Below are 72,089 nucleotides of genomic sequence, written 5' to 3'. Positions count from 1 at the left end.
CTTTAATATGAATAAATTTGTTTGTCAATTATATCTTAATAAACCTGGGAAAACCCCCAAATTCCATAATTTTTAGTGTTATAGTACACTGACTTCCCAAAGAAATGTAATGCCAAAGAAGGTTCAAACTATGGTACAATTACATTTATTTCACATGCTAGTAAGATAATGCTCAAAATCTTTCAAGACCTAGGCTTCAACAGTATGTGAACTGAGAACTTCCAGATGTACAAGCTGGATTTAGAAAAGACAGAGGAGCCAGAGAGCAAATTGCCAACATCCATTGGATTACAGAAAAAGCAAGAGAATTCCAGAAAAGCATCTACCTCTGCTTCATTGACTATGCTAAAGTCTTTGACTATGTGGATCACAACAGACTGTGGAAAATTCTTAAAGAGATGGGAGTACCAGACCACCTTACCTGACTCCTGAGAAACATGTATGCAGACCAAGAAGCAACAGAACTGGACATGGAGCAACGGACTGGTTCCAAATTGGGAAAGGAGTATGTCAAGGTTATATATTGTCATGCCCCTTGTTTAACTTCTATGCAGAGTACATCATGTAAAATGCTGGGCTGGATGACTCACAAGCTAGAATCAAGATTGTTGGGAGAAATACCAACAACCTCAGATAGGCAGATGATACCACTCTAATGGCAGAAAGCAAAGAAGAACTAAAGAGCCTCCTGATGAGGGTGAAAGAGGAAAGTGAAAAAGCTGGTTTAAAACAACATTCAAAAAACTAAGATCATGGCATTCATTTCCATCAATTCATGGCAAATAGATAGGGAAACAATGGAAACAGTGACATTTTATTTTCTTGGGCTCAAAAATCACTGTGAATGGTGACATGCAGTCATGAGATTAAAAGACACTTGTTCCTTGGAAGAAAAGTTATGACAAACCTAGACAGTGAATTAAAAAGCAGAGATTTCACTTTGCTGACAAATGTCTGTATAGTCAAAGTTATGTTTTTCCAGTAGTCATGTACGGATGTGACAGTCAGACCATAAAGAAGGCTGAGTGCCAAAGAATTGATGCTTTCAAACTGTGGTGCTAGAGAAGACTGTTGAGAGTCCCTTGGACTGCAAGGAGATCAAACTAGTTAACCCTAAATGAAATCAGTAGTGAATATTCATTGGAAGGACTGTTGCTGAAGCTGAAGCTTCAATACTTTGGCTACTTGATGTGGAGAGTCAACTCATCTGAAAAGACCCTGAAGCTGGGAAAGATTGAGGGCAGGAGGAGAAGTAGACAACAGAGGATGAGATGGTTGGATTTGGCACCAACTCAATGGACGTGAGTTTGAGCAAACTCAGGAGATAGTGAAGGACAGGGAAACCTGGAATGCTGCAGTCCATAAAGTTGCAGAGTCTGACAGGACTTAGCAACTGAATGACAACATTAACTCCCTGATGTCATTTGGGCTTGTGTTGGTTTACTAATTTTAGATGCTAAGCATGATCTAAGTGGTACTAGGGTTGGATGAATCAATTGTTTGCCTTTTTTGAGAAGCACAATACTCAGATTCAGAATAGGGATCTTTCTAAGTCATTTGTTTTTGGGTAAATGTTTGAAACAGAATTACTCATAATCTACTTTGGGAAGGGCTGGATTTTTGCACCTATGCTTTCTAGCCTGCAAAATCAGTTTGCAGTATTACACTTTCAGCCAGGCTCTGAGACTTGATTCTCTTTGTGACCTGACTTGTGAGGTGATTTCCAAATAATCAATTCTGATTTTTGATTTCTATTTATTCTCCTTTAGCAATGTAGAGCTCTTACACACATACCCTTTGCTACACTAAACTATAGAAAGTTAAAGGAATGGTGTTTATTAAGGAAAAGGGACTCTGTCACAAAACCTTACTTCTCCATTAAAGAAATACCTGAGTTTTGAAGGTCAACCAAATTCATATCATGTATCACATAAGTAGTTCATAGATATGCCTAAGTTTCTTCACTTGTAAAGTGCACACAAAATTTATTATTTATAAAGGCTTCATTTATTTATTCATCACATATTCACCATCTTTCCTAAGCCCTTAGAATGACACTATTTCAGTTTGCTAGGTCTGCTGTGACAAAGAACTATACAGCAAACCGGTTAGCTTAGAACAACAGAAATTTATTGCCTTACAGTTTTGGAGGCTTAAAGTCCAAAATCAAGGTATCAGCATGACTGCACTCTTTTGAAGGTCCTAGGGGAGTATCCTTATTTTCTTCCTTCATTTCTGGTGTTTTACTGACAATGTTTTCCATTCCTTGGCTTATAGATGCATCACCCCAGTCTTCTATCTTCACATGTCATTCTTCCTTTGTGTTTCACACAGTCCTCCCTATGTGGATATATATTTCTGTGTCCAAATTTCTCCTTTGTGTAAGAACACCAGTCATGGATTATGGTCCATTGTAGTGATTTCATTATGATTACCTCTCTAAAAACTTTGTTTCCAAGTGAAGTCACATTATGAGGTAGTAGGAGTTAAGACTTCAGCATATCTTTTAGGGGATCTGATGCAATCCCTAACACATGCCCAGATGAATAAAACATACACCTTGATGTAAGAGTGATTCCTATTAGGCAGGGGAGATTAGCTGTACATAAATAACTCTTCTATAAAGCACCAGTCAAAGCTTTTAAGTGAATGACCATGCCAATTCTGTGGAGAGAGATCACTTTGAATAAAGAGAACATGGAAGGAATATGATCGGAAGGTCTTGTTGTCTTAACAGAGAACCATTTCCAGTATGTCATTAAGAAATATTTTAAACTAGTTTGCAATAAATTGCTTTTGTTGTCCTTTCCATATTTGACATATCTCTGAATACCTCTGTCCACATAATGGTCCCTCTCTAGGCCCCATATCCTGCCTTATTTTTCATAATACTAAACATAATCTGACATATTTTATAGACGATTGTTTACCTGTCCCTAGCCAAATGTAGGTTTTTTGAAAGTAAGTCCCTTATCTATCTTCTCTATCCTAATATCCCTAATGACTAGATGAGTACCTTGTATATATAGTAGGTGCTCAATAAATATTTGATCAGTGAATGAACAAACAAATGATCCCGAGTGCATGGCTTGAAGAATCACCTTCTCAGATGGTTTATTTTGCATCTATTTCTTGAAAAGAATCAGGAAAGCAAAGTAGCTATTGAACCTAGTGATTACTGCTAGAGGTGAGAGAATCTCTTAATAGTGTACCAGTTGAGGAGATTGAAATTATGGCATCTGAGTAATTAAGATGCTAAAAAAGGTGGTGGACACTTCCATGATCAGGTCTTGTCAGGGAAGAGGAGAAACAGAATTTGGCTGCCAAGCTAATTTGTGTAATTTCATTACTTTTTTCCTCTTGGTTCTTTTTCATAAGTTAAAAGCCTATATTACAGCAACCCCCTGCAATTTCCACAGCATGACAGTCAAGAGGAATTATGTGGTTGGAAAGCTTTGCAATTCATTACAAATGGAGGGGTTCAGCAGCACTGCAGTGCCTGTTCTTTCATTTCACTGTCAGACAATGACACAGTTACAAGCAATTACTTACTAGATGTTTGAAAACTATTGTGAAAAGCCAGCACCATTTGCCAAAAGTAATTTACTGAAACTGGGTGTAATCATGCCCTGAACTGAAGTTTTCTGATTTGCCCACATTTAGATGACTCCACAGAAATTATTTAGCAAATGAATGAATAAAAACACATAGACAAAAATCTCTGGGCATGGAAATACATGACATTAACACTGAAGGTCACAGATCCTTAATGATTTAAAGTAAGATTTTTCTTAAAAAATAGATAGGAAGTAAGCTAGCATATTTTGCTTGATTGAATATAAAATACTGTTACAGAGGAAAATAAGACATCTTAAAGCTTTAGAATCCATTTGCCATTTTGACTAGAATTTGTTAACAATTATAAATTGCAAATGTTGATTAATGACATTCTTTAGCTACTTAAATATGACAGCAATAAAATAAGCTTTTAATAATTTAGATGAGGGAAATTTTAAATTTTTTAAAATTCTAATTTATAAGATAGTTTAAAGAGAAATTGAATTTCTTTACTTTTTCACACCTAATGGCTATATTGGCCAACTAACTATTACCTTGTCTGTAGGGTCCAATAGCTTTTTTGTGAGTTGATGAGAATGGTTTATAATCCATACCTGAATTATCTGTTGATGCTTGGTTGTACTAGGTTTTATGAAGTTTAAACATTCCTCTTTACTTTTATCTATTGATATTTTACCAGGTTAGCAATCCTAACCCTATGAGTTTACTTTCAAATGACTAGTTTTTCAGTAAACACTTGTTTATTTAAAATAAATCAAACAATACAGAAGTACAACAAAGGGAGACGTCACCTCAAAGTCTACTATCCAGAGACAACCATTGGTAACGTTAGTGAATATCATTCCATATCTTTCTTTATGCAAATATCCAGTGAACAACTGGATAGATTCATGAAGTAGTTTTATAAAAATGGGATTATTATGTATTCATTTTAAATTTAAAGTTGTACATTGACACACTACTATGTTTTTAAAAAATAACCAACAAATACCTACTGTATAGCACAGGTAAATCTGCTCAATATTCTTTATTAACCTAAATGGGAAAATAATCTGAAAAATAATAGATATATGTATATGTATAACTGAATCATTTAGCTGTATACCTGAAACTAACACAACATTGTTAATCAACTATGCTCCAATATAAAATAAAAATTTATGAGAAAGAGTACATTGATGTAAACTTGAGTTTAGTAGAAGTCAGAGGAAAATTGAAAAAAATGTCAAGGTTAAGCAAAAAAAATATTCAAGCACTTTTCATTTTTTTAAGCTCCATGGGAGATTTTTAGACAGTACTTGTTACGTATTTTTATTTTTTCAAGGCTATTAGCATTTAAATTGACTTCTAAAATCCTAATTCCCATAACGGTTTAGTTTTAATTCTCTATTTAAAAGCATTCAGTGCTTACCATTAGTTTTTTGGCCAAAGCTTTTCTATCCCTAAGTTCTATATTTGGATTAATCTCTTAGTTGACTGTATTATGAAGTAATTTTTTCAGGTAGGGCTCATGGTGGTCCTTGAATGTGCACATGCTTGAAGAAGCCTTTTACCTTTATAAACAAAGGACAACTTGCCGGCTTATAAAATCATATGCCATTTGTCCCCCTTCTCAGGATTGCAGAAATGATTCTACTATCTTCTTGAATTGACTGTTATGCTACCTTTTATCACAACTTCTCTCACAACATCTGTTGCCTGGTTTATCTTGGGTCATTTCAGTTGCTCATTCGTGTCTGAATCTTTATGACCCCATGGACTGCAGCATACCAGGTGTCACTGTCCATTACCAACTCCTGCACGCTTGCTCAAACTCATGTCCATCGAGTCGGTAATGCCAGCCAACCATCTTATCCTCTGTTGTCCCCTTCTCCTCCTGCCTTCAATCTTCCCAGCATCAGGGTCTGTTCCAATGAGTTCTTCACATCAGGTGGCCAAAGTATTGGAGCTTCAGCATCAGCACCAGTCTCTCCAATGAATATTCAGGACTGATTTCCTTTAGGATGGACTGGTTGGATGTCCTTGCAGTCCAAGGGACTCTCAAGAATCTTTGCCAGCACCACAGTTAAAAAACATCAATTCTTCAGTGCTCAGCTTTCTTTACGGTCCAAATCTCGCATCCATACATGAATGTGAGAAAAATCATAGCTTTGACTATACAGACCTTTGCCGTAAAGTAATGTCTCTGATTTTTAACATGCTGTCTAGGTTTGTCATAGCTTTTTTCCAAGGAGCAAGCGTCTTTTATTTTCATGGCTGTAGTCACAATCTGCAGTGATTTTGGAGCCCAAGAAAAAAAAGTCTGTCACTGTTTCCATTGTTTCCCCATCTATTTGCCATGAAGGTGGTACTGTGGGCCATGATCTTAGTTTTCTGAATATTGAGTTTTAAGACAGTTTTTTCACTCTCCTCTTTCACTTTCATCAAGAAGCTCTTCAGTTCCTTTTCACTTTCTGCCATGAGGGTGGTGTCATCTGCTTATCTGAGGTTATTGATATTTCTCCCAGCAATTTTGATTCCAGCTGTGCTTCATCCAGCCTGGCATTTTGCTTGATGTACTCTGCTTATAAGTTAAATAAACAGAGTGACAAAATACAGCCTTGACATACTCTTTTGCTAACATGGAACCATTCTGTTGTTCCACATCTGGGTGTCACTGCTGCTTCTTGACTTGCATATAGATTTCTCAGGAGGCAGGTCAGGTGGTCTAGTATTCCATCTCTTTAAGAGTTTTCCACAGTTTGTTGTGTTCCATACAGTAAATGCCTTGGCATAGTCAATAAAGCAGAAGTAGATGTTTTTCTGGAACTCTCTTGCTTTTTCTGTGATCCAACAGATGTTGGCAATTGAGCTCTGGTTCCTCTGCCTTTTGTAAATCCAACTTGAACATCTAGAAGTTCTCAGTTCATGTACTCTTGAAGCCTCACTTGGAGTATATTGATCATTATTTTGCTAGTCTGTGAGATGAGTTCAATTGTGCAGTAGTTTGAACATTTTTTGGCACTGCTTTTCTTTGGGATTGGAATGAAAACTGATCTTTTCCAATCCTTGACCACTGCTGAGTTTTTCAATTTGCTGGTATATAGAGTGAAGCATTTTAACAGCATCATCTTTTAGAATTTGAATTAGTTCATCTGGAATTCCATTACCTCTACTAGCTTTGTTCATAGTGATGCTTCCTAACGCCCACTTGACTTCACACTCCAGGATGTCTGGCTCTATGGGTGGGTGATCACACAATCGTGGTTATCTGGGTCATTAAGGTCTTTTTTGTATAGTTCTTTTGTGTATTTTCCCCACCTTTTCTTAACATCTTCTGCCTCTGTTAGGTTCATACCATTTCTGTCCTTTATTGTGCCCATCTTTACATGAAATATTCTCTTAGTTTCTCTAATTTTCTTGAAGAGATTTCTATTCTTTCCCACTCTATTGTTTTCCTCTATTGCTTTGCATTGATCACTTAGGAAGGCTTTCTTATCTCTCCTACTATTCTTTGGAACTCTGCATTCAGATGGAGATATCTTTTTTTTAAACTTATTTATTTTTATTTGAGGCTAATTACTTGACAATATTGTAGTGGTTTTTGCCATACATTGACATGAATCAGTCATGGGTGTACATGCATTCCCCATCTCAACACCCCCCCGCCAACCTCCCTCCCCATCCCATCCCTCTGGGTCATCCCAGTGCACCAGCCCTCAGCACCCTGTCTCATGCATCAAACCTGGACTGGCGATCTGTTTCACATATGATAATATACATGTTTCAATGCTATTCTCTCAAATCATCCCACCCTCACCTTCTCCCACAGAGTCCAAAAGACTGTTCTATACATCTGCGTCTCTTTTGCTGTCTCGCATATAAGGTCATCATTACCACCTTTCTATATTCCATATATATGCGTTAGTATACTGTATTGGTGCTTTTCTTTCTGACTTACTTCACTCTGTATAATAGGCTCCAGTTTCGTCCACCTCATTAGAACTGATTCAAATGTATTCTTTTTAATGGCTGAGTAATATTCCATTGTGTGTATGTACCAGGGCTTTCTTATCCATTCGTCTGCTGATGGACATCCAGGTTGCTTCCATGGCCTGGCTATTATAAACATTGCTGAGATGAACATTGGGGTAGACATGTCTGTTTCAATTCTGGTTTCCTCAGTGTATATGCCTAGCAGTGGGATTGCTGGGTCATATGGCAGTTCTATTTCCAGCTTTTTAAGGAATCTTTACACTGTTCTCCAAAGTGGCTGTACTAGTGGGCATTCCCACCAACAGTGTAAGAGGGTTCCCTTTTCTCCACACCCTCTCCAGCATTTATAATTTGTAGACTTTTGGATAGCAGCCATTCTGACCAGCATGAGATGGTACCTCATTGCGGTTTTGATATGCATTTCTCTGATAGAGTGATGCCGAGCGTCTTTTCATGTGTGTGTTACCCATCTGTCTGTCTTCTTTGGAGAAATGACTGTTTAGTTCTTTGGCCCATTTTTTATTATTGGGTCATGTATTTCTCTGGAATTGAGTTGCAGGAGTTGCTTGTATATTTTTGAGATTAATTATTTGCTTCGTTTGCTCTTATTTTCTCCCATTCTGAAGGCCATCTTTTCACCTTGCTTATAGTTTCCTTCATTGTGCAAAAGCTTTTAAGGTTAATTAGGTCCCATTTGTTTATTTTTGCTTTTATTTCCATTACTCTGGGAGGTGGGTCAAAGGGGATTTATGTCGGAGAGTGTTTTGCCTATGTTTTCCTCTAGGAGTTTTATAGTTTCTGGTCCTACATTTAGATCTTTAATCCATTTTGAGTTTATTTTTGTGTATGGTATTAGAAAGCGTTCTAGTTTCATTCTTTTACAAGTGGTTGGCCAGTTTTCTCAGCACCACTTGTTAAAGAGATTGTCCTTTCTCCATTATATATCCATGCCTCCTTTGTTAAAGATAAGGTGTCCATAGGTGCGTGGATTTATCTCTGAGCTTTTTATTGTGTTCAGTTGATCTATATTTCTTTCTTTGTGCCAGTACCATTACTGTCTTGATGACTGTAGCTTTGTAGTATAGCCTGAAGTCAGGCAAGTTGATTCCTCCAGGTTCATTCTTCTTTCTCAAGATTGCTTTGGCTATTTGCAGTTTTTTGTATTTCCATACAAATTGTGAAATTATTATAGTTCTGTGAAAAATACCATTGGTAACTTGATAGGGATTGCATTGAATCTATAGATTGCTTTGGGTAGAATAGCCATTTTGACATATTGATTCTTCCAATCCATGAACACGATATCTTTCTCCATCTGTTTGTGTCCTCTTTGATTTCCTTCATCAGTGTTTTGCAGTTTTCTATACATAGGTATTTTGTTTCTTTAGGTAGATATATTCCTAAGTATTTTATTCTTTTAGTTGCAATGGTGAATGGAATTGTTTCCTTAATTTCTCTTTCTATTTTCTCATTGTTGGTATATAGGAATACAAGGGATTTCTGTGTGTTAATTTTATGTCTTGAAACTTTAGTGTATTCATTGTTTAGCTCTAGTAATTTTCTGGTGGAGTCTAAGATTTTCTATGTAGAGGATCATGTCATCTGAAAACAGTGAGAGTTTTATTTCTTCTTTTCCAATCTGGATTCCTTTTATTTCTTTTCTTCCTCTTACTGCTGTGTCTGAAACTTCCAAACCTATGTTGAACAGTTGGTGAGAGTGGGCACCCTTGTCTTATTCCTGACTTTAGGGGAAATGTTTTAAATTTTTCACCATTGAGGATAATGTTTGCTGTGGATTTTTCATATATGGTTTTTATTATGTTGAGGTGTGCTCCTTCTATGCCTGCTTTCTGGAGAGTTTTTATCATAAGTGGATGTTGAATTTTGTCAAAGGTCTTCTCTGCATCTATTGAGATAATCATATGGCTTTTATCTTTCAATTTGTTAATGTGGTATATTACATTGATTGATTTGTGGATATTAAAGAATCTTTGCATCCCTGGGATAAAGTCCACTTGGTCGTGATGTATGATCTTTTTAAACATGTTGTTGGATTCTGTTTGCTAGGATTTTGTTAAGTGATATCTTTTCTTTTCTCTTTTGCCTTTATCTTCTCTTCTTTTCTCAACTATTTGTAAGGCTTCCTCAGACAACCATTTTCCCTTTTTGCATTTCATTTTCTTGGGGATGGTCTTGATCACTGATTCCTGTACAGTGTCACAAACCTCCATGCATAGTTTTTCAGGCACTCTATAAAATCTAATCACTTGAATCTATTTGTCACTTCCACTGTATAATCATATGGGATTTGATTTAGGTCCTACCTGAATGGTCTAGTGGTTTTCCATACTTTCTTCAGTGTATTTCTGAAGTTTGCAGTAAGGAGTTCATGATCTGAGCCACAGTCAGCTCCCAGTCTTGTTTTTGCTGACTATCCAGAGTTTCTCCATCTTCAGCTGCAAAGAATGTAATCAGTCTGATTTTGGTATTGACCATCTCGATGATGTCCATATGTAGAGTAGTCTCTTGTGTTGTTGGAAGAGGGTGTTTGTTATGACCAGTGCATTCTCTTGGCAAAACTCTATTGGCCTTTGCCCTGCTTCATTTTGTACTCCATTTTGTACTTTATTTTATCTGGCAAGGTTTCATCATTGAGTCATTTTTATAAGGCCCCTTCATATTGTTCACTGCTATAGAGAAATCCAAGGCCAGTCTGATGTGTTTCTTTCTCTTTTGTAAGTGCCCTTTTACCCCTTGTCTGAATGACTGAAGAATTCCTGAAGGCAGTAAGTAACGGCTTCTGCAATGAAAAACACTATTTTTAGACAATAAAAACAGGAAGAGTGGTGAGTTTATCAGAAGTCTTGACTTTCCTCTGTGCTGTCTACTGATCTCATCAGTCTGATTCTGACCAGATGATAGGTATTAGAAATACTTTTCAAGCTTTTATTAATAGCTTTTCCATTAGAAATACCTCTACATGTAGTGGTTGGGCGTAATTCCTTGCTACATCATCCTAGAATATCAGGATCTTTCCCCCTCCATTGGTCATGACTTTTTGAATGTTTTGGCATGAAGTTATAGCCTTATGTTAATTTGCTTCTGATAAACTCACCACTCTTCCTGTTTTTATTGTCTAAAAATAGTGTTTTTCATTGCATAAGCTAATTTTCCTTCATTCTTCTTACTTATCAGGAAGTATAAGGTAATATTTGTTTGATTTTTCCATCATCTTATTTAAAATATTTTCCAAACATACAGTGAAGATGGGAGAACTTTACAGTGAACATTTTCATACTCACTCGATCAGTCAGTCAATGCTCAGTCAAGAGGCAGAAACCGTATCAAAATTTTGAGTAGGTAAATTAAATGTAAAGTATTGCTGACTAAGTAAAAGCTAGTTAAGTATAGACAGTCGTCATTTCTCACATTAGTGCAGAACTGTAAAAATGACAGAGCAAGCTGAGACTTTGCAAAATGATCTTAGTAATCAACGGGGTAGAATTGATTGCATTTAAATTTTTTGTCAGAATACTGAAGTATTCTCTTACTGTTTTTAATATATGGGGAAATAAAAAGCAGCAAAGGTTATGTGTATTTAGTATACTTTAAAACTTAAATGTTAGTAAATTTGAGTGTTATAGTGTTTTATTTCTTTGTAAAGATTTATCAAGAGTTGTCTGAATAGTACTTGCCTGTTTCTTCTTGGCATACAGCTTGAGATATAAAATGAGCCTTGGTGAATTGTCATAGTCCTAAGTTTGGGTTCACTTCCAACATTTTGTTCTTTGCACTTTCAATGTTGTAAAATATCTCTAAGATTTCCTTTAATGTGTAAGTTTTTGCTGGAATCTCTTATTTGGGGGTATCTTCATCTTTTGAATTGCAACATCTCCACACTTATATGTCAATAATTTGACCCTCACTCTGTTCTTTTGGGTTCATTTCTAGAGTCTTTTGGCAACAATGCCAGCATTTCCAGAGTAAGCTATTTCTTCTATAACTTCATTATGCTTGATTTTATTTTCACTTCCAACATCATCACTTTTTGTTCTTTTTGTTTCTTTGCTTCACTTTCATCTTTCTTGGCCAGTTCTTTTTCCGTTATCCATTTTTGTAAAGTATCACATGGATTTATCACTGGGAAACAAGAATTCAGCACGCATACATGCTTTGTGGTCTATGCAGGAACTGAATGTCATGTGAGGTGACCAACCAACAGCAGACTTTGAAAGAAATGACATGGTTTGTTAGTGATCATAACATGCATCTATTATTTGTATAGTGATTTGTGGACTGAAGAGCAGCCTGAAAATTTTGTGCTTTATGCAATTACTCACAGTTATTATACCCTTGTAACTAAAATTCAAAATATGTTGTTGGGGAGCTGGTAGTTATGTAACCAAATTGTGGTAAGTCACATACATATAAAGTAAGAGCTGTCTCTACTCACAGAGATTAAAGAGAATTCTAATGTATAGCTGAAATGTTAACAGCAGAAGCTACCACTTGAGGACTGAAGGAAAATTGGTCATAAGACCTTTGTTTAAGTTCTAAGAGAACTTAAAGTAAGTTCCCCCCAAAGCAGAGATTCAGGTATCTGAGGATTTGTAACTTCGAGAAAGAGTATAATTTCTACTGCTGTGAGTAAAGAAAAGGGATTTCTACTGCTGTGAGTAAAGAAAAGGGCACCCCCAAACCATAAGAGCAGCCTGTCACTGTGGTGATGAAGAAAGTTGCTGGAGGCCACCAAGAACAGCTTGGCCCATAGTGAACACTTACAGACATAAGCTGCATTTGAGACCCTATACTGTTCCATTCTATGGATATGTCATGTGTGAACACCTTGGCTATTTCCCATTGGGGCTATTGTGAATAATGCTACTATGAACATTCTTGTTTAATTTGCCTCGTTTTTAAAGATAGGTCAAATCTCTGTGTGTGAGGGTGCTTTCTTAAAACATTCTGCCTGTGAATGAGAAATGAAAAATGAGGAAATATGTTCTGACACAGAAAGTATTATTCTTATTCTAAAATTAAAATACAAAATTTTTCTATGCTTGCTGATCAGGCTAGAGGAAAACAGTTGAATAAATCAGTGGTACTTTACTGAATCAGTGTTCCCCCTCACAAACTGATGTGTATGTGTATGTGTAGACATTGCCTCAATTTGATGTTACTTCTCATTTGTTTTAACTTTGTATTTCTCCTGTTAAGAAAACATACAAAACAAGTATTAACAGATGCATACATTGGAAACTTTCTTTTCCTCATTTTTCTTTTAATGCTTCTACAACTCATTCTCATACAATCATATACAACATGCACTATATGGGATTTACTCTAAAACATCAATTTAGTGTTTTTGTATTAAAAAATATTTGATAATGATGGCTTCAAATATTTGAAAATGATGGCTTTAAAATTTTGATTAAGTGCTCAAATGTTTTTATTTGGCAATTAAATGAAATTAATTGCCAAATTAAATGAAAATTGGAAATCTTGTCTTTTTTTAATTGTTGGGATGAGACCCATGGTGTTTAATCAAAGTTTATGTCATTCACATTTTAAAATAGTTTCTCATTTTGTTTCTGGCTTACACTAACCATGATTTTATGGAATTATTATTATGATTGTGTTACAGTATTTGTTTTTTTAAATGTGGACTAGCACCATCTTTCAAATGTATTGTGTACCAATTACTGAATACCAAATACAATGTTTAATGAAGACAGTAACTTTCAATGCAGAACACATTTTCTCAAGAAACTGTGTTGGAAATGTTCTTTGTCCTTGAATTATACATATATTTTTAAATTGGAGGATAATTGCTTTACAATATTGTGATGTTTTTGCCATAACAACGTGAGTTGGTCACAGGTATACATGTGTCCCCTCCCTCTTAATCCCCCTTTCCACCTCGCTCGCCACTCCATCCCTCTAGGTTGTCACAGTGCACTGGCTTTGGGTTCTGTGCATCATACATCAAACTCCCCCTGGTTATCTATTTTGTATATTGTATGTACTTTGGCCACCTGATGTGAATAACCGACTCACCAGAAAAAAACCTTGATCCTGGGAAAGACTGAAGGCAAATGAGAAGGGGATGGCAGAGGATGAGATGGTTAGATAGCATCACCAACTCAATGGACATGAGTTCGAGCAAACTCTGGGAGATAGTGAAGGATAGGGAAGCCTGGTATACTGTAGTCCATGGGGTCTCAAAGAGTCAGTCATGACTTAGTGATTAAACAACAAAAAATATATTTCAATGCTATTTTCTCTAATCATCTCACCCTCTCCTTCCCCCACTGTGCCCAAAAATCTGTTCTTTATATATGTGTTTCGTTTGCTGCCCTGCACATTGGTACTTTTTAGGTTCCATATGTATATATATATATATATACATATATATATACATATACCCACATATGTTTATATACAATATTGTCTTTCTCTTTCTGATTTACTTCACTCTGTATGATAGGCTCTAGGTTCATCCACCTCATTAAAACTGACTCAAATGCATTCCTTTTTATGGTTGAGTAATATTCCATTGTGTGTATGTACCATAACTTTTTTTATCCATTCATGTGTTAATGGACATCAAGGTTGCTTCCATGTCCTAGCTATTGTAAGTAGTGCTGCAATGAATATTGGGGTACATGTGTCTTTTTCTATTATGGTTTCCTTAGGATATATGCCCAGTAGTGGTATTGCTTAGTCTGTAAAAGAATGAAATTAGAGCACTTCTTAACACCATACCCAAAAATAAACTCAAAATGGATTAAAGATCTAAATGTAAGACCAGAAACTATAAAACTCTTAGAGGAAAATAGGCAGAACACTCTCTGACATAAATCACAGCAAGATCCTCTATGACCTACCTCCTAAGAGTAATGTAAATAAAAACAAAAATAAACAAATGGGAACTAATTAAACTTAAAAGCTTTTGCACAAGGAAGGAAACTATAAACAAGGCGAAAAGACAACTCTGAGTGGGAGAAAATAATAGCAAATGAAACAGCTGAAAAAGAATTGATTTCTTGAATCATATCTTAATTTAGATCTGCATAACATCTCACCTGAGCCATTTACAACACTCTGTTTTCCTTACATTCACTATCTGTTCCTTTCAAACAGATTCCTAAGGAGTCTGATGAGTCGTAAATAGCTCCTCCTTACAATCAAGGTCCTAGATCCTTTGCCTTTTGGCCTTGCCTACTATTGCAGCCCTGTTTTCTATCACACTTCTGCTTCAGGATCCCCTGCTCCAGCCAATCTAAGCTCTTTACTTATAATATCTTCCAGAAACACATTGTACTTTTTTTTTTTTTTTTACTTCTCTTTCCTTTTGCACATACCATTCTCTCTGTCCTAGATGGCCTTACCTATTCTATTTTCTAGTCTTCCCTGTGGCCTGGATAAAATATTGCCAAAGACTCCTTTTCCTTTTCTCTGTTTCCAGGTTAACCAAGTGTAGCCCTCTGATTAGAATTTGGCTCCCTAGATAGGTTTGCCTTCAATGAAGGAATATATGGGTCAAAACTTCTGGGCTTTGAAAGCTAAAGACAAGACGTAAGACCATAGTAAATTCACGGTCAGAATCACCTTGGTTTCTTTCACCAGCTAGCCATATTACTTTCATCTGACTTTCCTTTTCCATCATGTCTTTTAAAAATGTTAGCTCACTTTCTTTTTTTCCCTCTTGCTGGCCAACATTTGTTTGCTTTTTAAGTGTAGAAATAATGCATGTAAACTACTTAGCATAGTGACTGACAAATAGTAAGAGCCCATAAAATGTTGACTAATAAAAATAAAAACAACAACCATTACAATAGTATCATTGATATTTGTCCTGAAGAGATTAAGAGATTATCAATTAGTAATCAGTTTCTAGCTTGCTTTAATGGTTGTATCCATATACTCTAGAAATTTCCAAGTGTAACTGCTATATTATCTAAAGCCCCGGCTCTTTAGAATTGTAGACAAGTCAAATGCTTATAACTGATTATTATTATTATTAGCACTTTATATTGGAGTACTGGACATCATATTGTTATGGAAGTTAATCAGTTGCTATCATTATGAAAACTTCAACAATTATAATTTTCTGCTGTTTTGATAAATCATACTTTAAATAGCATGTCAAGAACCAAAGGACCTAATAAAGAATCAAACCGTATGTCTTAACTAGGTATTCATAAAAAAATCCTTTTGTTCCAACATTATTTTAAAAAGAGATTTTTATTGCTGGATTTTCTTCCTAAAGTGTCTAATTCTTGTTGATAAATGTAGCTCGACTGCACAAGGTTGTTGGCATTTGTCAAATTTTCATAACAAAATTCTTACTTGAAAAGCTAATGCAAAATTTATTTTGTACATATATCTCATTTTAAAATACTTTAGCAAGAGAACTTGAATAAAATATAACCCTGAGTGTAGAGCATGCATATTTTATTAATGCAAAAATTTAAATATACTTAAAATGTATATTATAAGGAAATGCATTATTTTAACAAATGTGTAAAATGTGGTTTAGCTTAGTGTTTTGTATAGATTTGTACTTGAAGAGAACTAAGGAACAAAGGTTTTATACATTTTGATATTTGAGTCTGGGACTCTGTTATAAAATATTTGCTTTACTTTTGAGCTTGCAATCAATTATTAGACTGTCCACCACCATCCCTATGCTTAAAGACCTTTATTTTACAGAAGGTGTTGATTATACTACCAATTTGTACAACTTAAGCCTCGGAATATTTTCCTTGTGCTATGTAAAATATATCTTCAGGGCTTTCTGTGACTGTCTCTGCATACCAATAGATAGATTTTTGCAGACTCTAATGTGCATTCAGTCAGTCCAGAAGAGCTGCTATTATCACCTCCTCAGTGAAAAATATACTGTGGGTACCTGCCAGCCACTTTACCATTTTGATTCCATTAGATTTTACAAACATTTATTGAATGCTTAAGACTGTGCAGGTTTTGTTGAGGAACAAGATGAGTAAGACAATGCTGATGCCCTCAAGATGTCATAATTAAGCAGGGGAGAGGAGAAATTGGTCATAATTATGCTAGTATCAGAAGAATGTGCTAGAATAAACCTAGGAAAGAGCCACAAAGTGCTGCAGAGGTTTGAGGGAGGGAGCTTTTGCATCAGGGAAGCCTTTGTAAATTAAGTAATCCTTGAAAGGCAGCCTGAGCATAGAAAGGCATTTCAGGCAGGGGAAACAACATGAGCAAAGACAACGAGGGAGAAGAAAGGGATTTGATTTGCTATACACTACTGTGGGTCAGGCAGTGCATTAAAGCTTTCTATACACTTGCTCATGTATTCTGTACAATCAATCTGTAATGTGCATGGTACTATTTCCATTTTACAGATATGAAAGTTCACAGCTGGTAAAACAAGTGGCAGAACTGGTATTGAACCCAGATCAATACGACACCAAAGTTCATGTTCTTTCCTCTCAGAGGCAGGAAAATTCACAGTCTGGGAATAAGAAAGAATAGAGTTACTCAGAACATGATATCCCCGAAATGTAGCATAAAGGACAAGATAACCAGTGGAATCCATAAAGATCTAACTATGCTCTACTAGATATTAACAAGTATCCTGGGCAATGTTCCATAGACAAATATGTATGGAAAATGCTGCATGCTATATCCTAGGACGGCCATATATAGGTTGTGCAGGCGTGCTAAGTCACTTAAGTTGTGTCCGACTCTATGCGACCCTATGAACGGTAGCCCACCAGGCTCCTCTGTCCACGGGATTCTCCAGGCAAGAACACTGGAGTGGGTTGCCATGCCCTCCTCCAGGGGATCTTCCCAACCCAGGAGTCAAACCTGACTCTCTTACATCGCCAGCATTGGCAGGCAGGTTCTTTACCACTAGCGCTACCAGAGAAACTGAGCCATGTATGGATTGTATATCGCTTCAGTTAGTGCCATGTAATAAGTTACAGTATGAATAGCGACCTCTAGTGTCGTGCAGTGCACAATATGCACAACCATTTGTTACACAACAGCTCTCCTGGAGATTCGCAAATCACATTAGCATATGAAAAAGCTCAGGAAATTCTATAGTAATGAAATCCAGTTAACCCTATAAATTTCAAAAGTACTTGACCGCAGGGGTAGGGGGTGTTCACTTTAGTATTAATACCTCACAGAAGACTAGCATTCTGTGGAACGCAATTCGGAAAACACTGGGTTAATCAGATTAGAATAGATCGACTTGACCATATAATTCTTGTGTGGAAATTCTGCCAAAGACACTTATGTATTAGTCTAGATGATATTACTTCCATTTTCACGTGATGCACATTTTCCTTTCCCAATACACAGCTGTGAGAAACAGGTTTCCTTGAGCAGAGCTTATGTGCTGAAAAATAGGTTACAGGTATGAGGGCATATTTATTCTCTCAATCTTGGGGTGACCTGATGGGGCCTGAGGCAGCAGGAGTTTCTGGGCTGGTTAACTTCCTGCTCAAGCAGACTTCTCCATTTATCCCAGGGTGAACATTATAATTTTCTTGGTATGCTGTCATGTGGGAATGGCCAGGAAGCACTGATTTTGAAAATAGCCAGGAGTCACTTGCTAAAAAATCAAGTCTTGTTTCATGAGCTAGAGGGGTGTTTTTCCTCAAGCACCAGAAATATTAGTTGGTAAAGCTAGTGTTAGAAGAAATCAGCATTATTACAAAATATACTTCAAGGAAAGACGAATCAGATATTTGAGAATGATTTTTTGATCACTTTGCTTATCAAGTTGTGAACATCGCATTAATCTGTTTACCTCTAATGATTAAAACTTTTTGGGATAACAGCAGTTACTCATGTATCTTGAATACGAACAATGTGAATCTGTAACAGTAAAGGAGGCATTCAGGATGAAGTGCCTCAGCTCTTTAAATAGTCATATTTCATTTCAATTGAAAAACTTTGCTCAACTGAAAGAATGACAAAAATGCTATTGTTAAAGAGAGAAAAAAAAAACTTTGGAAAGTTGTGAATGTCTAAAATTTCCTGCAGTTATTTTTGCAAGGATTGATTCATATTCAGATTAGCTTCCTGCCAGATGGAAAAAACACACAGTAAATCAACTTTTGCAGAAGAGAAATAAAAAAGAAGCACAAGCTGCTATTTAAAGGGTTTTCTTTCTTTCTTTTTTTTTTTTTTTTGCCATATTAATAGCACATTAACCCATAGGGAATATTAATGCAAGAAGCTAAACTATGGGGGCTACCATTCTATCCTTTAGAAAGATAATATTTTTTGGTCCAATGGATTGAGAAAAATTATTTCCTAGAATTGCACCTCCAACATAATATTTCTGTTTAATGATGGTCAGGCCTCATGCATACCAAAGCAGAAAGAAAAGGGCAAATGTGTGGAAGTTGGAAATAAATTACTCTTCTTGCCCCCAGTGAATCACTACTTTATGTGCTTGATCCTGGGAAGAATTAAAGTACACAGTAGATAACATGGATTCTTGTGTTTGGGGGTTCACCAAACCCTGGTTCATGATGTTCTGGGGTGGGGGACGGTGCAAGCGGAGCCCGTGCATACAGTGCCTTAAAGGAGGTCTATTTGTTCTGGCCAGGTCAGCCAGTGCATAAAAGCAAACTCTTGCTACATGCCCAATGTTGGAGATGAGATCTCCTCTCTACCAGGAGTCATACTCCACATTCAATTAATTCTTGTTTCTCCTGGTTTTGAATCTTCAACTTGTTCTTATCATGATGCTTTTGTGCTGTGCTGTGCTGTTCTCAGTCGCTCAGTCATGTCTGACTCTTTGCGACCCCATGGACTGTAGCCTGCCAGACTCCTCTGTCCATGGAATTTTCCAGGCAAGAATGCTGAAGTGGGTTGCCATGTCCTTCTACACAGGATCACCTTGAGCCAAGGATCGGAACCGAATCTCCTGTCTCCAGCACTGGCAGGGGGATTCTTTACCATTGTACCACCTGATGTTTTGGCCTTGCCCATTTAACTCCACACCCATTTTGTTCTCTCTTTTGCTTATGATCCAGGCTTTCTCCATGATAACACTCTTCTCTCTATTGTAGTTCAATAAAATACCTTGGGCTGTGACTCTTTAGGTTTTATCCATACCCAAGTGCTCTCTCTCATATGCTGACTCCCTGGAGACAGCTTTTGATCTGACCTGTCTCAGCCTTGTTGGACACTCTGATGATAATTGTAACAATTTAGCTGTTAACATTTGTTTACTGGGCACCTATCATATGCTAATCCTTTCAACAGCCCTATGAGAGAGGCAGTATTATTAACCCATTTTCTTACAGTTGATGAAGTAAGGCTCAGACAGTTGTGGAACCTGTTACAAGATCACAGAGCTAATGTTGTCTTTTTAACAAATTGTGCTGCAACAAAATGACATCCACATGCAATAAAATGAATCTAGATACAGAACGTACACCCTTCACAAAAATTGATTCAAAGTGAGTCGTACACCTAATATAAAACATTAAACAATAAAACTCCTAGAAGACCAAAAGGAGAAAAACTAATTGACCTTGGGTGTGCCAATGACTTTATTTGTTTAATTAAAAAATTTCAAGAAATTAAAGTATAGTTGATTTGCAATATTGCATTAGTTTCAGGTGTACAACATAGGGATTCAATATTTTTGTATACCACTGTGATGAGTTTTTAGATACAACACAAAAGGCAAGATCTGTGAAAGAAATCATTTGTAAGCTGGATTTCATTAAAATTAAAAACTTGTACTTTTTAAAAGACAATGTTGACAGAATGAAAAGGCAAGTGACAAAGTGGGAAAAATATTTGCAAAATAAATATCTGATAAAGGACTATTATCTATAATATATATTTTAAAAAAACTCTTAAAATACAATTTTAAGAAAAGAAACAACTTGTATAAAAAATAGGAAAAAGACCTAACAGGTACCTCACTGAAGAATATATATAGAAGACAAGTAAACATTGGAAAATATATTTGACATCATATATTATCCAAGAACTGCAAATTAAAACAGCAATGAGATACCAGTAAACACCTGTTAGAAGGGCTAAAACTCCAAACACTGACAACACCAAATGCTGATGAGGATGTGAAGCTGTACAAACTTTACTGCTGATGGGAATACAAAGTGGCACAGATACTTTGGAAGACCATTCGGCAGTTTCTTATGAAACTAAACATGTTTTTACCATACAACCCAGCAGTCACACTCCTCAGTACTTGTGTCAGTGTTTTGAAAACTAATGTCCACACAAAACCTGCACGCAGATCTTTTTAGCAGCTTCACTCAAAATTGCCAAAACCTGAAAGCAATAAAGTTATCCTTCAGTAGTTTAATGGATAAATAAACTGTAGTTGTCCAGACAAAAAATTTTATTTACTGCCATAAAGAAGTGGACTCTCAAGCCATGAAAAGACATAGAAGAAACTTAAATTCATATTACTAAATGAAAAAAAAATCTGAAAAGGCTATCTATTCCATCTAAATGACACTCTGGAAAAGACAAAGTTATGGAGACAGTATAATGATCAGTGATAGCCAGGGGTTAGGGTGGTGGGTGAGATGAATATGCAGAGTACAAAGGATTTTTAGGGTAGTGAAAACTATTTTGTATGATGCTACAGTGGTGCATACATTATATATTTATCAAAACTCATTGTGTGCATACACAGACACACGTCCACACTCCACTCTTCCTCTATTGTGAATGAGTAGCCTACCATTCTTATGATTTGACACTGAGCCCTAGAGACCATAATTTAATTATAATACAATGTATAAATACCTCATATGACAGATAGATAATCTCATGTTATGAAGTCAGTAAAATTATTGTTGAAAAGATTAAAAACTTCCAAAATAAGCATTTAAAAGATCAGTTTCCTTCTTCAAACTATTTTAGGAATACTTTCATAAATCTTTTCCTTTTAATTACAGAGTGATATATTGTACCCACTCACTTTGTTTTCAGGGTTATTGCAGTGTACCTTATAAGTATGCAAAGCTGTATCAGATGCTAAATGCTTGAAGCATGAGGTTCTTTGGATTTTTATTCTTAATTATTGTGCTGAATTTCTTATTTGGGTCTGGATTTCATATGAATAAATTATTCTCCAAATACATAATTTAAAACAATTAATATTCAGTCTACTTTAATACAGATTAGAATCTAAGCCAAATTCATTTATGAACAAGAATGTTAAGTAGTAATGCCGTTCAAAACTCCTAAAAGTTGTAGTCACCCAACATGCAAGTTATTCTGCCATGGATAGATATTTAGGATCAATCTCCCCAAATCCAATTATTATATTCTTTGGCGCTATGGTTCCTGACTTTATAGACAACTCTAATGCCTTCTGATTTTTGTTCTCTCTTGATTGTTAGTATCCTGGAACTGATAGGTCACAAAAATAACTTTAGAGCCTGACAAAGTCATTTTGCTGAGTTGTTTTGAGGCTATAGCACTATTTTCTGCCTCTCTGCTCTATCCAATTCTGTTCATGACTACTGCTTTACTCTCCTTTCTATTACAGTTTATGTTCATTTCCATATTTTTGTTTACATTAGATTTCAATCTTCTCAAGAACATGGGACACTTTTAAAAAATATTCACGGTATTTAGTGAAATAATTTTGCTCCAAACAGATGCTGAATCCGTAGGTAATGATCCATGTTCTGGACAAAGGTAATCCATCTACTTTGCATAAAGAATAAGTGAATTGTGAAAGTTTAAGGTTATTTAGAGTCACAATGAAGGGACTACCCTGGTGGTCCAGTGGTTAGGAATCCATCTTCCAATGCAGGGGATGGGCCTCTGATCCCTGGTTGGGGAACTAAGATCTCACATGCCTTGGGGACAACCAAGCCAGTGTACCACAACTAAGGAAAGCCCTGCTCACAGCAACAAAGACCCAGAGCAGCCAAAAATAGAATCACAATGAAAAGTGTTACATACAAACTCAATAGACAATGTTGGAATCAAAATTTGTTTTCTAGCTCATAAATTATTTCATCAAAGTTGGATAAAAATTATTAATCTAGCATAAATTTTAAGAAGAGAATAGAGATGGAATTATATGTTTTGTCCATAGGTAATACAAATAAGTACAGGAAAGATTCCTAAAAAGAAATATTTAAATATAATTCTAAGTTTAGATAGTTCACTTTCTCACTGGTGATAAAAGGCTACTTCTTCAACATAACAATCTTAAATGTGTATATACTTAATAATAGAGTTTCAAAATACATGAAGCAAAAATTGACAGAACTGAAAAGTCAATTAATCAAAATTTATACTTGAAGATCTCATCATTCCTCTCTTATTAATCAATAGCATAAATAGAAAATCAGTAAGCTTACAGAATACCAGGACAACACTTCCAATCAATTTGACACAATGGCATATGTAGAAGACTCCAAGCAAAAAAAGAGGAATATAATTTCATTTCTAGTGTGTATGAAATAATCTAATAAAGTAGATGCTAACCTGGGTTATGAAACAAACTGTAAGAACTTATATATATATATATATATATTTTTTTTAATTAGAGGATATTTACTTTACAATACTGTGATGGTTTTTGCCATACATCAACATGAATCAGCATTAGGTGTACATATGTCCCCTTGATCCCTGCCCACACCTCCCTCCCCATCCCACTCCTCTAGGTTGTCACAGAACACCAGCTATGATTCCCTTCCCCATACATCAAATGCTCACTGGCTATCTATTTTAAATCTAGTAATGTATATGTTTCAGTGTTATTCTCTCATATCATCTGACCATCTCCTTCCCCCACTGTGCCCCAAATGTCTGTGTCTCCTTTGCTGCCCCACAAGTAGGACTGTCAGTACTATCTTTCTAGATTCCATATGTATGCATTAATATGTGATATTTGTCTTTCTCTTTCTGACTTACTTCACTCTGTATAATAGGCTGTAGGTTCATCCACCTCATTAGAACTGACTCAAATGTGTTCATTTTCATAGCTTAGTAATATTCCATTGTGTATATGTACCACAACTTCCTTATTCATTCATCTGTCTATGAACATCTACTTCCATATTGCTTCTATGTGGTAGCTATTGTAACTAGTGCTGCAATGAATATTGAGTACATGTGTTTTTTTTTTTTTTTTTTTTTTTTCAATTCTGGTTTCCTCAGGGTATAGGCCCAATAGTGGGATTTCTGAGTCATGTGGTAGCTTTATTCCTAGCTTCTTAAGGAATCTCCATACTGTTCTCCATAATGGTTGTATCAGTTGGCATTCCCACCAACAGTGTAAGAGGATTCCCTTTTCTCTACACCCTCTCTAGCATTTATTGTTTGTAGACTTTTTGATGATTGCCATTCTGACCAGTGTAAGATGATATTTCATTGTAGTCTTGAACTTTGAAGAAAAACAAAAGTGTGTTTCTGGATCACAATGTAGTTGAATTAGAAATAAATTAAAGAAAGATATCAGGAAAATGCTCAGCATGATTTGTCATGAGAGAAATGGAAACAAAATCACAGTGAGATACCACTATATGTATATCAGAATGGCTCGGATGAAAACAAATGATAATGCAAAGCGTTAAAAAGATATAGAGCAACTGGAGGTCTTATCCACTGCTAGTTTGTATGCAAATTGATATAACCATATTGACAGTCTTTATCAAAGCTGAATGTACTTATGCTGTAGCTCAGCTATTTCAATTTCATTCCAATATACTATGAGTGTATATGCATACTCAACATATATATATACATGTTTATTTAAACACATGGATAAAAATGTTCATAGTAGCACTATTTGTAGTGTCCCCAAACTGGAAACAACTCAAATTCCCATGAAGAGTAAAATGGCTGAATACATTGTGGTATGTTATTAAAACAGCAATGAAAAGTGATGAACTGCTATCCCAGGCAGCAACGTGGATGAATTTCACAAATATAATGGAAAAAAATCAAACAGTAAAGTGAACATATTGTAAAGCTTCATTTCAATACAATTCAAAATCAGACAAAATCAGTGAGAAAGAAGTTAAGATAGGAGGTGCTGAGATGGCTGTGGTGTTGGTGGTAAGTCCTGGATCAACATGCTGGATTATTGTTGTTTAGTTGGTAAATCCTGTCTGACTCTTATGCGAGCCCATGGACTGTAGCCTGCCAGGCTCCTATATCCCTGGGATTTCCCAGGCAAGAATACTAGAGTAGATTGCCATTTCCTTCTCCAGGGGATTCTCCTGACCCAGGGATTGAACCTGTGTCTTCTGCATTGGCAGGTGGATACTTTACCATTGAGCCACTTGGGAGCCTCCTGGATCAACACAGGGAAGCTATAGCTGAGAGTGAAGTCTTTGAAGCTGGACATGGAGAGCTTAAGAAGTGATTGAAAAAAAAAAAAAAAAACACTGACCAAATACTTGTTATTATATCAGTTCTACTGAGCTATTATCTCAGTTCTATTTGCACCTAAGGAAGCTTTGCCCTGGGATGAGAGCAAACAGAAAAAATTAAACAAAATTCAAGACAAAAATAGTCTCTGCCAGCCAAGAAATCCTGAAAAGTATCTTGCCATGGACATAAAGATGAAGAAAACTTGAATATTGCGGGATTCTGATTGTGCTTTGTTCTGGATAAATTTGATAATCTGACTGCCTTCTCTTACCCTCACACACAAAGAAAAGTTCTTGCTGGAATTGTCATGACAACAGACACAGACGTGAAAGATGCCAAAATGATAAGCGTTTAAACAGAAACAAAATATAGTAATGGAAAATTCATGAGTGATTGTGGCCTTGCATTAAATGTCTGTCATGCAGAAATTATATTGCAGAGATCCTTGTTTAGATTTCGTTAAATACAACTTGAGCTTTACTTAAATAACAGAGATGATTAAAGAAGACCCATCTTTCAGAAACCAGAACAAGGAGGGTTTAAGCCAAAGGAAATTGGACAAAACTGCATATCAGCACCTGTGGAGATACCTGAATTTTCTCATCATATAAACCAATACTGGCACAACCATCAGACTTACTCAGTGGCAACTATCTTTAGAATATGGCTATTTAATATCTTTGTTGTTTAGTTCACTAAGTTGTGTCCAACTCCTTGTGACCCTATTAGTTGCAGCACACCAGGCTTCTTCAAGATGATTTTATTTTACAGTGTTTAAGTACTTAGAAATAAAGACATCTGGCAGCTGCTCTGTGGTTATCTCAGGAAAGTCAGAGCCATTTTAAAAGGATGAAAGACGATTCTGGCCCTCTCAAGGCCTTGTCCCTAAGGCCTTTTCAGTTGACTCCCTCTGCAAGATAAATCTTTAGTTGAAACTTTTGCTATTCATGGAAGTTATAGTCTGAACATGGCACCTCCATGTTTTTCTTGTATTCAGGCATATGTATTCACGTTCTGTCTCAGCAGCAGAATCTCGTAGATGCCAAGAGAAATATGTACTTGTTGACTTTCCAAGATTCATTTTGGGCTGGAATTTGCTGCATGTTCATCCTTCCATAAAGCGACTCAGGATATGTCCCCACATTGATAAGCTACCACCCATAGAGCAGACCCCTTAGCAGGTCTTTCCAGAACCTGGGGCTTCCTGGGGCTCCTAGGAGGCCATGATGGATATAATTGAAATGTACCCATGGCAGATAGATGGTGTTTCAGTGGTATGTCGCATCTACCCTGCACCTCTTTTATTATTTTTAAATTTTTTTCATCAAGGTTAACAGTAAAGGGGACAAGAGCTTTGGAATTCAAGGGCTTTAACTTCTGAAGTGAAAGTCACTAAGTCGTGTCCGACTCTTTGCAACCCCATGGACTATACAGTCCGTGGACTTCTCCAGGCCAGAATACTGGAGTGGGTAGACGTTCCCTTCTCCAGGGGATCTTCCCAACTCAGGGATCAAACCCAGGCCTCTAGCATTGTGAGAGGATTCTTTACCAGCTGAGCCACAAAGGAAGCCTTTAACTTCTGAGTGTGCCCTTATTTAGAAGAACACAGTTAAGGTATTTTTATCCTTTTGAAAGTATCTTTAAATTACTTTATTCAAGCTTGAAACTAAAACCATACTCCTAAACTAAAATACATTTCTTTTGGTGTGTATGTGTGTGTATGGTCTGCCTTGCTTTGTAGCGCTTGGCTACTAGTGCATTTTTAATTTGAGAAATGAGAGTATGGATTTTTATTCAAAAGAATCTATTAGAGCATATACATAAGCAGGAATGGGGAAAGCAGAGGTTGTCTCAGATCAAAATTTAGAGCTCTCTTTAGTTTTTATGATATTTTTTGAGAAGAACAAAATAGAAAGACATAAAATTTGACAGTTAGTGAGGTTAAATTGTAGCATCAATGTCTGTTGAACTTTAAATGATAGATATGAAACAAAATGTAAGTATTTTGTTGTAATAATAACTTAATATGGAAGCTACCTTTGGAGTGAAAGGGAGGGTAGTAACTGGTAGAGGACAGTAGGGGGACTTCTCAGGATATTGCTAGTGTTCTGTTTCTGATCTGAGTGGTAGTTACAGGATAATTTTACTGTGGGGGGAAAAGCATCAACCTGTACAATTACGATATGTGTTATTTTTGAATGTATGTCATTTTTTTCAATTAACCAATTTTACTTTAAAAAGAATAATGGTTCAACAATGAAAACAATTATTTCCATCATTTTCTTTCCCCAAATCAGTCTAATCTCATAAAAATATTTATAGTAATTGGTTGCAAATATTCTAAGCATTCTTCCAATGCTTAAGACAGAGATTTATATAAACTTTTGCAACATTAAAACATAAGAATTATGCACATGTTATTTCATCTCTCTTCACTGTGAAGTGGACTTAGCTTTTCAGTTTAAGAGAAGCTTTATTTCAACAAAGCAAGCTTCCAAGTCATCAAGAATCTGTTTCTGACCCTTTCACTTGACACTGTATGATAGCAATGCTAAGTACTGTAATCTTCATCAAGAAATTCTTAGCATTGACAGCATATAGGCTTAGGCTCGAGTGCAGTTTACAATCTTGGAATTCCTCCTCAGACATCTTCCAACTCCCTTCTGGGATCTCTGCTGCACATTTCCTTCGCAAAATGGAACCAAAGAACTCAAACAATATCATACTTTATTTTCAGATCAAAACAAAAGAGTCTGTTGGATTCTCCATTCTTGTTCCCTCAGGAAATTTGCCTCTGGTTAACCTTTGCATACATATTTTGCTGGATGCAGTGTAGACACTGTGTCTTTGTATCTTTTCTCTTTATCTACCAGAACCATATAAGGCCCTTTAATTAGCGTGTGTCACTTGGACTCAGCAAGGCAAAATCACATGGATTGTATCCGTTGCTGACATCTGCCAAAAAAAGAGACACAGGCCTTCAGAATAAATATACTCACCATTTTTGGTCATATCTACAAAATGTTTAATTAGAAAATCCTATGCTTAGGATTTCAACATGATACAGAAGAAAATATATGATAACTTCAGTTTGATTTTTAAAAATTACTGACTATATGATTTAAAAAAAAGTTATAGTCAACAGCAATACATGAAATGTCTCAAAGTATTTCCTTAAACTCCAGTATTTGAAAATGGGAAATTAAGTGATTTGTTGGGGTTGGGGAGGTTGTGTAGTTAATGATTAGGACAGTTTAGGAAGCATGACTGGTAAGTTATAAAATACTTCCTTTATCACTACCTGTTTCTATCTCTGATATTAGATGATTTTTCATTTAACAAATATTTATCAAATGCTTACATATACTGGGTGGCTTAAATCATTTATTTTTTCATAGCTTTGGAGACCAGAAGTCCAAAATCAAGGTGTCTACAGGAAAATGGTCTTAATACCTGTCTCCTGTACAATGTCACAAACCTCCATCCTTAGTTCATCAGGCACTCTGTATATCAGACCTAGTCCCTTAAATCTATTTCTCACTTCCACTGTGTAATCATAAGGGATTTGATTTAGCTCATACCTGAATGGTCTAGTGGTTTTCCCTACTTTCTTCAATTTCAGTCTGAATTTGGCAATAAGGAGTTCATGATCTGAGCCACAGTCAGTTCCCAGTCTTGTTTTTACTGACTGTATAGAGCTTCTCCATATTTGGCTGCAAAGAATATAATCAATCTGATTTCGGTGTTGACCATCTGGTGATGTCCATGTGTAGAGTCTTCTCTTGTGTTGTTGGAAGAGGGTGTTTGCTATGACCAGTGTGTTGTCTTGGCAAAACTCTATTAGCCTTTGCCCTGCTTCATTCTGTACTCCAAGGCCAAATCTGCCTGTTACCTCAGGTGTTTCCTGACTTCCTACTTTTTCATTCCAGTCGCCTATAATGAAAAGGACATCTTTTTTGGGTGTTAGTTCTAAAAGGTCTTGTAGGTCTTCATAGAACCATTCAACTTCACCTTCTTCAGCATTAGTGGTTGGGGTATAGACTTGGATTACTGTGATATTGAATGGTTTGCCTTGGAAATGAACAGAGATCATTCTGTCATTTTTGAGATTGCATCCAAGTACTGCATTTCATACTCTTTTGTTGACCATGATGGCTACTCCATTTCTTCTAAGGGATTCCTGCCCAAAGTAGTAGATAATAGTCATCTGAGTTAAATTCACCCATTCCAGTCCATCTTAGTTTGCTGATTCCTAGAATGTTGACATTCACTCTTGCCATCTCCTGTTTGACCACTTCCAATTTACCTTGATTCATGGAACTAACATTCCAGGTTCCTATGCAATACTGCTCTTTACAGCATTAGACCTTGCTTCTATGACCAGTCACATCCACAACCAGTTATTGCTTTTGCTTTGGCTCCATCCCTTTGTTCTTTCTGGAGTTATTTCTCCACTGATCTCCAGTAGCATATTGGGCACCTACTTACCTGGGGAGTTCATCTTTCAGTGTCCTATCTTTTTGCCTTTTCATACTGTTCATGAGGTTCTCAAGGCAAGAATACTGAAGTGGTTTGCCATTCCCTTTTCTAGTGAACCACATTCTGTCAGACCTCTCCACCATGACCCGGCCGTCTTGGGTGGCCCCACACGGCATGGCTTAGTTTCATTGTATTAGACAAGACTGTGGTCCTGTGATCAGATTGGCTAGTTTTCTGTGATTGTGGTTTTAGTGTGTCTGCCCTCTGCAAAAGCAAAATGGCTGTCTGAGGAGGCCTTACAAACAGCTGAGAAAAGAAAAGAAGTGAAAAGTAAAGGAGAAAAGGAAAGATATTTCCATCTGAATGAAGAGTTACAAAGAATAACAAAGAGTGATAAAAAAGCCTTCCTCAGTGATCAATGCAAAGAAATAGAGGAAAACAACAGAATGGGAAAGACTAGAGACCTCTTCAAGAAAATTAGAGATACCAAGGGAACATTTCATGCAAAGATGGGCTCGATAAAGGACAGAAATGGTATGGACCTAACAGAAGCAGAAGCTATTAAGAAGAGGTGGCAAGAATACACAGAAGAACTGTTAGAAAAAGATCTTCACGACACAGATAATCACGATGGTGTGATCACTTACCTAGAGCCAGACATCCTGGAAAGTGAAGTCAAGTGGGCATTAGGAAGCATCACTATGAACAAAGCTAGTGGATGTGATGGAATTCCAGTTGAGCTATTTCAAATCTTGAAAGATGATGCTGTGAAAGTGCTTCACTCAATATGCCAGCAAATTTGGAAAACTCAGCAGTGGTCACAAGACTGGAAAATGTCAGTTTTCATTCCAATCCCAAAGGAAGGCAATGCCAAAGAATGCTCATACTACCACACAACTGAACTCATCTCACATCCTAGTAAAGTAATGCTCAAAATTCTCCAAGCCAGGCTTCAGCAATACGTGAACCATGAACTTCTAGATGTTCAAGCTGGTTTTAGAAAAGGCAGAGGAACCAGAGATCAAATTGCCAACATCTGATGGATCATAGAAAAAGCAAGAGAGTTCCAGAAAAACATCTACTTCTGCTTTATTGACTATGCCAAAGCCTTTGACTGTGTGGATCACAATAAACTGTGGAAAATTCTGAAGGAGATGGGAATACCACACCATCTGACCTGTCTCTTGAGAAACCTGTATGCAGGTCAGGAAGCAGCAGTTAGAAGTGGACATGGAACAACAGACTGGTTCCAAATAGGAAAAGGAGTACATTGAGGCTGTATATTGTCATCCTGTTTATTTAACTTATATGCAGTGTACATCATGAGAAACACTGGACTGGAAGAAGCACAAGCTGGAATCAAGATTGCCAGGAGAAATATCAATAACCTCAGATATGCAGATGACACCACCATTATGGCAGAAAGTGAAGAGGAACTAAAATGCCTCTTGTGAAAGTGAAAGAGGAGAGTGAAAGAGTTGGCTTAAAGCTCAGCATTCAGAAAACTAAGATCATGGCATCTGGTCCCATCACCTCATGGGAAATAGATGGGGAAACAGTGGAAACAGTGTCAGACTTTATTTTTTGGTGCTTCAAAATCACTGCAGATGGTGACTGCAGCCATGAAGTTAAAAGACACTTACTTCTTGGAAGGAAAGTTATGACCAACCCGGATAGCATATTTAAAAGCAGAGACATTAGTTTGTCAACAAAGGTTCGTCTAGTCAAGGCTAAGGTTTTTCCAGTAGTCATGTATGGATGTGAGAGTTGGAAGGTGAAGAAAGCTGAGTGCCTAAGAATTGATGCTTTTGAACTGTGGTGTTGGAGAAGATTCTTGAGGGTCCCTCAGACTGCAAGGAGATCCAACCAGTCCGTCCTAAAGGAGATCAGTCCTGGGTGTTTATTGAAAGGACTGATGTTGAAGCTGAAACTCCAATACTTTGGCTGCCTCATGCAAAGAGTTGACTCACTGGAAAAGACCCTAATGCTGGGAAGGATTGGGGGCAGGAGGAGAAGGGGACGACAGAGGATGAGATGGCTGGATGGCATCACCGACTTGATGGACATGTGTTTGAGTAAACTCCGGGAGTTTGTGATGAACAGGGAGGCCTGGCGTCCTGCGATTCATAGGGTCGCAAAGAGTCGGACACGACTGAGCGACTGAACTGACTGACAGGGCAATGCTCCCTGCAGAGACTCTAGAGGAGGATTCATTCGTTGTTTTTCCAACTTGTGACTGTCTATACTCCTTGCCTTGTGGCAGCATAACTCTGACATCTGCCTATTCCTTCATTTCTCCTCCTCTTTGTGACTTCTTTGTGTGTCTTTCTCTGCCTCTCCAATATAAGGAACCCTGTGATAATATTGGGCCCATTTAGAAAACCCAGGATAAACTCTTCTTCTCAAAATCACATCTTTTGCCATAGAAGATACCACTCACAGGTTTCAGGGATTTGACATGTATATATTTACAGGAGAACATTTTTTGGACCACCATAGAAAGGAAAGCGTGAGAGTCAGAGATGTGGCCAGCTGACAGGTCATCAAGGTCTTGGCTATTTTTTAGAATAAAATGGGAAATCCAGTGACACTATCCAACTCATTTTACATTTTGTACTCTTTGCTTAGTTGCCTCAGTTGTGTCTGACTCTCTGCAACCCTACGGACTGCCAGGCTCCTCTGTCCATGAGATTCTCCAGGCAAGAGTACTGGAGTGAGTTGCCATTTCCTTCTCCTTGTACTGCTTAGGAAATCCCTTTCAACATAACACTTGTGTAATTCTGATAAGGGAAATCTTGGTCCTTTCTTGGTCACTTGATGAATCTCACTGATTCACATTGTGAAGAGGGCATTGTCCATCCCTCAGAATGAAGCCTTAGTGATGTTTTAAAATGAGAAACCAGATTCAGAGACAAAACCTGTCTGTGCCTTCTAAGCAAACTCAGCTCTTGTAATTTTTCAAAGAAAACTCAAGGACAGTGCACTTGGTAGCAGAAAAGGTAAGTGAGCTTAAACAGCTCAGAAAAAAAAGGAGGGGGGAGACAAGAGGGCACCGCAGAGAGCATCCATAATGCAGCTAAAATTTGAACTCACCCCATCCTGTGTTCACTCTATCACCCTCATCTTTGTCCACATCGATATATCTACACATCTTTGTCCATATCGATATATCTACACAGAGCCTGTATTTCTGTCTGATCACAGAAATCCTTACCAGCCACATCAAAAAGGTTAGGCTTCACCCTAAGCGCAATGGGAAATCACTGAAGGGTTTGTAACTAAGACTCAAGGTGGCCTGGCTTTTGTTTCAGGAAAACCACAAAGGCCAGAATGTTAGAGATGCACTGGAGAGAAGCAGGAGGGGAGAGGACATCCCATTGCTGTGGTACTCAAGGCAAGGGACCAGGAGAGCCTGCCCTAGGGAGTGGCAGTCACTGCTGCGGGGAACCATGCAGATGATGAAAGAAATCTTAACGCTCATCACTCTCATAGCAAACACCACTGAAGGAAAGAGTGTTATAGTAACAGTGTCATACTATATGATAGATATATATTTTTTATATATGATAGATATTAAAGAAGATGGGTATGTCCATCAGTCCATGTTTTCATGTGGTCCAGTCCACTTGTAAACTCATTGTTCTGACAGATCAGAACATAGATACATTAGGGCCCAGGCATGTCAGTGTCTCTAGGAAGAAACCTGTGGTGTAAGTACCAGCATAGATTGCTGCAGAAAAAAACTGTAAGTAAAGGTTTAGGTTTCAGGCTATGTTCACAATCTGAAAGTGAAAGTGTTAGTGGCTCAGTCGTGTCCGACTGTTCACAACCCCATGACTGTAGCCCGCCAGCATCTTCTGTCCATGGAATTCTCCAGGCAAGAATACTAGAGTGGGTAGCCATTCCCTTCTCCAGGGGATCTTCCCAACCCAAGGATCGAACTTGGGTTTCCTGCATTGCAGGCAGATTCTTTACCATCTGAGCCACCAGGGAAGCCCTATTCACAATCTTCCTCACCTTAAATGACTGCTGCTCTTTTTGCTTTGATAATTGAGTCCAGATTCCAGACAATATTTCAAACCAATGATACCATTTTCTGAGCCACAAGGAGAGCTCTCTTATTGTCAGCCTGCTTATTTAATTTATATGCACAGTAGTGGTGGATGATGCTAGTCACTCAGTCATGTCTGACTCTCTGTGACCCCATGGACTGTAGCCCACCAGGCTCCTCTGTCCATTGGATTTCCCAAGCAAGAGCACTGGGGTTGGTTGCCATTCCCTTCTCCAGGGGATCTTCCCAACCCAGGCATAGAACCCAGGTCTCCTGCACTGCAGGTGGATTATTTACCAACTGAGTCACCAGGGAAGCCTGTTTGAGTGTGGGGCTCCTCTGTCCATAAGATTTCCCGGGTCTCGTGCATTTCCCACATTGCAGGCTCATTCTTTACCATCTGAGCCACCAGGGAAACCCATATACAGAGTACATCATGCAAAATGCCAGGCAGGATAAATCACAGGCTGGAGAAAATCAACAATCTTAGATATGTAGATGATACCATCCTAATGGCAGAAAGCGAAGAGGAACTAAAGGGCCTCTTGATGAAGGTGAAAGAGGAGCGTAAAAAAGCTGGCTTAAAACTCAACATTCCAAAAACTAAATCATGGCATCCAGTCTCGTTACTTCATGGCAAATCTGTGTGTTAGTCTCTCAGTCATGTCCGACTCTTAGCGATCCCACTGTAGCACATCAGGCTTCTCTGTCCATGGGATTCTCCAGGCAAGAATACTGGAATGGATTTCCATTCCCTTCTCCATCATGGCAAACAGATGGGTAAAAAATGGAAACAGTGACAGACTTTAACTTCTAGGGCTCTAAATTCACTGTGGGCAGTGATTACAGCCATGCAATTAAAAGATGCTTGATTCTTGGAAGAAAAGCTATGACAAACATAGACAGAGAATTAAAAAGAAGATATATCACTTTACTGACAAAGTTCTGTAAGATCAATGCTATGGTTTTTCCAGTAGTCATGTACAGATGTGAGAGCTGGACCATAATGAAGGCTGAGCACTGAAGAATTGATGCTTTTGAACTGTGGTGTTGGAGAAGACTCTTGAGAGTCCCTTGGAATGCAAGGAGATCCAACCAGTCAATCCTAAAGGAAATCAGTCCTGACTATTCATTGGAAGGATGGATGCTAAAGCTGAAGCTCCAATAATTTGGCCATATGTTGTGAAGAGCTGACTCATTGAAAAAGACCCTGATGCTGGGAAAGATTGAGGGCAGGATTAGAAGGGGCCAACAGAGGGTGAGATGGTTGGATGGCATCACCAACTCGATGGATATGAGTTTGAGCAAACTCCAGGAGATGGTGAAGGAAGGAAAGCCTGGCGTGCTGCAGTCCATGGGGTTTCAAAGAGTTGGACACAACTTAGCAACTGAACAACGACAGCACCATCTGCACAAATCTAGAGGGGAATAATGACCCACTGAAGAGATTAATAAAGTGAGCAGAATCCTAGACTAAGACAGTTTAGTTTTACAATTCCTGAGGTGATATAATTATTATTCATTATCAGACATAGCATGCATTTTCAAGCTTTCTTTGGATGAATACTTGTATGATGACTTGACGATCAAGATCCAGAAAAAAACATACCCTTATGCCTATAAGAAGCATTTTGTAGTTTCATGGATATAGCAGAAGCATTAAAAATCTCGTGCATGTCTGACTGTTTCTGAATGGTTCTGTGACACAGATTAGAGGTAACCTCCACCTCCCTAATTTCACAAAGGAAAAATGCTGATGAGTACAACCAACATGTCTATTCCAGTGTCTGTATACTACTAATTTTGTTCATATTTAGTGATGAATGATTTTGATGAGGTTTAGACTTAGATCTACTATGACTGCTAGTGGGACAAGCAGCAGGAGAAACTCAGGAATAATGTACAAAGACCATCTGCTTAAAGGGAGGGGAAAAGGGAAAAGATTTAAGGTAGTTTCCAGCTGCTATACAATGCCGCATTCCCATGAGAGAAGGAAGGAAGAAGAAGTGGCTAGAATTCTGTAAAACTTACATTCCCATGTAATGGACCAGCTACATAATTTGTAGGGCCCAGTGCTAAATGAAAATGTAGGGCTCTTGTTCACAAAATACTAAAATTTCAAGATGGCAGCAGTAATGTATTCAACAGAATGTGAGGCCATACTGAGCACTGTGCCCTATGCAACTGCCCACCATATTGACCCTGCTCATAGCATGCTTGACTGGCTCAGATCAAACCAGTTTGCTTCTTAGAACCTCCTTATTCCCTTACTACCACCTTTTCTGCTTCTAAAGTTCATGTTAACCTATGACAAAAGTAACAATAGCTTTTGTCACTTGTTTGTCTCCTCTGGTTGATCCTATCATGGGGACTCTATCCTTATTCAAACCCAATAACTTCCCAAAGACCTTGCTTCCAGATGCCTTCACTTCAGGGACTAGGGCTTCAATATATGCTTTCAGGGGCACACACTCAGTCTACAGTACCACCTTACTGCAGTGAGTTTTAAACTGGGTTACCTGGAAATATCTCAGAGACCACTGAGGGCAGTCAGTGAGAGAACAACTGGGTGGGCCCAAGAGCCCTAGGTAAATTTGTTTCACTGCTCAAGTTTCCATGTAAGCACCCATTGTGGGAAAAATTGAAGACTCTATCCACAAGAAAGCTTAGAAAACCATGGGTTATTTGGTTTGAGATAAGCAGGGAAAATCATATTTTCCTCAATTCATGAGTGAGGAGAATAGATGAACATGTATTAGTATCTATTATATTCTGGGTGCCATGTGAAGTGATTTTGTATGTTATAGCCCTTAATTCTTATAATTCCACATGGTATGGGGAATTATGCATAATTCATAAATGAGGACACTGAGAAGCAGGTAAGTTAATAGACCCATCCAGTCAATCTATAGCAGAGCTGAGATTTGAACCCCGCCCAGTAACAAAGCACACTTTTTTCCATAACACTATCTGTCTCCTTATTCAGGTAAGACTACCATTTGCTTCCCTAGCAGACACTTGGTCACATAACTTGCCATGTAGTTTTTGGTCAGACTCTTGCCTGCAAGCCCACCTCTGCAGTTGAAGTAGCAAATAGAAAGCTGGGACACTATGGCATGGGAAAGATAGACACCAGGGCTTACTGTCTCTGAGACCAGAAGTAAGCCATGGGCAGAGATGGCCTGAGTAATAACTTCAAAGATATTGTACTATTTGTCCTTTGAGAGCTGGACACTGCATCAGCTCACAGCAATGCAGTCACTTACAGCAACCACTCCTGCAAATGCAATTTTCAGCACTGAAGTGTCTTAACACATCTCAGAGTCACAGTGTCGTGTTAGTTCTGTGTAATGACTATAATGTCTAACAGATGAATGAATCCTGAGGAGTCTCTCATAATGTAATTTACTCCATGCTATAATGCTGCTGAATATGCCCAGCACTCTATCCAGAGTTTGAAACATAAGTGTGAAACTCCATGGTTGCTTTGGAAAAATCACTTTATGAACTGTAGGACACATAGGCAAGATGTACAGTTTGTAATAAACAGCTGTGATCTAGCGAGATCAAAGGGAAGATTTTGTGTGTCAGTAAGAATGAAGAAACTGATTCCATTGACAGCAGAGGCTGTGCTAAGGCTGGCGGTTTTCAAATAAATAGTTTAAACGGACCTCCCGCTGTTAGCATGTACATTTACGCACACAGAACTGAGATAAATTGTGTTTTTTTTTGACACTTCTTAAAGTAGTCAGTATTAAACTGAAGGCAGTTGATCTTATCTTGAGAGTGAAGGTATTGACATTTTTGATGCAGTCACAAGTGTCTGTGATAGAATGGAGCTGCAACTAGTTCCAAGCACCCAGTTATGGTGGTTCTCATGTCTTCTAATGCCACAGAAATGAAAGAAGAGTTGCACACTTTCCATCCTCTCAGTCCTCCATTTAAATGAAAAGAACATGAGGATGAAAGCACAGCTTCCTTCCCATTAGTGCCAACAACTGCACTTCTCTCTTTTCAAATGTGCCTCTTAGGAATTCTAGTTTTAATAAGCGCTTGGGCACCAAGCATTTACATGAAAAGAAAAGCTGTCATTTTTCCCAGATAAGCAATTTTCAATTTGAGTTTAATATTGTAGGAGGCAACACAAAAGAACTTAATATACTATATTATTCTATGTAAATTATCATTTTGGGGCAATACTTTGGTGTTATACATCTTCTGTTCATAGAACAGCTTTTATATATAGACCATCTGAACATTGGGAGAAACTATTTCTTATTAGACAGAAAGTCTATAGCAAGATAAATAGGATCAAAAAGTGTAAAGGTCCCTACTTCAAAATGACAGTGAGAACTGAATTTTCTGTTCAATACCAGCAAAGCTCCTGTAGAGACTGCCAAGCTGTACTCACTTGGCTAGCTCTGTGACACCAAAAATAGGGAACAGTGCTGTCCTAAAGGCCCCCATCTTCTGACCTCTCCCTGAGTATGGCCCTACCATCTTGTCCATGGAAGTAGCCTTATTTTTTTCATTTGGAAATTGGACCCAATTCCTGACTTCCAGGATTCTTTTAAAAATTAGGCTAAATCTTGATGAAAAGTGTCTACCACTCTATAAATCATAGCTTTTTATGCTATTATTATTATTGTTGTTGTTATAAAGAAGAGAGGGTAAATGTCACACAGTACAACAAGCAAAAGTATTAGCCCAAGGCGTGTTTCCATAATAGCAAAACAGAAAGGACGTGATGTTAGAACTACAAAGAAGCCAGAAGATTAAAGATCAATTCTCAACATAGTGATTGAGCAACTGTGGAACTCTGACCTGAAAACAGCATCCTCAGGCACTATTCCACTATGATAACACAGAGTCAAAAATGCTCCTCTAACATTTGAAAATCATTGTATTATACAAGTAAGTTGATAGACATGTTCATATCTCCATCCCTTTTATTTTCTTCAGTATACATTAACAGGTCCCTACCCAATTTTTCTTTCTTTAATGGAGAACGTCACCTTCTATCATCTCATTTTTGTTTTGCCACTTGACACATAAATGCTTTTCCTGAAAGCAAAGTACAATTTAGAACATAGGACATTTCTAAATTACAGGTTGTCTGAAACTCAAGTTGCCGTTTTAGAAACACAAACTTCAGAACCAAAGAGAAATAGCAGAAAACAACAGTGGTCAGTGCTGCAGAAGCCAAACAAACTGGAGGTGATATTACAGTCCACATTTTAATTTTTTTCTTGAATAAGTGATATTTTCCACTAAATCTCTGAAACGCTGTACTCAGCTTGTATGCTGTGAATCTGCCTAGCATTCCTCAGAACATACCTCTTTTGATTAGGATCAAGACAGACTTGCATTCTTGCAGGAAGCTGTGCTATCATTCTGGAGCATATATCATAGATGAAGGGCACAGAATGTTTCCAACACTCTTTTCTGTTTATTCCCATGGTGTCCAAAGAACCAGCAGACTTAAGAAACTGAAAGACTTGGTAACACAAGCAGTGTTTCCTTCCCTCTCTTCTACTGCTTGTTAGAGACTTGTATATTACCTGGTGGCTCAGACAGTAAAGAATCTGCCTGCAATGCGGGAGACCTAGGATCAATCCCTGGGTTGGGAAGATTCCCTGGAGAAGGGCAGGCATAGCAACCCACTCCAGTATTCTTGACTGGAGAATCCCCATGGACAGAGGAACCTGGTGGGCTACAGTCCATGGGGTCACAAAGAGTAGGATACAACTGAACGACTAATCACACAGACAGCTGTGGGGCTTAAAGGACCCCCAAGGGAATCAACCTATATAAAACCAAAAATCAGATTATATTATCCCTCTGCTTAAAACTCTCTAGTGGCTTCTCATGAATGTGGAATGAAATTCACAACCCTTGCAATCACTGCTATGGGCCCCTTATGATCTGGCCTCTGCTGACTTCCTGAAACTCACCTTCTTTCATTTTCCTTCTTGCCTACTCTGCTCACGCTTCACTGTCCTTTTTCCTTTTTTCCAAGCAAGTTCAAACTCATTCCCACCTGAGAATGGACAGAGGAACCTGGTGGGCTACAGTCAATGGGGTTGCAAAGAATCAGGCACGACTGAGCGACTAAATACAGCACAGCCCAACCTGAGTTTATAAAAATAAACTGATGAAGATGGTATTACAAGTAGTAACAAATTTTGGTACAATGAGAATCAAGATTAGAATCCAGTGATGAAAAGTCTCCCCTATATGCCTGATGTGTTGCAATACTTGATGGGAAAACCTGCGTGAAAAGATAAAATTAAAGAAGAGACATTACTACAGTTTTCCAGGATGAGGAAAAATCACTGTTTGTCATATGCAAAATTATTTCAGAATTATGTACACAATCCTTCTCTGCCCAAACAAGTCAGGCAGCACAATCCAGGAGTAGCTGGTACTTGACCAGTGCCAGGCTAGCTGGCAGGGCTTAAACGTGGAGCATCCATAGCCCTTGAGTTTGGTGTAGGAAAGAAGGAAGAAAGAAATGGGTAAGTGGAGAGAGTAGTAAGTGTAAATGAGTAAATTGTTGATTGTGTACATACCTCTTCCAATGTGAACACACCTCTTCCTGATGCCCATCATTGAGTTTTGAGGAGCCCCAGTTTTCAGCCTACTTAAATGTAATTATGGATAAAGTTGGCTTGGGGAAGCATTAGGAAAAGCTCTTTTATCTATGCTTGCTATGTTTCCTTTAAAATAAATTTCAAATGGGGAAGATTATAAACAAAATTACTAAATAAATATAATATTTATGAATAATGGAAAATGAGAAGATAGCAAATATAACTGAAAGTGAAAGTTGCACAGTCATGTCTGACTCTTTGCAACCCCATGTACTATAGAGTCCATGGAGTTCTCCAGGCCAGAATATTGGAGTGGGTAGCCTTTCCCTTCTCCAGGGGATCTTCCCAACCTAGGGATTGAACCCAGGTTTCCCTCATTGCAGGTGGATTCTTTACCAGCTTAGCCACAAAGGAAGCCCAAATATAACTGAAGGGATTCTTAAAAGTATTGCTGTCAGTTTTTTTCCCATTTGCCATCTGAGCACAAAAGTCAGACTTGCATTATGCTCTTACAATTTTCCTTCACAGGTGTTTCACCTAACACATTTTTTGCATGTCTAATCCTCCTTTGACTTTTGATTCTCAGAGGACATAAACTAATCTTCAGACATCAAATACAAATATATAAATATGTAAAAACTGAAAGGATAGAAATATATATATATATATCATATAAACTCAATTATAAGAAAACTCAAGTGCCTATAGTAATAACAGAGAAATAGACTTCAGGATGATAAAAGCTATTATAGATTAAAAGGGATAATTCTTGGTGATAAAAGTATTGATACTTTAAGTGGCATAACATTTAAATTCTTATGGACATCAAAATTGTTTAAGTTAAAACAGACAGAACTTAGAAACTGACAAATCCATATTAATAGTTGTAGATGTCACAACTTTTACTTCACTAATTGATAGAAGAGAAAGACACAAGATCTGTAAATATATAGACCCAGAGGGATGGGATGAGGAAGGAGGTGGGGGGGGGGGAATCAGGATGGGGAACACATGTAAATCCATGGCTGATTCATGTCAATGTATGGCAAAAACCACTACAATATTGTAAAGTAATTAGCCCCCAACTAATAAAAATAAATGAAAAAAATTTGTAAATATATAGAAGACTAAAAAAGCACCGTCAACCAACTTAGCCTAATTAACATATCCAGAGCTCTCCACCACCAACAAAGGGCTTACCTAATGGCTCAGATAGTAAAGAATTTGCCTGCAATGCAGGAGACCATAGTTCAATCCCTGGGTCCTGAGAAACCTGAAAGCAGGTCAAGAAGCAACAGTTAGAACTGAACATGGAACACTGGACTGGTTAAAAATTGGGAAATAACTATGTCAAGGCTGTATATTGTCACCCTGCTTATTTAACATCTATGCAAAGTACATCATGTGAAATGCTGGGCTGGATGAATCACAGGCTGGAATCAAGATTGTGGGGAGAAATATCAATGACCTCAGATATGCAGATGACACCATCCTCCTGGCAGAAAGCAAAGAGGAACTAAAGGGTCTCTTGATGAAGGTGAGAAGAGAGTGAAAAAGCTGGCTTAAAACTCAACATTCAAAACACTAAGATCATGGCATCTGGTCCCATCACTTCTTGGCAAACAGATGGGGAAACAATGGAAACAGTGACAAAAGTTTATTTTCTTGGGCTCCAACATCACTGCACAGTGACTATGCAGTGACTGCATCTATGAAATTGAAAGACACTTTCTCCTTGGAAGAAAAGCTGTGATAAACTTGGTGAATTAAAAAGCAAAAACATCACTTTGCCAACAAAGGTCTGTATAGTCAAAGCTGTGGATTTTCCAGTAGTCATGTATGGATGTGAGAGTTGAACCATAAAGAAGGGTGAGCACTGAAGAACTGAAGAACAGGTAATATGATCATTGTGTAGAAAATGGTAAGGACTAATAATCAAGTATAGTAAGGTTTCTGGACACAAGGTCCATATATGTAAATAAATTTTATTTTTATATAGTAACAAAAATTAGAATGAAGTGAATTCATTTAAATGAAAATATTAGTTAACAGTAGCATCAAAAATATGAACTACTTGAAGATGTATTTAACAATGTGTCTAAAACTGTACACTAAAAAACCCACAAAACAAGGCTAAGAAAAAGTAAAGAATATCTAAATACAAGAAACAGTGTAACAGGTTCATGGTTTGAAAGTTGAAAAGTCCACTATTTCCTAATTGATCTATACAGTTAATGTAATCTCTGTTGAAATTCTAGAAGACACTTTGAAGAAATTGACAGACTGTTTATTAAATTTGTATGACAATTGAAAGAACCTGGAGTAGCTATAATTTTGAAAAATGAGAACAAAATTGGAACATTTACATAGCTTGATTATAATGCTGATCATCAGTACAGAGAAATATTTGTATAAATATAGACCTGTATTATTACATAGATCAGTGGAACAGAATGAAGCACATAAGGCAACCCAATCATTTTTTTTTTTTTTTTGAGAAAGATGGCAAGATAGTCTTATCAAGAAGCGGTGCTAGAAAAATTGACTATATGCAAAAAGAGAAAAAGGGAATTTAAAGCCATTATTAATCATTTCCACTAGTGGAATGTATCATTTATTTTGAGTTAATTTTTGCATATCATCATCTATGGGAAATCAACACCTAGCATCATTAATGATGAAAGACTAAATACTTTCTTTTTAAGATTGGAGACAAATTAAGTATATCATCTCTTACCATATTTAATCACATTTTTATTGGTTATTCTTGCCAATGAATAAGGTAAGAAATGTCATTCAAATAGGCAAAGAAGAGGTACAATTCCCTTTATTTGAAGATTACATGCTCATGTACAAAGAAAATTCCAATAAATCCAGAAAAATACTAGAAATAATAATCAAATTTAGCAAGGCTGCAGTATCCAAAGTCAATATAAAAATTCACTTGCTTTTGTATATACTAGCAATGAAAAATTAGAAAAGGAAATTGAGAATTATTACCTGTGATAGCATTAAATATATGAAGCATTTAGAAATGAATTTACAAAACTGTATGTAAGAATTGTGTGCTCACAAATATAACACATACCTGAAAGAAATAAAACTAGACCTAAAAAAAGGAGAGATAGGCTATGCTCATAGATTAAAAGACTGAATATTGTTGAGATGTTCATTCTCCCAAATTGATTCAATGCAATTACAATCAAAATGACAAAAGGTTTATTTTGTAGAAATGACAAGCTGATACTAAAAGTTTTATTGAAAATGAAAAAGACTTGGTATAGTAAAAATTTTTTGAAAAAGAGGAGCAAAGTGTGAAGACAGATAATACTGAAATGTTGCTGCTATGAGGCAAGAACGACGCCGGGATTCTTGGCGTCTGGAGAAGAGGAATTTGATCTGGGGCCAGTGACGAGGTTTGATTGCTCAGAGATTTTCTGTAGTAAACTTTTATTAAAGTATAAAAGAGATAGAGAAAGCTTCTGACATATACATCAGAAGGAGACACTCTGCCCCCTTGCTAGCTTTTAGCAAGGAGTTATATACCTATTATATACCTATGGTTCTCTTGTAGCTCAGCTGGTTAAGGAGTCTGCCTGCAATGTAGAAGACCCGAGTTTGATCCTGGGTTGGGAAGATCCCCTGGAGAAGGAAATGGCAACCGACTCCAGTATTCTTACCTAGAAAATCCCATGGACAGAGGAACTTGGTGGGCTACAGTTCATGGGGTCACAAAGAGTCAGAAAGGACTAAGTGACTTCACTTCTTCGTCTATATGCCTATTAGTAAACTGCTAATTAGAGAAAGAAAATGTCTCAAAACAGAGTGGCACCAGGCCCCTCACCCACAACATGCATTTTGAGACAGCATTGGCACAAAGTGAGTCATCCTGGGCCATAAAACAATTGACATGAATCTTGAAGAAAGGCAGATTCTAAGGTAAATGCATAGTTCATTAACATAGCTTAAGAAAAACATTTCCATAAGAAAAACCGCATTGGTTAGCTCAAAGTTTGAGAAAAGTTAAGTTCAGGTGGAAAAAGGTGTTGTCATGGCAACACAGAGTTTTAAAAGAAATCTCCTTTTAATTTTATATGGAGTAGGGAAAAAAAGTCTGACACTTGCAGCCTATTTCCTCCGCTTGGGGACCCCTAGCCTTCCTGCCTGTTACCCTCTCAATACTTGAGTTCAAGAGACATTGCGATACTTATGCTAGGAGAGATATACAGATAAATTGAAAATAAATGAGTCAAAATATGATCACTAATTTTTGACAAAAATGCCAAAGTGATTCAATGGGAGGAAAGGATCACTCTTTCCTCAAATGTCACTGAAACAACATGATATGAATATGGAAAAAAATAGACCTCAACTCTTCACTCACTGTATAGAATTTAACTCAATATATCATACACTTGAATGTAGAACATAGACTCTGAAACATCTAGAGTATCTTGGGAAATTAAATATTTTTATGTTACACAATGAAGAACTTTAAAGAAAATTCATAAATTGTGCTTCACCTAATTAAAAAAAATGCTGATAAACATATTAACAATAAAAATATGCTTAAGAAAATTAAAATATAAGATTCAGAAAGAAAATTTCTTACTAATAATCTCTGCAAAAGAACTTGTGTGTAGAATATATACAGAAAAATTACAATAATGAGATAAACAGCCCAATCAGTCAGTCAGTCACTTCAGACGCTCAGTCGTGTCTTTGTGACCCCATGGACTGCATACAAGCCAATACAATTGTGCTGGACACTTCACAAAAGTTGATAGGTGAATAGCCCTCAATTATTTGAAAATATGGTAAAACAATTAGTTACCAGAGAAGTACAAAACGAAACCATAATGAGATAACACTATATATTTCTTGTATAAAGACTAACAGTATCAACTATTGGCAAATATGGTCAGCAGTGGAAACTCTCATACATTGCTTGTGGGAATCTAAAATGTAACTGTTAGGGGAAGCACACTGATTGAAACCGCCCACCTTGGCCAAGCACCATAGTAGCCATTTGCATGAGTTGTTTTAGGACAGGAGGTCCTGGTAAGGAACAGGGAGCTAATAAGCCTCCGCCAACCAGAAGAGTTCGGGAAAGATCAAAAGGAGACACCACCTGTCTGACCACCTCCCAGAATCCTCTCTGGCATCCATCTTGGCTGAACGAGGCACCACCAGGAAGGACTCTGAGTCAGAATGATTGGCTAAGGACAACCTGGAAACTAATCCCATCACCATAAAACCCCAGACTGCAAGCCATGTGACAGAGCAGTTCTCCTGGGTTCCCTTACCTTCCTGCTCTCCACCCAGGCGCCCTTTCTCAATAAAATCTCTTGCTTTGTCAGCACATGTGTCTTCTTGGACAATTCATTTTCAAGTGTTAAACAAGAGACCAGTTTCGGGCCCTGGAAGACGTCCCCCTTCCTACAACATAACAACTACTTTGGAAGACAGTATAATAATTTCTTTAAAGCTTAACTTGAACTTATACTCTGAGCCAGTAAGTTCACTCTTAGATATTTCCCCAATGAGAAATGAAAATACATGTCTTCACAAAGGACTGGCATACAAACATTCATAGCTGTTGTATGAATAGGAGCCCCAAACTGGAAACAGGGCAAATATTCAACAACAGATAATAGATGAACAAATTGAAATATATTTATACGATGGAAGAATATTTAGCAATAAAAATGAATAAACAACTGATACATGCAAAAACATGGATGAATCTCAAAAACATTACTCTGAGCAAAAGAAGCCAGAAACAGAATACTTACTGTGAAATCCCATTTTATATGAAATTCTTGAACAAACAAAAAGGGATCATTTTGACACAAAGTAGATCAGTGCTTGCCTGGAACTAGGTTGGGTGTGCCTGTAAAAGTGAGGATTATGTGAAAACTCAAGCTTCAGTGGTTTCATAGGAAATCTGCCACTGGTAGTGGAAAATAAAAATTTAAAAGACATAAAAAGACAGCAGCAAAGTGCTGGCTATGTAGGCACAGTTATATCAGGGCCTGAGTTTCCCTTTTTCAGAAAGTTAGTATTTCTCCTTGAATTCATCATTCCTTTTAAAATTTATTTAATTGGTGGATAATTGCTTTACAATATTGTGATGGTTTATGCCATACATCAACATGAATTGACCATGGATACACATGTGTCCCCGCCATCCTGAATCCCCACCCCATCTCCCTTCCCACCCTATTTTATTCTTGAGCAGCTATCTGCCCAGCTAGTGACCACATTCCCCACCTTGTGTAGTACCTGGTAAGAATGCAAGAAATAATTGTTGAATGAATGACTTTGCTGTTCATTTCTGATACAGCACTTATTTATTCTTCTCAATCAAGTAAGTAGGAAAGTATAAAGAAATCACCACTCTGTCTTCTCTAGACAGGAAATGCAGAAAGGTTGTATAAACGTGAACCCAAAACAACAAAGTAAATGGCAACGGGACCACACCTATCAATAATTACCTTAAATGTAAATGGGTTGAATGCCCCAACCAAAAGACAAAGATTGGCTGAATGGATACAAAAACAAGACCCCTATATATGCTGTCTACAAGAGACCCACCTCAAAACAAGAGACACACACAGACTAAAAGTGAAGGGTTGGAAAAAAATATTTCACGCAAATGGAGACCAAAAGAAAGCAGGAATCGCAATACTCATATCAGATAAAATAGACTTTCAAATAAAGGATGTGAAAAGAGACAAAGAAGGACACTACATAATGATCAAAGGAGCAATCCAAGAAGAAGATATAACAATTATAAATATATATGCACCCAACATAGGAGCACTGCAATATGTACGGCAAATGCTAACGAATATGAAAGAGGAAATTAATAGTAACACAATAATAGTGGGAGACTTTAATACCCCACTCACAACTATAGATAGATCAACTAAACAGAAAATCAATAAGGAAACACAAACCTTAAATGATACAATGGACCAACTAGACCTAATTGATATCTATAGGACATTTCACCCCCAAACAACTTCACCTTTTTCTCAAGTGCACACGGAACCTTCTCCAGAATAGACCACATCCTGGGCCATAAATCTGGTCTTGGAAAATTAAAAAAAATTGAAATCATTCCAGTCATCTTTTCTGACCACAGTGCAGTAAGATTAGATCTCAATTACAGGAAAAAAATTGTTAAAAATTCAAACATATGGAGGCTAAATAACACGTTTCTGAATAACCAACAGATCATAGAAGAAATCAAAAAAGAAATAAAAATATGTATAGAAATGAATGAAAATGAAAACACAACAACCCAAAACCTATGGGACACTGTAAAAGCAGTGCTAAGGGGAAGGTTCATAGCATTACAGGCTTACATCAAGAAACAAGAAAAAAGCCAAATAAATAACCTAACTCTACATCTAAAGCAATTAGAGAAGGAAGAAATGAAGAACCCCAGGGTTAGCAGAAGGAAAGAAATCTTAAAAATTAGGGCAGAAATAAATGCAAAAGAAACTAGAGACCACAGCAAAAATCAACAAAGCTAAAAACTGGTTTTTTGAAAAAATAAACAAAATTGACAAACCATTAGCAAGGCTCATTAAGAAACAAAGAGAGAAGAACCAAATTAACAAAATAAGAAATGAAAAGGGTGAGATCACAACAGACAACACTGAAATACAAAGGATCATAAGAGACTACTACCAGCAGCTCTATGCCAATAAATTGGACAACTTGGATGAAATGGACAAATTCTTAGAAAAGTATAACTTTCCAAAACTGAACCAGGAAGAAATAGAAGATCTTAACAGACCCATCACAAGCAAGGAAATCGAAACTGTAATAAAAAATCTTCCAGCAAACAAAAGCCCAGGACCAGATGGCTTCACAGCTGAATTCTACCAACAATTTAGAGAAGAGCTAACACCTATCTTACTCAAACTCTTCCAGAAAATTGCAGAGGAAGGTAAACTTCCAAACTCATTCTATGAGGCCACCATCACCCTAATTCCAAAACCAGACAAAGATGCCACAAAAAAAGAAAACTACAGGCCAATATCACTGATGAACATAGATGTAAAAATCCTTAATAAAATTCTAGCAGACAGAATACAACAACATATTAAAAAAATCATACACCATGACCAAGTGGGCTTTATCCCAGGAATGCAAGATTTCTTTAATATCTGCAAATCAATCAATGTATTACACCATATTAACAAATTGGAAGATAAAAACCATATGATTATCTCAATAGATGCAGAGAAAGCCTTTGACAAAATTCAACACTCATTTATGATTAAAACTCTCCAGAAAGCAGGAATAGAAGGAACATACCTCAACATAATAAAAGCTATATATGACAAACCCACAGCAAGCATTACCCTCAGTGGTGAAAAATTGAAAGCATTTCCCCTGAAATCAGGAACAAGACAAGGGTGCCCACTCTCACCACTACTATTCAACATAGTGTTGGAAGTTTTGACCACAGCAATCAGAGCAGAAAAAGAAGTAAAAGGAATCCAGATAGGAAAAGAAGAATTGAAACTCTTGCTGTTTGCAGATGACATGATCCTCTACATAGGAAACCCTAAAGACTCTTCCAGAAAATTACTAGAGCTAATCGATGAATATAGTAAAGTTGCAGGATATAAAATTAACACACAGAAATTCCTTGCATTCCTATATACTAACAATGAAAAAACAGAAAGAGAAATTAAGGAAACAATACTATTCAGCATTGCAACAAAAAGAATAAAATACTTAGGAGTATATCGACCTAAAGAAACGAAAGACCTATACACAGAAAACTATAAAACACTGATGAAAGAAATCAAAGAGGACACAAACAGATGGAGAAACATACCGTGTTCATGGATTGGAAGAATCGATATTGTCAAAATGGCTATTCTACCCAAAGCAATCTATAGATTCAATGCAATCCCTATCAAGCTACCAACGGTATTTTTCACAGAACTAGAACAAATAATTTCACAATTTGTATGGAAATACAAAAAACCCTCAAATAGCCAAAGTAATCTTGAGAAAGAAGAATGGAACTGGAGGAATCAACCTGCCTGACTTCAGACTCTATTACAAAGCCACAGTCATCAAGACAGTATGGTACTGGCACAAAGACAGAAATATAGATCAATGGAACAGAATAGAAAGCCCAGAGATAAATCCACGAATCTATGGACACCTTATCTTTGACAAAGGAGGCAAGGATATACAATGGAAGAAAGACAAACTCCTTAACAAGTGGTGCTGGGAAAACTAGTCAACCACTTGTAAAAGAATGAAACTCGAACACTTTCTAACACCATACACAAAAATAAACTCAAAATGGATTAAAGATCTAAATGTAAGACCAGAAACTATAAAACTCCTAGAGGAGAACATAGGCAAAACACTCTCCAACATAAATCTCAGCAGGATCCTCTATGACCCACCTCCCAGAATATTGGAAATAAAAGCAAAACTAAACAAATGGGACCTAATGAAACTTAAAAGCTTCTGCACTACAGAGGAAGCTATAAGTAAGGTGAAAAGACAGCCCTCAGATTGGGAGAAAATAATAGCAAATGAAGAAACAGACAAAGGATTAATCGCAAAAATATACAAGCAAATCCTGAGCTCAATTCCAGAAAAATAAATGACCCAATCAAAAAATGGGCCAAAGAACTAAACAGACATTTCTCCAAAGAAGACATACAGATGGCTAACAAACACATGAAAAGATGCTCAATATCACTCATTATTAGAGAAATGCAAATCAAAACCACAAAACCAGTCAGGATGGCTGCTATCCAAAAGTCTACAAGCAATAAATGCTGGAGAGGGTGTGGAGAAAAGGGAACCCTCTTACACTGTTGGTGGGAATGCAAACTAGTACAACCACTATGGAAAACAGTGTGGAGATTTCTTAAAAAACTTGAAATAGAACTGCCATATGACCCAGCAATACCACTTCTGGGCATACACACCGAGGAAACCAGATCTGAAAGAGACACGTGCACCCCAATGTTCATCGCAGCACTGTTTATAATAGCCAGGACATGGAAGCAACCTAGATGCCCATCAGCAGACAGATGGATAAGGAAGCTGTGGTACATATACACCATGGAATATCACTCAGCCATTAAAAAGAATTCATTTGAATCAGTTCTAATGAGATGGATGAAACTGGAGCCCATTATACAGAGTGAAGTAAGCCAGAAAGATAAAGAAATTTACAGTATATTAACACATATATATGGAATTTAAAAAGACCGTAACGATAACCCTATATACAAAACAGAAAAAGAGACACAGAAATACAGAACAGACTTTTGAACTCTGTGGGAGAAGGTGAGGGTGGGATGTTTCGAAAGAACAGCATGTATATTATCTATGGTGAAACAGATCACCAGCCCAGGTGGGATGCATGAGGCAAGTGCTCGGGCGGGCCTGGTGCACTGGGAAGACCCAGAGGAATTGGGTGGAGAGCGAGGTGGGAGGGGGGATCGGGATGGGAAATACGTGTAACTCCATGGCTGATTCATATCAATGTATGACAAAATCCACTGAAATGTTGTGAAGTAATTAGCCGCCAACTAATAAAATAAAAAAAAAAAAAAAAAAAAAAAAAGAAATCACCACTCTGCAAAAGCAAATCAAAGCCAGAAACATTTGTGGCAAACTGTTGGACAAAAAACATTATTAAAGCCAATTAGTTTCATTGGATGTATGGCCATAAAATCCATTTCCAACTCCAACCAAAATGCAAGAATGAGAGTAGAAGTAAAGATGGTTAGTGCTAACCCATATCTACAGAGGAATAACCTCAGAAATTATATCTCCTTCTAATGAGAGATGGTGCTTCTTGTTCCACTTAAGCTGGTATCTAAAAGATGCTAATTGATAACATGTGAGTGTCACAGACTGGTAAGTTCCACCCACCGAGAAAGATATACATGATGGCTCACTGTCACAAGAGACCATCCTGTGGGCAGAACTCCTTTGTGTGAATAGACAGAAAAGCTGCCGTATGACTTAAATGACTTATTTTCAGTTGGTTTAGGCAGCAGTATTTTGATATTTGAGTGATGCTCCCTTATCCATCCTCAGGGAAATACCCAGGGCAGGATATGTGTGTAAAGGACAGAGATATAGCTATAAGTTCAGTGATCCAGATAATTGAAAGTTAAAATGCTCTTGGAAAATGGAAAGGACTTCTGATACTAACCAAAATAGAGTAAGCCCATTAGAGCCTACTGTCCCATTGATTATAGCTAAACATTGTGGAAAGACTATATGAAGGAACTGCCTGAGGACTCTTAAAAGTAAATAAAAACAGGAAGATGAGAAGAGAAGTCAGAACTTGAAGAATGACTAAAATGGTGCTGAATTTCTTGATTTTATTTTTCTCCTTTGTAATGGGTTTTGACCCAAGGCAGGAACATGTCACAGAGGTACACAGTGAAAATGAATACTAAAAAATTTTAAAGAATTTTTCTCTGCCTTAAGGGAAGCCCTAACTGCAAGAGAGCCCTAAGGGGAATAAAACTCGAAGAGAAGCCTAACATTCTGGCCAAAAGAAACAGAAATAAGGGCCCCTGAGAGTCATCAAGTATGGGTGCAATCCTGGAGAGGAGAATGCTAGAGAAAAGGACCTCCTATATCAGTGTATGAACCAATACATATCTTGGGCTTGGTCCTGAGCAGCACACACGTGAAACAGAAACAACCAGGCCTCCTTTGAGAACTGAACTGTAACATAAATCACCACCTAAGTTTGTGGTCAAGGCTATGGTTTCTCCAGTGGTCGTGTACGGATGTGAGAGTTGGACCGTGAAGAAAGCTGAGTGCTGAAAAATTGATGCTTTTGAACTGTGGTGTTGGAGAAGACTCTTGAGAGTCCCTTGGACCACAAGGAGATCCAACCAGTCCATCCTGAAGGAGATAAGTCCTGGGTGTTCATTGGAAGGACTGAGGCTGAAGCTAAACTCCAATACTTTGGCCACCTCATGGGAAGAGTTGACTCATTGGAAAAGACCCTGCTGCTGGGAGGGATTGGGGGGAGGAGAAGGGGATGACAGAGGATGAGATGGCTGGATGGCAACACTGACTCAATGGGCATGAGTTTGAGTAAACTCTGGGAGTTTGTGATGAACAGGGAGGCCTGGCGTGCTGAGATTCATGGGGTCGCAAAGAGTTGGACACGACTGAGCGACTGAACTGAACCGAACCGAAGTTTAACCCCTGAGTGGCATATAACCTGGGGCAGACCCAAATACTATAGCAAAGATTTTGAAACCTGAACTGATACTGTAACCAGAGCTCACAAAAGTTGAGGCACAATTTGTGATTTGAACCTAATCGGGTCGATTGACTCCTAAATCAAATAAACAAAAAATCTACACACTGCAGAGGATTTTAACATGCCACAGAGTCTTACAACATAATATTCACAATGTTCAGGATATGGTCTAAAATTGCTCAGAATGCAAATAGCTGGGAAAGTCATACCAATTCTCAAAGAAAAATGCAATCACTATGTGACAACATTGAGAAGACACAGATGTTAGAAAGAGCAAATATTTTAAAGCAGTTGTTAAAGACATGTTATCTGAGGTAAAGTGAACTCTTTTAGAATTAATGGAAAGATAGAAGTTCTTAGAAGAGAAAGAAACTGAAAAGGAACCCAATGGAAATTTTAGAACCAAAATATAAAGTGGCTGAAGTAAAAATAAACAAACAAAAACCTCATTAGTGTACTTAGAAGCAGAGTGAAGATGACAGAGGAAGGATTCAGTTAACTTGGAGAGTGATCAATAGGAACCATCCAATCTGAAGAGCAGAGTAGGAAAAAAGAGAATGTGGGACAATCTCAGAGGTTGTAGTCATGTGATTAGAGTCTCAAAAATATAAGAAAAAGATATTGATACCCAAAATTTTGAAGAAATAATTGCTAATAATTTACCAAATTGTTCAGAGACATAAATTTACATGTTCAAGAAACTCAGCAAAATAAAAGTTAGATGAACTTAAAGAAAACCAAAATTAAATTCATCATAACCAAAGCATTGAAAACCAAAGATAAATTTAAAAAATTCTTGAAAGCAGCTAAATAAAAGTGACACATCACCTAAATAGAAACAGCAGTTCAAATGACTGAATATTTCCCCTCAGAAACCCTAATGATCAGAAGACATGAAACATCTTTAAAGTGCTCTAAGAAAAAAAAGAAGATGAAAACTACCAGGCTAGAATTCCATATCCAGTGAAAATATTCTTTAGGAATGAGAGCAAATTAAAGACATTCCTAGTTGAAGAAAAATGAAGATAATTCATTGCTACCAGACCTTCTCTAAAAATATGTTAAATTAAGTTGCTTTGATTAAAGGGGAATAATACAAGGCCAAAATTTGGAACTTCAGGAATGAAGGAAGAACAAAAGAAATGGCCACTATCTGCATAAATATAGCAGACTATTTTTGTCCTCTTAAAGTTCTTTAACATGTATATCTCTGTTGACAGCCAAAAGTATATTATCTGGTTAAGTTTTCAGTATATTGTAAGTGCCATATACATGACAACTATAACATGAAGGTAGTAAGATAAATAAATTCTTTTAGCTCCCTATCACTTAAAAAAAACCTAAATTCAAAAGACTGATTAGAATTTAGCTTCAACACTTGGTAACATCAAATAAAAATATTAAAAATATGTGTAACAAGACTAGGATAGATATGGTAATTGGAAATAAGACTGACATTGATAAATTAGTTATTTGCCAGTTTTATAAAAGTATTTACAGCAAGGTATGATTTGGTGGGATAAAAACCTCTGTGTTGTTAAGAAGACCTGTACAAAATGCCAGACAGTTATACACATACCATATGACTATTTCACTGTTCAGGACAAATATGTGAGGGAGGCAAATGATCATTTATTGATTGTCACTATGAATCAGGTGCTTCCTATGCATTTTCTTATTCAACTCATCATTCCTGTCAGGTAGAACTTATGGTCCCTTTCCTTTGGTGAAAAGAAAAGAAAATTCAAAGAAGTTAGGTAAGTTACCCAATGTTATAAAGATAGGATTTGAACCTGGATTTGGTTTCAGTTTCATACAGTCACTTAAAGTATGTACTGTAAATACCTTAGTCTTATAGCTGTCAACACGAGTGAAGATAAAATGAAGGGGAAACTAGCCAGACATTGTTATTTTAGTGTTATTTTTATATGTAAGGGATAGAGTTTGACAGAGGGGGAACAAGAAGGAAGAAAGAGCAAATAGTTAAAAGTTTAAAAATTTTAATCAAATATAATTGTTGTTTTGGTGCTCCTCGTTTCTTGCGTGATTTATAAAAATAACTTCGTTTCAGACTTTTTTTTTTTGCCCAATGATCACATAACTTAGAGAAAATTTTAATTAAAACCAAGATTCAAATTTTAAAATACTGTTTATGGTAGCTGCACTTACAAGAATATGTTCCTTGTTCCCATAAGATTTTTTGCATTTGGTACACTATGGTATGGTTTTAGTTTTTCTTTAAACTCACACTCTATTTGACTTATTTTCATTCTCTTCTGGCTCTCTCAAGACTCACTCACTTTATCAATTCTTGTTGCAAGAGTAGTTAGGCTAAAAATATGCACATATTTTCCTGAGATTTTTGTGTTCCTTCCATTTCAACCTCAACTTCACAATACAAAGTTCAGCATTTTTTTTTTTTTTTGATAACAGGGACTGAAACCCAGCTATTAGCAAGACTGAAACCTACCAAGCCTACACCTTGATGATAATCAGTAGAAAAAGGCCTGTTTTTCAGGATATTCACGTCAACCTCAAACGTTAGAAACAAATTTCTAAAAGTTTATCTCACTGTGCACATTTATCTTCATATACATAAAATATATGGTTTAAAAAGTTAATCTCATTATAATAGTTTTCATCATGGCAAAACTAGAGGGGTAACAGATGGTTTGCCTTAGTGTGTGAACTGCATTTGTAAAGGACAAGAGGTATGTAAATGTTCTGGGAAATTTCCTTTCTTCCCAAAAAGGAAAATTATATTTAGAATATTTGAATAAACTAATTTTACAACTGTTGATTTTTTCTAAATAAAAATCAATAATGTATGACCCATATGATTATGAATCAACTTTTATTTCAGATCCTAAATATAGTCCCCTAAAATCTCCTGGATAAATCTAATTTTAAGATATTTGACTTATTACTGCATTATCATACTGGAGAACCCAATGTCAACTGATATTGGAGCTTTCTTAAAGGATACTTTAAAAACAATTGATCTTGAGATTTTAAATTCTTGCTATAAATTCTATTGAGACAATCGTTCCAAGTAAAAGAATTAAGAAAGGTCACTGAATGTATTGATTGCAGTGGTCTCAATTTAGTCACACAGATGGGCTCATTCCTTGCTTAATAGTGTCATCTCAAATGAACGGGCTCAATTCAATTGATTCTGATAGAAAAGAAAAGAAAAAAATAAGAAAAAAAATTGGTTATTCTTGGTAAATAGATTTTTGTGAAGCAAGTAAATCAGTTTTCATGACTATCAATTCTAACCCAGGAATAGTGAACAAAAAGTTTTATAAAACAAAGTATTCCACAAATTATAGAAAAGTAACTTCCTTATGGCTTTTCCTTTCTTATCTGATATCTTTTTTCATTTTATTTAAGAGTCAAATAAAACATTAGTTATATCAATTCTGTTGAATAAAAGTCAGCATAAGTATCATAATGGCAAGGAAACTATTTTTTACAAACATTATAACTTTTACCATGCTTTAAATTATAGTACAATTCTTCCCTAAAATAACAGTATGATAGAAAACTAGGAGTAACATATAATTCAAGAAGCTTCTCTTCAACAAAAGACTACTAGGAGAGTATTGGATTATTTATGAGTGAATTTTCTATTTAATGTATCTGATTTTCTTTCCAAGTCTCACTATGTGCATCTTTTGTACTGCAACTGCAATGTCTATATTTTGATATCATTAAATATCTTGTGTAAATTATAGCTCTACCCATGCATGTACTGGGGCTAAGACTGATAAAAATAGATGTCAAATATAAAAATAAACAGCCAGTGCAAACTTCCTAGAATGGCAACAAGTTTGGTATATTTGAGAAAGAATTATGCAGTGGCCAAACAACAGCAGGCATGGGATGGAAGATGAGATAAAACAGGTTGCCAGAGGCCAGGTCTTATAGTCTTGTATGGAAGGAGTCTAGATTTCATCTTAAGGTTAATGGAAAGTCATGGGAGCATTTTGCACAGGAGAACGACACAGTCTGACCAACTTCTGAAAGGATTATTTTGTCTCCTGGGTGGCAAATAAGCTGAAAAGGAGAAAGGAGAGGAGCAGGGAGATCAATTCAGAGGCTATTATAAGAGTACAGGAGACAGCCAATGATGGTGGTTTGAACTAGGTTTGTTTTAATAGTATACCACAGAAAGAAGTGGTTGAATTCTGGATATATTTTAGAGTCTATTGGGCTTGCTGATGAATTGGCTGTGGGGAATGAGGAAGACAGAAAAGAGGAAGGGTGACTTCTGGTTGTTTGATCCAGGGAGCTGAATGGATGGTACTATAAAGGAAAAGGTTGATTGTGGAGCAGCCATAGATCAAGTGTCCTGTTTGCAGCATTTTAGGTTTGAGGTTCCTATTAAATGTCTAAGTAGAGAGGACGATTAGGTAGTACAAAATTGAAAGTAGAGGTCAGTGCTTGGGGTACTACGTAGAGTCATAGACAGATTTGAAATTGCTCAGGGAAGAATGTAGGTGGGTAGAAGAAGAGTGGAAACATTGCAAATACTCCAGTATTTTTAGCTCATGCAGAGAAGAAGCAAGTACGATAATCAAAGGTGACTGAGACAGAGTGCCTCATATTATAGGAAATAAACAGGAGAATGTGTCATCTTGGAAGCAGAGAGAAAGAAAAACGTTTTTAAAAATGAAATAAACCTTCTAAAAGGGGGTTGAAAGATTTAAGGATGAAAAGATACATCTTCTAAGAAGTACTGCTTTTTAAGAAAATGGACAGAGAAATGGGGCTGTAGCTAGAAGATGATGTACTGTGCTTAGTCGCTCAGTTGTGTCCAACTCTTTGTGACCCCATGGACTGTAGCCCACCAGGTTCCTCTGTCCATGGGGATTCTCTAGGCAAGAATACTGGAGTGGGTTGCCATGTCATCCTCCAGGGGATCTTCCCAACCCAGGGATTGAACCCAGGTCTCCCACACTGCAGGTGGATTCTTTACTGTCTGAGTCATGCAGGAAGCCCAAAAAGTGATGTAGGGTAAGAAAAATGCTTATTTTTGTTTTTAACATAAGAGACCCTAGAGATTTTAAATAATTTTTTTAATGTTTACTATAGGAGAGAGAGGGGAACAGTCATTGCTGGAGTGATGACCTCAAGAAGGTGAGAAGGGTACAGATGAGATGGATATAGACGCAGTGCAGGTGGGGCTTTAGGTTTGGAAAGAGGTCAAAATTTGTGATTTAGCTGCACCAAGAAAATGGATTTAGGGGTATGGAAGATAATTGTAATCATTTCTACAAATTCAAACATTCTCTGTACTTGACCTTCATGGTTATAACTCCATACTAATCATCCCATTGCTGCCTATACTCCCACACTGTTTATTTTTCATAACCTTCCAGACATGGGTTAATCAAGGAAAGTACTAGGGGAATCAAGTCAGAAAGGTGACTTGTCCTAATTTCACAAAAGCAGTTCCAAATTCTCTGAATTTTATTTTTAGTGTAGAAGCTAAAAATTTGTTTGCTTCAGAGGCATAACTCCCTTAATTCTTGGGGAAGTTGAAGGTAGAATCAATGTTGTTTGATCCTGACCAGTCAAGGGTTTAGTGGACTGTAGAGCTCCAAGACCATTTAGCGAAGCAACCTGGAAGCTTTGTTCACCTCATCACTTCCCTTCTGTAAAAACTGTCTAGGGGCTTCCTCCAGTGTTGCTTTACCCTCTTTAGTCACATCCTGAACAATCTGTCAATGCCATCTTTTGGAAATAAAGAGGGTTTTTTTCCCCAAACTATGTCACCCCATAATCAGTTATTTTCAGTAAGCAGACACTACATGCAGAGCACAGTGTAAAGTTTTATTGGGGAGGCAGGGTCTCCAGTCTGTACTCTGGGCATTCATTATACACCCTGAGGATTGTGACATGATGCAATATACCAGAAAGCAAGAGCTGTTATTCCAACAGTTCAATCACCAGCTCTGGTCCTACTATCCTCTATTGCCAAAACCAAACAATTCTTTTTGTGTTTCACATTAACATAGCATTTTCGGAATCCAGAACTCCTAGCAATTACTTAGTTCAGCAACTTTACTGTTTATATTAGGTAAACTGAGACCTACATTAACCTAGAGACTTGCCAAAGTTAACCCAGCATGTTGGTACAATCTAGACTTACTGATTCCTCATGCTTCATTCTCTTCTCCATGCTACCATGCTGCTTCCCTCTCTCCAGGAATCACTTCAGTGTAGCAAGTCTTCTCAGAGAGACAAAGTGGCCAGGTGGACTCCTGATATCACATGTACCGCAAACTGTAAAGCCACTTCCCCAGGGACCGTATCAAAACCCTTTCAAGGTGAAGGAGCAAGAACTATAAGATAAGGCAGAGAAAGCAGAAAAGTAATAACAAGAGGAGAAACATAAAGATATAATGTCCTGAGAAAACAAGAGAGAAGAATCTAGCATAAAGAAAAATGAAGAAAAACATCTGGCATGAGGAAAAATAAAGATGCATCTATAAATTGTTTGGAATAGAGGGGCAGAAAGGAAGCTGAGTTATGCAGTACTCTCTGCTAGACTGATGGGGACGAGTCAACCCAGCTGCCCTGACTCTTCCAAAGGCCACTCTATTTCTTGCTGGTGATTCATCTTATCCTGACAGAGATAGGCTTCCTGCCTAGCTGTTCTTTTCCCGGTTGCCTAGATTTGGTATTGCAAAATGACTTTACTGTTGGTATCATCTTTTCATTTGGGATCTCATGGCCTTAGAACTAAAGATTTCATTACAAGTATAAAACACTTAAAAGTTTACGTGATGCTTACTCATACTTATCTCTTTGGCCCTCACAATAAACTCATGAGACATATACCGAGACCCTCCATGAAGGCTGTGGATAGGTACAGAGGGGCAGGAGGTCACGAAGGTTCATAAAGCCAAATATCCTCTGGAAGCACACCAAGTCAAGGAGGACATTCCAGAGGGGACCAGGAGAAAGTCAAGGCCACAAGCCAGGAGAGGCTAAATCACACGTCCAGGTGCTGAAGTGACAGAGGAGGATAGGGAGGATACAGATGAAGGAAAAAGACACTGGATTAATGAGTAAGGATGAAAAGTGGTTGGGGCTATATGATTCAGAATTTTGCATACTCTATTAAACACCCATTTTCTTTAAGTCTTTGACCATCTATTCTGCCTGGAATGCTCTCCCAGCCCACCCCCTTTCTACAAGTCTTATCTTGCTCCCTCACCTTATGAGATCTCTACTAATATATCACCTTACTAGTGAGGTTTCCCCAAACCTTTCCTGTATCACCCAACACACCCTCTCCCTCTTTACTAATTTATAGTTCTCCACAGCATATACCATCATCTGAGTATAGACATATATGTAGATATACACATACAGGTCTATCTATGTCTATATCTATCTATGAACCATATGTCTACACACATACACACACACACACACACACACAGATGGTATATTGCATCATGTCACAATCCTCAGGGTGTCTAATGAATGCCCAAAGTACAGACTGGAGATTGCTCACACATCTTTATTTTTCCTCATGCCAGATGTTTTTCTTCATTTTTCTTTATGCTAGATTCTTCTCTCCTGTTTTCTCAGGACATTATATCTTTATGTTTCTCCTCTTGTTATTACTTTTCTGCTTTCTCTGCCTTATTATCTCTGTCACGTCATCAGCTTATCCCAATTTTAATATGCTCAAGAAGACAGAGATTTCTGTCTCTCTTCTTTATTATGTCTCCCCAGCTCTAGGAAAATGGTCTAGCCTGAAGAAAGGACTCAATAAATATTTGTTGGACAAATGAATAATTTCCCCATCTCTGCAGCTAGATTGCAAATGTCTCAAAAGGCAAAACCCATATCTGTTCTCATCACTATATCTCCAGTGTTTTGCAAGGGACTTGGGACACTATGAATGCTCACAAGGGACCAGTGGAGTGAGAAATGGACAATCTCACATTCCTATGAATCAAGCTGCAGTATAACCTTGAATTCTTTGTCCCACCATAACTGCTTTGTTATTCTGAGGGCATCCGTTCTTCTTGTATGATCATTTTCTGAAAACGAATGTAAAATGAACATGGCTATTCTCTGAGGACTCAGTTTGTTCTGGTTCATCTGTATCTGCTGAGGTTTTTGCTCTTGATGAGATATTTGTTAATTAGCTTACAAGTGGGGTGGAATAATTTCATACATGTGAGCAATATCACATTAAAGTATCTTGAAATGTTATTTGAAGCAACACGATTTTTAAATAGAAAGATATAAAATACCTGCTAAGTATAAGACTAGCTAAATGAGTTACCTCATCAAGATTTCATAAATGATTACATAAATGAATACATTCTGTAGTTGAGTTAATGGATTTCCTTTTTTAGAGTGTAAAATCCTTAATATCCAGATCATGCTTTCACTGTGTTCTTTATGCAGCCTAACACATTTTGACTGCTCAATAAATAACAATCAAATTAAAACCATGACAACTCTAGCATTAATACATCCAATACAGCTGTGCTTGGGGCTTCCCTGGTGGCTCAGTGGTAAAGAATCCGCCTGCCAATGCAGGAGACACAGGTTCAATCCCCAGGTCAGGAAGATCACCTGGAGAAATAAAAGGCAGCCAAGTATTTTTGCCTGGGAAATCCCATGGACAGAGGAGCCTGGTGGGCTACATTCCATGGGATCTCAAAGAGTCAGACAAGACTCAGCAGCTAAACAAAAATACAGCTGTGCTTGCAAGGAATAGACAAGCAAGACCATCAAATGCTCCTTTCACACGTGATTTTCTCTTCTGCCATCAGTCTGTCTGCCACAGTCACTGTCAGTATGGTCTAACAATGAGATTTGGATAGACCCAAGTGGATATTCTCTCCAGACATTCTCTTCTTTAATGAGTAGGTATTGTTGACTAACAACAAAAGGGCACTGTGGTTATGCTTTTGTATTCTTGAGATTTTCCACAAATTAGTTTCTGATAGCACATACACTCTGACATATATGTATAAACTCATTAGTGTTTCATAATCTATTTTAGTATGTGGGTTTCACTCTTCTTTGTTTAACTTCCTGTGATCTTTATAAAGCTGAGAGGAAGATTCACTTTAGTAAATTTATGTTCCGTTATATATTGGGCAGTTCAGTTCAGTTCAGTTGCCCAGTCGTGTCTGACTCTTTGCGACCCCATGGACTGCAGCATGCCAGGCTTCCCTGCCCATCATCAACTCCTGAAGCTTGCTCAAACTCATGTCCATCGAGTCTGTGATGCCATCCAACCATCTCATCCTCTGTTGTCCCCTTCTCCTCCTGCCTTCCATCTTTTCCAGCTTCAGGGTCTTTGCTAATGAGTTAGTTCTTCGCATCAGGTGGCCAAAGTATTGGAGTTTCAGCTTCAGCATCAGTCCTTCCAATGAATTTTCAGGACTGATCTCCTTTAGGATGGACTGGTTGGATCTCCTTTCAGTCCAAGGGACTCTCAAGAGTCTTCTCCAATACCACAGTTCAAAATCATCCATTCTTTGACACTCAACATTCTTTACAGTCCAATTCTCACAACCATATATGACTACTGGAAAAACCATAGCTTTGACTAGACAGACCTTTGTCAGCAAAGTCATGTCTGTCTCTCCTTTTTAACATGCTGTCTAGGTACCCAGTGTTAAATTAAATAGTAATATTATTTTAATCTTCACAATAACTCTCTGAGGTAAGTGGTTAATAATATGCCCATTGAAAATAATGAAATTAAGAATCAGAAAGATTAATTCACTTGCACAATGTTTTACACTCATGAATTGCCCAAGCCATGATTTAAAACCTAATAGACCTGACTACAAAGCCCATATTCTTTCCAGAGTAGCAGGGCTCCTTTAAGTACTGTAAAAGCGTATCTGACCTGGCGGTCCCTGCAATTGGGTACAGTCACTGCCCTGGTGCTCAATCAACTTTATATATTTTGGATGTGAGACCCTGTACACTTTCATATACAATATTCAGTAAAAACTTCACAATATCTCTTAATTGTGACAGGATAAGATATTTTCAATTTTTGTGATAAGTATAAGGTTAGCTACTTTGTTGTTGTTGTTTAGTTGCTAACTCGTGTCGGATTCTTTGGGATCCCATGGACTGCAGCACACCAGTCTCTGTCCTCCACTATCTCCCAGAGATTGCTGAAGTTCATGACCATTGAGTCCCTGATTCTAACTATCTCATCCTCTGCTGCCCACTTCTCCTCCTGCCTTCAATTTTTTGCACTCAACACTCTTTATGGTTGGCAAGTAGTCTATAATTAAAAGTAAAATGAAAAAGTAAAGTAGATTTTTTAAACCAGTGGGTGGAATATGGTTGACAGAACTGGTTTGTGTCCCTAAAACCAAATGGTAGCTGGTCCATGTTTTATGAATACAAGGCATCAAAGGAATATGTGCAACCTGAACGTTTTTTTTTTTTTTTTTTTTTTGCTGTTTCATGCAAGTGTTCCTTATTACTGCAAGGCATGAGAACTTCACATGACTTGTCAATAATTCTGCTTAATACAGTTATATCATGAATTTATTTTTCAAAGATCCATGCAAACTTCTGTGAAAAGAAAAAAGTTGGCCCTAGGAAAATGATAATAAAGTTAATTATAAATGAATTGTTAAAAAAGATAAGCAGTAGATGTGTTGGAAGTTCAAGAAGAGGACACATGGAGTGATTCTGTTAATTCTGGGATGGTAGAAGCAGAAGAACTATTCATTTTCTTAGGTAGACCATTCACGAATCAAGAGAATGATTTAAAATTAAAATCCTAGTAACTGAATTCTGTTAGAAGTATTTTAGTCTTTTCCTAGATTCAGTCATCACTATTTTGATATTCAAATTGTCCCTATTACAGACATCACCTTTCACTTATATGAGAAAATCAGCACATGAGATGAGAACACTCATTCTTTATTGTCAGTCATTAGATTTTCCAGAGACAGTTTTAAAGTCAGTGCTCTTAATTTCAGGGTTATTGAAAAACCACTGAAGTCCCAGCACTTTTTTCTCTCTGGCCATCCACATCCCTGTGCTCTAAGCCTCTGCCAAACAATGCTAAAAGCAGTTACTACAGTTAAGCAGATGTGCAAGAATTCTGGGGCTTCCCAGGTGGCACTAGTGATAAAGAACCCACTTGGCAATGAAGGGAACATGAGATGCAAGTTCAATCCCTGGGTGGAGAAGATTCCTTGGAGGAGAGCATGGCAGCCCACTCCAGTATTCTTGCCTGGAGAATCCCCATGGACAGAGAAGCCTGGAGGGATACAATCCATAGAATCACAAGGAGTCAGACACGACTGAAGCGACCTAGCACGGATGCACGCAAAATACAATGCTCCCTTACTTCCAGACTTTTGTATACACAATCTCTATGAAGAAATTTCTTCTTCAAATTTTTTAATAAAATTAGGGTAAAATTGGTTGCATTTGCTGTATAGCTCTATGAATTTCAACTCATGTATAGATTCGTGTAACAACCACCGTAATCAGAACAGTTTCATCACTCCAAACTCCTAGAGCTGTCTCTTTAGAATCACATCCTCTGCAAAACTCTAACTCCTGGAAAATCACTGATCTGTTCTCTGTCACATAGTCTTGTCTTTTCAAGAGTACTGTGTAATTGGAATCATACAATAGTGTACGTTTTGAAACTGAGCTTCTTTTATTTGACACAATGCTTTGAGATTAATCCAAATTGTGTGAATCAATAGTTTATTTCTTTTATTGCTGAAAAGAATTCCATTGTGTAGATATACTGCAGTTATTCAGTCATCCATTGAAGGACATTTGGATTGTTTCCACTTTGAGATTACTATGAAAACTGTTGCTAAGTACTTTCATACACAAGCCTCTATGTGAACACATGTGTAGTAGGCTGAGTAAAGTTCTCCAAAGATGTCCACTTTCTAATCCCTGAAAATTGTGAATATATTACCTTGTGGCAAAATATGCTTTGCAAATGTGATTAATTTTCTTGAGATGGGAATATTATCTTGGATTGTCCTGGCAGGTCCTAAATACAATCACAAGTGTCCTTGTAAGAGAGAAGCACAGGGAGATTTGTCCCAGAGAGAAGAGAAGGCAATGTGATCGCAGAAGCAGATGTTGGAATGATGTGGCTATAAGCCAAAGAACACAAGTAACCACCAGCACATAGAAGAAACAGGGGACAGAGTCTCCTGTAGAGCTTCCCGAGGGAATTCTCTCCTGCTAATATCTTGATTTAAATCCAGTGAAACTGATTTCAGATTCCTGGTCTCCACATTTGTAAGGGAATATATTTCTACTGAGTCACTAATTTTGAGGTAAGTTTTTACAGTAGCCAAAGGAAACTAACACAATAAGTCTTCTTATTCTAGGTTAAATATCCAGGAGTCCAATTCCTAGGTTTTATGGTAAATATGTGTTTAACTTTAAAAGAAAGCACAAAACTATTTTTCAGCATGATTGCAAAATTTGCATTTCTGTCAGTAATATATGAAAGGTGCATTTGTTCTTCATGCTTATAAGCATGTGATAGTATTTTTCATCATATCCCTTTAATAGGTGTGTGCTGATTGTGATTTTAATTTGCCTTTCACTAATGAAAAATAATGTTTAACATCTTTTCATGTGCTTATTTGCCATCCATTTACCCTCGAGTGAAGTGTGTATTCTAGTCTTTTTTCCATTTTCTAATTGGGTTGTTTGATTTTTAACAATTGCATTTTGAGAATTTTTTTTTATATAGTCTAGGTCCTTTGTTGGATATGTATGCTTATATTTTCCTCCTTTTAATAGAGTCTTTTACAAAGCAAACATTTTTAATTTTGACGAGGCTACATTATAATTTTTTTCTATGGATCTTGCTTTGGATGTCAAATCTGAACTTTTCATCACACCCTCAGAAACAAAGAATTTCTTCTGTTTTTCTTTTTTTAAAATCTTTTATAGTTTTACAACTAGGCCCATGATCCATTTGGGGTTAATTTTTGTGTAAGATATGAGGTTTAAGTTGAGATTCATTTTTTGCATTTGGTTGTCCAATTATTGCAGTACCACTTGTTGAAAAAGTATCTTTTCTCCTTCAAATAATATTTGCATCTTTATCATTTCTCAGTCAGTCATACTTTTGAAAGTCTACTCTGTCCTTTTGACTTACATTGCTGCCATGATTCCACACAGTATTAATATGGATAACTGTAGCTATATAGAAAGTCTTAAAGTTTCTCTAACTTCATCCTTATTTTTCAGAATTATTTTGGCTAGTATAGTTTCTTTGCCTTTCCTTATATATTTTAAATAAAATTGTCTGAACAAATAATCCTGCTGAAATTTTGATAAGAATTGCACTGTTTGTAAGATAAATTTTGAAAAAATTGACAATTTTACTATGTTGAGCCTTCTGATCCAAAACCACATGATTAATTAAGATATTTCTTGAGTTTCTTCATCTGTTTTTGGTAGTTTTCAGCATCAGGATCCTGTTGACTCCTAATACCAGAATGAGACAAAGACATTGCAAGAAAGGAAAAATACAGATGAGTATCTTTCATAACATATATCGCCTCGTTTTTCGACAAAATTTTCAACATAAGATTCACAAATAAAATGCAGAAATGTATAAGAGAATTATATACCACAACCAAATGAGATTTATTCCACATGTACAAGGCTCATTCATCATTTAAAAATCAATTAATGTACATTGTGAAATAATTAGCATGATCATGTTAATTAATGCATTCATCGCCTCACAAAGTTAAGTCTTTTTTTGTGTGTGGAGAGAATGCTTAAGATCTACTCTCAGCAAATTTCAAATATATAATACTTATTATTAATTATAATAGCCATGCTAAATATTAGATGCTCAAAACTTAGTCACCTTACTCTGAAAGTTTGTAATTATTGAGCCTGTTGTTCAGTCACGTCCAACTCTTTGCGACCCCATGGACTGCAGCACGCCAGGCTTCCCTGTCCTTTCCATCTCCCACAGCTTGCTTAAAGTTGTATCCACTGAGTCAGTGATGCCATCCAACCATCTTGTTCTCTGCCATCCCCTTCTCCTCTTGCCTTCAATCTTTCCCAGCATCAGGGTCTTTTCTAATGAGTCAACACTTCACATCAGGTGGCCAAAGTATTGGAGCTTCAGCTTCAGCATCAATCCTTCTAATGATTATTCAGGATTGATTTCCTTTAGGATTGGCTGGTTTGATCTCCTTAGAGTCCAAGGGACTTGCAAGAGTCTTCTCCAACACCACGGTTCAAAAGCATCAATTCTTTGATGCTCAGCCTTCTTTATGGTCCAACTCTCAGATCCATACATGACTACTGGAACAAACCATAACTGTGACTATATGGACCTTTGTTGGCAAAGTAATGTCTCTGCTTTTTAATAAGCTGTCTAGGTAGGTCATAACTTTTCTTCCAAGGAGCAAGCATCTTTTAATTTCATGGCTGCAGTTACCATCTGCAGTGATTTTGGAACCCAAGAAAATAAAGTCTGGCACTGTTTCCACTGCTTCCCCATCTATTTGTCATGAATTGATGGGACCAGATGCCATGATCTTAGTTTTCTGAATGTTGAGTTTTAAGCCAGCCTTTTCACTCTCCTCTTTCACCTTTATCAAGAGGCTCTTCAGTTCGTCTTCGCCTTCTGCTGTAAGGGTGGTGTCATTTGAATATCTGAGATTACTGATATTTCTCCTGGCAATCTTGATTCCAGCGTGTGCTTCATCCAGCCTGGCATTTTGGCATGATGTACCCTGTGTATTGTAGCTCAGCTGGTAAAGAATCCACCTGCAATGTGGGAGACCTGGGTTCAATCCCTGGGTTGGGAATATCTCCTTGAGAAGAGAAAGACTACCCACTCTAGTATTCTGGCCTAGAGAATTCCGTGAACTGTATAGTCCACAGGGTCACAAAGAGACTTGACTGAGCAACTTTCACTCACCCTGCATGTAAGTTAAATTAGCAAGGTGACAATATAGAGCCTTGATGTACTCCTTTGCCAAATTTGAACCAGTTCATTGTTCTATGTCTGGTTCTAACTGTTGCTTCCTGAAATACAGGTTTCTCAAGTGGTCTGATATTCCTATCTCTTGAAGAATTTTCCACTGTTTGTTGTGATCCACACAGTCAAAGGCTTTGGCATTGTCAATAAAGCAGAAGTAGATGTTTTTTTGGAACTCTCTTGTTTTTCCGATGATCCAACAGATGTTGGCAATTTGATTTCTGGTTCCTCTGCCTTTTCTAAATCCATCTTGAACATCTGGAAGTTCTCGGTTCACATACTGTTGAAGCCCAGTTTGGAGAATTTGAGCATTATTTTGCTAGCATGTGAGATGAGTGTAATTGTGTGGTGGTTTGAAAATTGTTTGGCACTGCCTTTCTTTGGGATTAGAATAAAAACTGACCTTTTCCAGTCCTGTGGCCACTGTTAAGTTTTCCAAATTTGCTGGCATATTGTGTGCTGCACATTCACAGCATCATCTTTTGGAATTTGAAATAGCTCAGCTGGAATTCCATCACCTCCACTAGCTTTGTTCATAGTGATGCTTCCTAAGGCCCACTTGACTTCACATTCCAGGATGTCTGGCTCTAGGTGAGTGATCGCACTATCATGGTTACCTGGGTCATGAAGATCTTTTTTGTATAGTTCTGTGTATTCTTGCCTCCTCTTCTTAATGTCTCCTGTTTCTGTTAGGTTCATACCATTTCTGCCCTTTACCGTGACCATCTTTGTGTGAAATGCTCCCTTGGCATCTCTAATTTTCTTGAAGCGATCTCTAGTCTTTCCCATTCTATTGTTTTCCTCTCTTTCTTTGCATTGTTCACTTAGGAAGCCTTTATTTTTGTTCCTTGCTATTCTTTGGAACTCTACATTCAGATGGGTATATCTTTCCGTTACTCCTTTGCCTTTTGCTTTTCTTCTTTTCTCAGCTATTTCTAAGCCCGGCCCAGACAATCATTTTGCCTTTTTGCCACCTTTCCTCTGCCCCATTTTACTCTTTATTATTATGATATATACACAGTTATATAGTATGTTATATATCTTATAGTTTATATGTGTATATGTGTATGTATATATATATACCTATATTTATTTGTATATACAAAGGCATGTGCAATATGTGCTATATTATATATTGCATATATAATATACACAATGTTATATAACATGTACAATATATACCTGTATAATAAAAATGTATATATATAATATATACAATAAGCAATATTATATATCAATATACATAATATATTATATATTATATGATTTTTATATATACAATGTAGACTAAATTCTATATTATATATATCCAATATTTGTTATACATATACTTATATGTATAAACTTTTATTATATTGCATTTATAATAGATTTTGTACTGTATGTGAACTTTATACAATATTATATAGCATATACATGTAACACTTATTGTATGGTATATTTATTATGCTATATATTTTATACAATATATATTATATTATGCTTTGTGTAGTTTGTTATATTTTGTCAGATATATCATATGTATTACAAATAATGCACATATTTATGCTCTAAATATTATATAATACATAATATATATTGCCTATTATGCAATGTATATATATTTCATTATTCAGTTAAGTAGAATTTCTTTGTTACAATATATATGAGATTATATAGTTAAAATTATATTTAATATATTTTATATAAACATATAATATAACATAATATAATATTGCATTATATAATCACATAACGTATATATTTGTGTATATAATAGAAGGAAATGGCAACCCACTCCAATATTCTTGCCTGGAAAATCTCACGGATAGAGTAGCCTGACAGGTGACAGTCCATGGGGTTGCAAAGTGTCAGACACGACTGAGTGACTTCACTAATATATTTTAATATATGTTATACTATATATAATATATGTGTTATTTTAATACATATATTTTATATATAATATATAAAATACATGTATCAATATACATCATAACATAATTAAAATTATTATTAATATATGACATATGTATTATAAAATTCTGCAATATGATGCTGTGAAAGTGCTGCACTCAATATGGCAGCAAATTTGGAAAACTCAGCAGTGGCCACAGGACTGGGAAAGGTCACTTTTCATTTCAATCCTAATTATATTTTCATATAATTATATATATTTATAAGTATATAATATTATATAATGTAATAATAATGATACACATAATATTATATTTAATATATATATTCATATATATGCTTCTCAGGTGGCAATAGTGGTAAAGAACCGATCTGCTAACATAAGAGACTTAAGAGATATGAGCTCAGTCCCTGGGTTGGAAAGATGCCCTGGAGGAGGATATGGCACCCCAGTCCAATATTCTTGCTTGGAGAATCCCATGGACAGATGAGTCTGGCGGGCTACATTCCATAGGGTCACACAGAGTCTGACACTACTGAAGTGACTTAGCATGCATGATTTATAAATAAACATATATATATAAATATATACAAACACATGCATAGCATGTCTTCTTTATCAATTCATCTATTATTGAATACTTGGGTCAATTCTGTATCTTAGTTATTGTAAATAGTGATGCTATGAAGATTGGGATCATGTATCTTTTTGAATTACTATTTTTGTTTTTTCCTGATATGTACCTGGGAGTGGAATTGCTGGAGAACCAACTGTAGCAGTGAACACTGTATAAGTAGGGAGGGACATCTTTGCTTTCTACTCATTTTTCCTTTAAATCTAAAATTACTTTAAAAATAAATATCGCTTAAAAATATTTATGTATTGTTAGATTTATCCATATATATTTTATTTTGTTTAGGTGATCATAAATTGAATTTTGTTTTAAATTTCAGTTTCTAGTTGTTCATTGCCAGTATATAGAAATATGACTGATATTTGCATGTTGATCTGATATCATTCAATTGTGCTAAACTTATTTGTTGTACAAATTATTATCTTCAGTTTTCTTGGAATTTTTCTACATAGATAATCAGTTTTATTTTGAACAGGGACCATTTTATTTCTCTCTTTCCAATTTGTATGCACAGGCACACATACACACAGATACACGATCAGTTCTTAGCGGACTTTGCAGGAATGTATATCTTTCATTCAATGATGAATATTCGAATGTTTGGATGTTATCTGTATAATGTACTTTTGTCACTATGAATTCCCTTCGTATTTTTTAATGACAGTTTATGGATACATCAAGAAAATAATGTCATCTTTGGTGAATGTCAGCAATACTCTAAATATAATACACATCTATAAAACCTTTGTAATTATCTAATAAAAATAATTGTTTTTGCTCATGTTCTCAGACTTCCTGCAAAAGTCTTCAATTAGTGTAAACACAGTTCCTGATAAATGCACCTCAGAAAGAAGGTTACTAAGTCATTTTGAATGGAATTAAAACAGCATAGTGATTTAACTGAAATGGAAAAAAAACAAACAAAAGATACATTCTTACCTTGTTTTCTTCATTTACACCAAAGGAAGCAATAGCCCATCTTCTAACAACTGTCAAGATACCCATTACAATAACAATTCTGCATCTGATTAGAGTTCCCAATAGACTTCTAAATAGAGAACAATCATGAGAAAGAAAATATTCAAGTAACCAGTATTCTTAAGAGTAAAACCTACACTACGCAGTAACCTGTGAGAGATAATACCTAGAATTCTTTGTGTTCTTGTTTTGAAATTATTTTATGGAGTCATATTTGGCGTATAATATAATTTTCCCTTATCATGTGTACAATTCAATGATTTTGGGAGGAAATTTACCAAGTTTGTTAAAATTACTTAAGCCATTACCATTTATTAATTTTATAACACTTTTGTCACCATAATATGAAACTTTCTGCACATTCATAGTTTCTGTGACTAGTCCCATTTTTTTTCACCACCACACCAGGTAAATACTAGCGTCCTTTCTATTTTTACCTTTGCTTTTTTGAGGATATTTTATACAAAAGGGATAATAAAATATATGGTCTTTTTTATATGCCTTCTTTCACTAAGTTTCTGAGGTGTGGTAGCATGTCTTAATTTTCAATGGCTAAATAATATTCCATTGGATGGATATACTATATTTTGTTTAGTCATTCATAAGTTGATGGACATTTGGGTTGTTTACACCTTTTGGTTACTATGAATAATTTTGCTGTGAACATTTGTGTACAAGTATTTGTGTGCAATATATTTTCACTTTTATTGGGTATATACATAGGAATGGAATTTCTGGGTATATGGTAACACTGTGCTTAACTTTTTGAGTAATTGCCAACTTTTTTTCAAAATAAACTGCAGTTTTTTAGCCTCACCAGAAATGTATGTCAGTTCCAATTTCTGGAGCACTTTTTATTTTTGATCTATCATTTTGATTATAGCCATTCTAGTGGGTGTGAAGGAGTGTCTTATTGTGTGATTTTTATCATCATTCCTCTAAAGATTTAGTGGTGTTTGAGTATTCTTTTCACATGCTTATCAGTAATTCGTATATCTTCTTTGGTAAAATATCTATTCGAATAATTTGCCCATTTGTTGATAGGATTGTTTATTCATTACTAATGTGTAAAATTCTTTTATATATTCTAGATACAAGTCCAGGTATGTGTTTTGCAAATATTTCCTCCCTTTCTGTTGCTTGTCTTTTTTAATTTAAACTTTTCATTTTCAGATAATTATAGATT

The sequence above is a fragment of the Muntiacus reevesi genome, chromosome X (assembly GCF_963930625.1).
Source record: "Muntiacus reevesi chromosome X, mMunRee1.1, whole genome shotgun sequence".
Lineage (NCBI taxonomy): Eukaryota > Metazoa > Chordata > Mammalia > Artiodactyla > Cervidae > Muntiacus > Muntiacus reevesi.
Note: the sequence above shows the minus strand (reverse complement) of the source record.